This window comes from Panthera tigris, chromosome D1, assembly GCF_018350195.1.
Source record: "Panthera tigris isolate Pti1 chromosome D1, P.tigris_Pti1_mat1.1, whole genome shotgun sequence".
Taxonomy (NCBI): domain Eukaryota; kingdom Metazoa; phylum Chordata; class Mammalia; order Carnivora; family Felidae; genus Panthera; species Panthera tigris.
Window position 1 is genome coordinate 63,255,998 of NC_056669.1, and position 72,089 is coordinate 63,328,086.

The 72,089-nt window shown below is 37.8% G+C and overlaps 5 protein-coding genes across 5 annotated transcripts; 1 reads left to right on the top strand and 4 right to left on the bottom strand.

Annotated features, from left to right (window-relative positions):
• The first annotated feature begins 9,558 nt into the window (after positions 1–9,558).
• On the top strand, positions 9,559–10,491 carry LOC102969750 (olfactory receptor 2AG1-like). The gene has a single exon (XM_015537941.1). It carries the CDS (start codon positions 9,559–9,561, stop codon positions 10,489–10,491), a length of 933 nt encoding a protein of 310 aa, XP_015393427.1.
• Positions 10,492–11,214: 723 nt separating this feature from the next.
• Positions 11,215–18,704, bottom strand: LOC102970033 (olfactory receptor 2D3-like). The gene is made up of 2 exons (XM_007083164.3): positions 17,796–18,704; positions 11,215–11,226 (listed from the first exon to the last, which is right to left on the bottom strand). The coding sequence occupies exons 1-2, from the start codon at positions 18,702–18,704 to the stop codon at positions 11,215–11,217; spliced, it is 921 nt and encodes a 306-aa protein (XP_007083226.2).
• Positions 18,705–31,295: 12,591 nt separating this feature from the next.
• Positions 31,296–32,219, bottom strand: LOC102956476 (olfactory receptor 2D3-like). Its single transcript, XM_007083277.2, has one exon. It carries the CDS (start codon positions 32,217–32,219, stop codon positions 31,296–31,298), a length of 924 nt encoding a protein of 307 aa, XP_007083339.1.
• An 11,881-nt stretch (positions 32,220–44,100) lies between these two features.
• On the bottom strand, positions 44,101–45,045 carry LOC102956768 (olfactory receptor 2AG1-like). Its single transcript, XM_015537926.2, has one exon. It carries the CDS (start codon positions 45,043–45,045, stop codon positions 44,101–44,103), a length of 945 nt encoding a protein of 314 aa, XP_015393412.2.
• An 11,034-nt stretch (positions 45,046–56,079) lies between these two features.
• Positions 56,080–57,036, bottom strand: LOC102957040 (olfactory receptor 6). Its single transcript, XM_007083278.1, has one exon. It carries the CDS (start codon positions 57,034–57,036, stop codon positions 56,080–56,082), a length of 957 nt encoding a protein of 318 aa, XP_007083340.1.
• Between the last annotated feature and the right edge of the window lie 15,053 nt (positions 57,037–72,089).

Consider the following 72,089-nt stretch of genomic DNA (forward strand, 5'->3'; position numbering starts at 1 on the left):
CCATCTGCACATAGCTTTTTGTCATTTAAAAGAACCTATTGGAGAAGAAGACATCCAGATGGCTAACAGACACATAAAAAGATGCTCAACATCACTCATCATCAGGGAAATACAAATGAAAATCATGATGAGGTACCACCTCACACCTATCAGAATGGCTAAAATTAACAACTCAGGAAACAACAGAGGATGCAGAGAAAGGGGAACACTTTGCTTTGTTAGTGGGAATGCAAACTGGTGCAGCCACTGTGGAAAATAGTATGGAGGTGCCTCAAAAGATTAAAAGTAGAACTACCCTAAGACCCAGCAATTACACTACTAGGTATTTATGCAAAGGATATAAAAATACTGATTCGAAGGGCACATACACCCCAATGTTTGTAGCAGTGCTATCAAAAATAGCCAAATTATGGAAAGAGCCCAGATGTTCATGGAATGATGAATGGATGAAGAAGGGGTGGTGTGTGTGTGTGTGTGTGTGTGTACATCTATATATAATGTAATATTACTTGGCAATCAAAAAGAATGAAATCTTGCCATTTACAACACCATGAATAGAACTAGAGTGTATTATGGTAAGCACAATAGAGAAAAACACAAATATCATGATTTCACTCATATGTGGAATTTAAGAAAAAAAACCCAGATGAATATAGAGGAAAGGAAGGAAAAATAAAATATGTTAAAAAAACAGAGAGGGAAGCAAACCATAAGAAACTCTTAAATACAGAGAACAAATTGAGGGTTGCTGGAGGGGAGGCTGGTTTGGGGTGATGAGAATTAAGGAGGTCACTTATTGGGATGAGCATTTGGTATTATATGTAAGAGATGAATCACTGGGTTCTACTCCTGAAACCAATACTACACTGTATGTTAACTAATTTGAATTTAAATTAAAAAAAAAAGCCCATTGGAGGCCAAACTTTCCACTAGTGCTTTTGATACCTAGCTCTCTTACTCCTCAAAGAAATTGGTCTTGGAATTACTTGCTTCTCCTCTGGATCATCTCCGTATTTCCTGGAACATTTGCCATAGATTACCAATGTGCACTAGTTTCTACCACCTTAAAGCACCTTTCCTTGAACCACATCCCTCCTCCAGGTATACTCCATTTCTTAGAGAAAATTATCTTGAAAGACATGTTTATAGCTTTAGTTTCCACATCCTTTTCTACCATTCATGACTCTTGCCATGATAATCAGGCTTCCCACCTTGTGCTTGCCCATTCCCCCAACCCTGCAGTGCTTGTCAACAAAGCAGAGGTTTATGATTCAGCTGCCAAAAAGTTTATAATTTTATAAAATGGTACATTTGAATTTTAATATCATTACCTCACACACAGCTCTGTGTGTGAGTGTGTGTGTTTCCCCAAATGATTTTATGTCTTGAATCAAGCCTCCTTCTTTACTTGCATAAACAATCCTGCTCACTTCTCAAGACTCCTTTTTGTTTCTTTAAATGCTAATTGGGAGGACTTGCAATTTAAGGCTGCAGGCAATATTTCATTTATTTAAAAAGCATGTATTTTACAGCTTAACAAAATGCAAAATTAAAATAAAATTGGGAATGCAAAATGGTTCAGTCACTGTGGAAAACAGTTTGCCAGTTTCTTATAAACTTAAGCATATACGTATCATACAACTGAGCAACTTCACTCTGAGGTTATTTACCCCAGTGAACAATTTATACTCATTCAAAAACCTTTCCATGAATATTTATAACTTTTTTTTGTAATTAACAAAAGTGGAAACGTCAAAAATGTCCTTCTGCTGGTGAATGGATAAGCAAACTATGATACATCCATACAATTGGAATGGTGGGAATGAACTACTAATACAGGAATATGGATGAATCTCAAACATATTAGGCTAAGTGGAAGAAGCTAGACTCAAAATGTATGATACCATTTAAATGACATTCTGGAAAAGGCCAAACAATAGTGATAGTCAACAGATCAGACAGTTGGCAGGGCTTACGTGAGCACTTGATAATTTGGGGGTTGTTGAAATTTGATATCTTGATTTGAGTAGTGGTTACACAACTATACAAATTTGTCACAACTTGCAGAACTGTGTACTAAAAAAAGGCGAATTTTACTGTATGCAAATTTTACCTCAACAAAAAAATTCTAAAATAGGAAATGATAATTTTATGTAAATGAATGAGGCTTTTAATATTCTGCTTCTGTAGCTTTCTTTAAGTACCCATAGAAAAATCCCACTTTGGTCTCATTATTTTTGTTAAGACTTTTAGTTTTAGTATTTCAATATATTTTGTATACTAACCCTTTATCATATATGTCATTTGCAAATATCTTCTCCCATTCTGTAAGTTTCCTTTTAGTTTTGTTGATTATTTCCTTTGCTGTACAGAACCTTCTACTTTGATGAAATCCCAATAGTTTATTTTTGCTTTTGTTTCTCTTGCCTCAGGAGACATATCTAGTAAGAGGTTGCTACAGCCAATGTCAAAGAGGTTACTGCTTGTGTTCTTCTCCAGGATTTTTATGATTTCAGTTCTCATTTTAGGTCTTTAATCCATTTAGATTTTCTTTTTGTGGATGGTGTAAGAAAGTGGTCCAGTTTCTTTTTCTTTTCTTTTTTTTTTTTGCATGTTGCTGTCCAGTTTTCCCAACACCATTTGTTGAAGAGACTTTTTTCCCACTGGATATTTTTTCCTGCTTCATCAAAGATTACTTAACAATATAGTTTTGGGCCTATTACTGGGGTTTCTATTCGGTTCTATTGATCTGTATATCTATTTTTGTGTCAGTACCATACTGTTTTGATCACTACAGCTTGTAATATAACTTGAAGTCCAGAATTTTGATGCCTCCAGCTTTGCTTTTCAAGATTTCTTCAGCTATTCCATATCTTTTGCAGTTTCATACAAATTTTGGGATTATATGTTCTAGCTCTGAAAAATGCTGTTGGTATTTTCATAGGGATGGAACTAAATGTCTAGATTGCTTTGGATATTATAGACATTTTTATAATATTTGTTCTTCCAATCCATGGGCATGGAATGTTTTTTCCATTTCTTTGTGTCCTCCTCTTTTTCATTAATCAGTGTTTTAAAATGCAAATATATATATTTTCAATTAAAAATTTGCCAATTCACCCATAACCAGTAAATAAATTGAATTAGTAATCAAAAATCTCCCAAAAAACATGAGTCCAGGGCTGGATGGCTTTCTAGGGAGAATTCTGCCAAACATTTAAAGAAGAGTTAACACCTATTTTTTTGAAACTGTTCCAAAAAATAGAAATGGGGGGAAAACTTCCGAACTCATTCCATGAATCCAGCATTACCTTGATTCCAAAACCAGAAAAAGACCCCACTAAAAAGGAGAAACACAGACCAATTTCCCTGATGAACATGATAGCAAAAATTCTCAACAAGATACTAGCCATGTGGATCCAACAATACATTAAAAGAATTATTCACCACGACCAAGTGGGATTTATACCTGGAATGCAGGGCTGGTTCGTTATCCACAAAACAATCAATGTGATACATCACATCAATAAAAGAAAGGACAAGAACCAAATCATCTTCTCAATAGATGCAGAGAAAGCATTTGAAAAAATACAGCATACCTTCTGGATAAAAACCCTCACAAAAGTAGGGATAGAAATATCATAGCTCAAGATCTTAAAAGCCACATATGAAAGACCCACCGCTAATATCATCCTCAATGGGGAAACACTGAGAGCTTATCCCTTAAGGTCAGGAACACAACAGGAATGTCCACTCTCACCACTGTTATTCAACATAGTATTGGAAGTCCTAGCCTCAGCAGTCAGACTACACAAAGCAATAAAAGGCATCCATATCAGCAAGGAGCAAGTCAAACTTTCACTCTTTGCAGACAACATGGTACTCTATATGGAAAAGCCAAAAGATTCCACCAAAAAACTGCTAGAACTGATCCATGAATTCAGCAAAGTTGCAGGATATAAAATCAATGCACAGATATCAGTTGCATTCCTATACACCAATAATGAAGCAACAGAAAGAGAGATAAGGAATTGATCCCATTTACAATTGCACCAAAAACCATAAAATACCTAAAATACCTAGGAGTAAACCAAACCAAAGAGGTGAAAACTGAAAACTATAGAAATCTTATGAAAGAAATTGAAGAAGGCACAAAAAAATGGAAAAATATTCCATGCTCACGTATTGGAAGAACAAATACTGTTAAAATGTCGATACTTCCCAAAGCAATCTATATAGTCAATGCAATCCCTATCAAAATAACACCAGAATTCTTCTCAGAGCTAGAAGAAACAGTCCTAAAATTTGTAAGGAACCAGAAAAGACCCTGAATAGCCAAAGCAATCTTCTAAAAGAAAACCAAAGCAGGAGGCATCACAATCTCAGACTTCAAGATGTATTACACAGCTGCAATCATCAAGACTGTATGGTACTGACACAAAAACAGACACTCCGATCAATGGAATAGAATAGAGAATCCAGAAATGGACCACCAAACATATGGCCAACTCATCTTTGACAAAGCAGGAAAGAGTATCCACTAGTATAAAGACAGTCTCTTTAGCAAATGGTGCTGGGAGAACTGGACAGCTACATGCAGAAAAATGAACCTGGACTACTTTCTTACACCATACACAAAAATAAACTCAAAATGAATGAAAGACCTAAATGTAAGACAGGAAGGCATCAAAATCCTTGAGGAGAAAGTAGGAAAAAATCTCTTTGACCTTGGCCACAGCAACTTCTTACTCAACACGTCTCTGGAGGCAAGGGAAACAAAAGCAAAAATGAACTATTGGGACCTCATCAAGATAAAAAGCTTCTACATGGCAAAGGACACTAAAATTAGCAAAACTAAAAAGCAACCAATGGAATGGGAGAAGATATTTGCAAATGACATATTAGATAAACAGTTAGTATCCAAAATCTATGAAGAACTTATCAAACTCAACACCCAAAACACAATCCAGTGAAGAAATGGGCAAAAGATATTAATAGTCACTTATCCAAAGAAGACATCCAGATGGCTAAGGGACACATGAAAACATGCTAAACATCACTTATCATCAGGGAAAAACAAATCAAAACCACAATGAGATAGCACCTCACACCAGTCAGAATGGCTAAAATGAACAACTCAGGCAACAACAGATGTTGGCGAGGATGCGGAGAAAGAGGATCTCTTTTGCACTGCTGGTGGGAATGCAAACTGGTGCAGCCACTCTGGAAAACACTATGGAGGTTCCTCAAAAAATTAAAAATAGAACTACCCTATGACCCAGCAATTACACTACTAGGTATTTATCCAAAGGATACAGGTGTGCTGTTTCAAAGGAACACATGCACCCCAATGTTTACAACAGTGCTATTGACAATAGCCAAAGTATGGAAAGAGCCCAAATGTCCATCGACAGATGAATGGATAAAGATGTGGTGTATATATACAATGGAGTATTCGTCAGCAATCAAAAAGAATGGAATCTTGCCATTTGCAACTATGTGGATGCTAAGCAGAATTAGTCAGAGAAAAACAGATATATGACTTCACTCATATGAGGAATTCAAGAAACAAAACAGATGAACATAAGGGAAGGGAAGCAAAAATAATATAAAAATAAGAGGGGGACAAAATAGGAGACTTTTTTTATTTTTTATTTTTTTTAATGTTTATTTTTGACAGAGAGAGAGAGAGAGACAGAGCATGAGTAGGGGAGGGGCAGAGAGAGAGGGAGACACAGAATCCCAAGCAGGCTCCAGGCTCTGAGCTGCCAGCACAGAGCCCCACGCGGGGCTCAAACCCACAGACCACGAGATCATGACATGAGCCTAAGTCGGACGCTCAACCGACTGAGCCACCCAGGCGCCCCAAGAGACTCTTAAATACAGAGAATAAACTGAGGGTTGCTGGAGGAGTTGTGGGTGGGGGGATGGGTAAATGGGTAAGGGGCATTAGGGAAGACATTTGTTGGGATAAGCACTGAGTGTTATAGGGGATGAATTACTGGAATCTACTCTTAAAATTATTATTGTGCTATATGCTAACTAACTTGGATGTAAATAAAGAATTAAACAAATAAATAAATAAGTTAATAAAAAAAAAGAAACCTAAAAGAAAGTTTGCCAATTCATTTACTGAATCAATTCTTTCTGTGTACCATGGAACCCTATATTATATTATTCTCTAGACATCACTTCTTTTCTGGCTGAATTACATTTTTATTGGGGAGGGCCTTTGGCAATAACTTTTTTATTTTTTGTTTAATGTATCCTCTGTTTAATGATGATTTATCTGTACATAGAATTTAAGTGTACGGTTACGTTCCCTCACTGTTTTTGACAGTATTTATCTCAGCTTACTACTGTCAGTAAAAGACCATTATCATCTGCCTTTACTTATCTCTGGGAACGATTAAACATTTGAATTAACATTGACCTTGCAGCTTCAGTACTGTCTGTATCTGTTTTTATTTTTCCTGCTCAATGCTTAGAACCTGGCTCACTGTCTTTTCAAGAATCACTGGCGGTAGACAACAGTAACACCAAGACACACATATCCGTGCAAAGCCAAATTGGAAAGCCAAAGGTAAATAAAGGGAAGACTTCATAACTATCGGCTCAGAGGGCACAGTCCTGAGGACTGGAAAAAGTTCAGGTTAAAAGGATCATAAAGGGAAGTGGTAGAGGTGGTGGGTGGAGAAAGAGGTGGAAGGAGTATCCTAGAGCTGACACGAAACCCACTTTAAGATCTGGGGCAGGACACTGACCAGGAAAAGGACCTTCTTCTTGGCCTATCCAGTCAGAAATTCAGAAATGGGCCATCAGTGCCACCTTAGGGGAGGATAGAAGATACCTGGGGCATCTGAGTTCATTTAGTGAGAGAAAAGAGCAGGGATACCAGGCCAGGAAACATGCCCAAGAGGACTCATTAACATCTTGTTTCCTGGACCAGCATTTCCAGGGGAGGCCATTTCAGCTGAGAAGATAAGTCCTTGTGAATGTAGGAATGGAATAAAGCAGAGGGGTGAGGGGTCATGGGAAAGGAGCCAGAACAGCCTCCCCAGAGACAGTGAGGCCAAGCACAGCAGGGTCTCCCTTGGGGAGCTCTTCCAATATCTACTTCTTCCAGATTCCTGCTGCTCTCATCCTTGCTCCCAGACCCTAGCAGGAGTAAATGGCAGTCTGAGCATCTGGACCCAAGAACTCAGCCTGACAACTTCTCCAGAGCTGGATGGGTTCTTGACCTAGGGAACTGAGTGACAGAAACAGTTTCTTCTAATTCTCTATGGGTGTGAGAGCAGGAAACCCATCACTGAAGTAAGAGCGCCACAGAAACTACCCAAGGACTGAACTAGCCCTGTGTCTCCACTGCATCTCCAGAGAAGACCTTTAGAAGAATAGGGGGACCAGAAGGGGCCCTGACAGCTGTATTGGTCAGACTCCTCAGATTCTTAACCCAGCTTAGCAAAACTTAAACCAGTTGGACCCTGCTGGAAAAGCCTCACCCTTTCCCCATTTCTACAGGAAAATCCTTCACCTTCAAACAACCCACAGGGCATTTTGCACATTTGGCCATCTGGGCTTCTCACTACCTGAGGTAAGGGCTTTGTCTCTCTGTCAGGGAAGTGTGCAGCCTCTAGGAATGCTGAGTTGAGAAACAGAGCCCCAAACAGACCCTAAGAACTTAAGCTACTCTGTCTTCCAGATTCTCTAGTGCTTTGGGGCCTGTACTTGATCCTAATGCCCTCTATTCTTGGTTTTCTAAACATGAAGAAAAACCAGTGAAAATGGTGAAGGAGTCTGTGCCACATCCCAGGCCAGGGTGTCTGCTTCTTGGTGGAAATACCAGTACCTATCTTTAGCACTCCTGGGCTTTCTGCCCTCTGCTCAGAGATTTTTGCCCCTATCTGGTAAAAAAAGTCTCCAAAGGGCCCTCTGAGAGCAAATGATATGCCCGTCATATGCTCTAATAATACCTTTTGTGCCATTAAAATCCTGTGGACCCAGAAGAGACCCGTAGGGGAACCAGTGAAATGTCCAAATATAGAAGCCACAGTATAGGGGAAAGATTTAGAGAAACATGCTTCTCTTACAGATTCTTTAACACATGTTCAGAATTGGACTTATCTGCCTAGTTCCCATGATGCATGACATCGATACCTGTCAGTCCCAAGTCCCTGTCTCTTCTGGCTTTTCTGGGGTGGGATACCACATTCCAAACGTGGCTTTCCAGAACAGGAGTTCATCCTCCCTATCCCCACGACCCTTCAATCCAGTGGAGATACTCTGGTCCTGCAAGAAGGAGAGTGGGGATCTGGGTCAGGTGCACAAGAGGGAAGATAGGATTAATGAGCCTGATTACAGCATACAGCACATGCTCTTTTGTTGCCAGCACCTTTCACCATTTCCCCCAAACACAAACACTCTGATATTCCTGGGCAGAGCCTCATCAGTTATCAGATTTTTGAGTTTTCCCAGGCTCACATGTTGTCATAGCCTGTAAAGAAACACCTATGTCCTTTCATCCAAAAGGTTTAGCTCCTAAAACCAACACCATGTCAAACACATCACCCCTTAGTCTGAGACAGTCTAGAATTCCTTCTCTTTCAGGCACATGGAGAGTGTGGAGCTGGCCCAGAGAGGTGACTAAGGTGGGCGTACTTTAGCTCTTCCCATGATGCTTCCATCTACAGCCTTGAGTGCTGCAAACAAATGTGGACATAGTCTGTATGGAAAATGAGTGGAAGTGCTTTGTTGAAAAAAACATTTCTGTACCTGCTTTAGAGTTTTATATTCAGAATAGGTCTGTTAGGACACTAACTGGGCATTTAAATCAGTCATCAGGGGCGCCTGGGTGGCTCGGTCGGTTAAGCGTCCGACTTCGGCTCAGGTCATGATCTCGCAGATGGAGGGTTCGAGCCCCGCATCGGGCTCTGTGCTGACAGCTCAGAGCCTGGAGCCTGTTTCAGATTCTGTGTCTCCCTCTCTCTGTTACCCTCCCCCGTTCATGCTCTGTCTCTCTGTCTCAAAAATAAATAAACGTTAAAAAAAATTTAAATCAGTCATCAAACATTATACTTAAACCTAGGTACAAAAATAATCAAGGGCTTATGTATTAAAATATTACTTTCTAGTACATAAGCTACCTTTAAGAGAGGGATAATTTAATCATTCTGGAAAGATACTTGTCCAGGTTTGGTGTCCTGAATAATACTTTCATATAATGACCTCTCAATGTTTAGTTATTACCATGATGCCTGCTCTCCATTTAGATGGTTCTTTCATCAATATACAATTAAAAGTGTCAGAAACGGAGAGATCAAGAGTTAAAGTCAGAGTCCAATAGGAAAGGCAACACCTCATTGTATTCATGATCCCTCACAATTCCGTGTCCCTGTCTCTTCTGACTTTTCTGGGCTTGGGTACAACACTCCAAATGTGGCTTTTCGAAATGGGAGTTGGATTCATTTAGGGTCCTGTGATGTTACAAACTAGGGACCACCTTTGCAAAAATTCACCGAGAATGTGTTTGGTTCTAGGCAACCAAAGAAACAATACAGAATGGAGTACTGGAACTCCACCCTGGGCAGTGGCTTTATATTGATGGGGATTCTGAAAGACAGTGGGTCTCCTGAACTGCTCTGTGTCATAATCACAGTCCTGTACATGTTGGCCCTGACCAGCAATGGCCTGTTGCTCTTGGTCATCACAGTGGATTCCCGGCTCCACGTGCCCATGTACTTCCTGCTCGGGCAGCTCTCACTCATGGACCTCCTCTTCACATCTGTTGTCACTCCCAAGGCGCTCATGGATTTTCTGCGCAGTGAAAACACCATCTCCTTTGCGGGCTGTGCCCTTCAGATGTTTCTGGCATTGATGCTGGGTGGTGCAGAGGACCTGCTACTGGCCTTCATGGCCTATGATAGATATGTGGCCATTTGTCATCCTCTGAACTACATGGTCTTCATGAGGCCAAGGGTCTGCTGGCTCATGGTGGCCACAGCATGGATACTGGCATACCTGAATGCTCTAGGACATACCTTCTATACCATGCAGTATCCCTTCTGCAAAGCCCGGAACATCAGGCACCTGCTTTGTGAGATTCCACCTTTGCTGAAGTTGGCCTGTGCAGATACCTCTAGATATGAACTGTTTGTGTATGTGATGGGTGTGACCTTCCTGATGCCCCCTCTCCTTGCAGTCATTTCTTCCTATGCACTAATCCTGTTTACTGTGCTTCACATGCCCTCAAATGAGGGGAGGCAGAAAGCCCTAGTCACCTGCTCTTCCCATCTGACTGTGGTTGGGATGTTCTATGGAGCTGCCACATTCATGTATGTCCTGCCCAGTTCTCTCCACAGCCCAAAGCAAGACAACATCACCTCTGTTTTCTACACAGTTGTCACTCCAGCCCTGAACCCCCTTATCTATAGCTTGAGGAATAAGGAAGTCATGGGGGCTTTGAAGAGAGTGCTGGGAAAATACATGCTGTAGACACATTCCACCATCTAGGGAGAGCTTATGGCTAGCCCTCAAAATTTATTCCTCTTTGAAGTCAGAAGAAATATGCTAATTCTCATGGTGAAAACACTATAACTCAGAGTGTATCTTTTAATAGAAAAATGAAGAAGTGTGACCTGACTTCTGAAATGATTTTGTGTGTCTGTATTTTTACCATTTTACTTTATTTTATTTTTTCAACTACAGTTGACATAGAATGTTACATTAGTTAGGTGTGCAACATAGTGACCTGACAAGTCTATACTTTATGCTGTGTTCACCACAAATGTAGCTACCATCTGTTACCATACAGCACCATTACAATATCATGGACTGTATTCCCTTTCATCCCCACTGTACCTTTTATCCTGGTGATGTATTCATTCCCAACTGGAAGCTTGTATCTCCCACTCCTCTTGACCCATTTTCACCATCCTTCCATCTGTTCTGGCAACCACCAGTTTATTCTCTGTATCCATGGTCTATTTCTGTTGTTTCTTTGTTTGTTCTTTTGTTTTGTTTTCATTCCATGTATAAGTGAAATCATATGGGAATTTTTTTTTCTGCCTGACTTATTTTACTTAGCATAATACCCTCAAGGTTCATCCATGTTATCACAAATGGCAAGATTTCATTCTATGTTTATGGCTGATTAATATTCCACTGTATGTGCATGTGTGTGTGTGTGTGTGTGTGTGTGTGTGTGTAACATCTTCTTTATCCATTCATCTATCAACAGGCATGTGGGTTGCTTTCATATCTCAGCTATTGTAAATAATGCTACAATTAAAACAGGGATGTTTATATCTTTATGAATTAGTGTTTTCATTTTCCTTGGATAAGTAGCCAGTAGTAGAACTACTGGATCATATAATATTTCTTTTTTTTCCCAGTATATGAAATTTATTGTCAAATTGGTTTCCATACAACACCCAGTGCTCATCCCAAAAGGTGCCCTCCTCAATACCCATCACCCACCCCCTCCCTCCCCCCCCCATCAACTCTCAGTTTGTTCTCAGTTTTTAAGAGTCTCTTATGCTTTGACTCTCCCCCACTCTAACCTCTTTTTTTTTTTTCCTTCCCCTCCTCCATGGGTTTCTGTTAAGTTTCTCAGGATCCACATAAGAGTGAAAACATATGGTATCTGTCTTTCTCTGTATGGCTTATTTCACTTAGCATCACACTCTCCAGTTCCATCCACGTTGCTACAAAGGGCCATATTTCATTCTTTCTCATTGCCCTGTAGTACTCCATTGTGTATATAAACCACAATTTCTTTATCCATTCATCAGTTGATGGACATTTAGGCTGTTTCCATAATTTGGCTATTGTTGAGAGTGCTGCTTCATATGATATTTCTATTTTGATTTTTTGAGGAATCTCCATACCGTTTCTACAGTGGCTGCACCAATTTATATTCCCACCAGCATTGCACAAAGGTTTCTTTTCCTCACATCCTTGTCAATACTTACTTTTTGTCTTTTTTATTCCAACATTTTGATGGATTCAAGGTGATATCTCATTATCAAATGCTCTTTTAAGTCTTTCTTCCATCAAGCAATTTATAAGAAATGATCTGCATTCTATTTAAAATTTGCCTACTTTCCCATTTAGCTACCAAGTTGAATGAGACAAGGAACTTTTACCAATTTTGGACATGACCTCTGACTTGAAAGTCCATAGTGGACCAACGTATGAACCAAAGAAAAGAAAGTTTCAAGAAAAGAAAGTTTCAAGTTTCAAGTTTCAAGGGCCTAAACAAGGCCCATATCAAGGGAGCAGACCTTGAGATCTGCACAAATTTAAGACACCTGACCTTGTTACAAGAGCTCGTAGGCAACCTAATTAATGCCCAAACTGGTAGTAGTTTGTATGGATTTGTATCATGTTCTAACTTCCTTTTTCCAAACAGTCATTACAGAAACTGACCCACCTGGACCCTCCAACAGGTGTTTTTGTTTGACTTTGTTTTTGATGTGGAAATTTTTTATACTGCCTAAAATCCAAATATTGCTGAAATGAATAAAATAGAAAGGACATCTCATTAGCAAGGTCCATTGGAAACAATGCTTACTCCTTGGCAGTAAACAGAACAGACAAACAAACAACTGGTTGCAGTCTTGAAATGGAGCTAAATTGCAGAGGGTTCATATGCTTAATATGTGTGGATGTGTGAGTCTGTGGATGTGTATTTGTGCTGAAAAGGAGAGGACAACATATCAATTAATTTTCTAGTGGCTTAAATATGCTGTACTACTGCCATTTGTTTCTAAGCCTGGAAATACTTAAACAAAATCTGCAGGTTGTTTTGAAGCTTCAAAATAACATGGTTCATCCAAGTGGCACTATTTTGGGGAATATTGCTCTTTTTGGAAATTTGCTAATGCTTTCTCTTTAAAAAATAATAAAAAAATTATTAAAAATTAATAACAGCACTTTCATCTGTAAAACTAAGGACTTTTAAAAAATTAATAAAATTAGGGATATTAAAAATAGGCAAAAACCAACTAAAATCTTACCCAGAGATAACCTCCATACTTTTAGATACATTTTCTTTCATTTTGAAGGCAGGCATGCATTTCCCTGAGTTTATATGTGCACATAAAGTAGAGATTTTTTCATTTATTAATACATAGTGAATTTTTCCCCTACATTATTTGGCAGCTGTAAAGAGCAGTGACAAAGAGGCTGGGGTCAGTTGTCAGAGTACCGAGGTTCGAATTCAGTATGCCCCCACTAACATAACGTTGAGCGTGTTTCTTAACCTCTCTGTACCTATCTGCAAATCTCTAAGCTGTATATTGGCAGTAATAGTAAGACCTACTTCATAGTCATTGTGAGGATTTAGAAGTTAGTAAACATAAATGTAAGATATTTAGAATAACACCTGGCATACAATGAGTATTTAATAAATCTTAACTCTTCTGTGAATAAGTAGCCTTGAAAATATTTTTATGTAGTGACATAACATTACATCATATGGATGCTTTGTAATAGAATTGGCTATTTCGTCATTGATATACAACTAGTGTGTGTGTAAAAATAGCAATGTTGACCTCTGAGTCAACACTGTGTGTGTGTAAAAATAGCAATGTTGACCTCTGAGTCAACAGTGATTGATTTTTTCCATCAGAATAAATTCTTGTGAGTGGAATTACTGAAACCAAAGTCAAAATCTATTTAATATTCTTGACATAAAAAGATGAATTAATTTTTTCATATTAAACATTCTGCATTTTTACCAGCAACATATGTGTACTTAACTCATTTTCATATTGAGTTGAACAGTTTTTATTAATTTACTAGGTATAAATTTAAATATATTACTTTAATTTGCATAATAGATAAATTTATATTTTTCTTTTTGAGTTTTTGGAGTTCTTTACAGATTAGGGACACTGATAATTTGTTACGTTTGTGGTGATAACTTTTTATCAGTGTGTTATTTTTCAAATATCTGCATGGTAAGGATTTGTAGACACAGAAGTACTGAAAATATTTGTGTAGTGAAATCTATCCATCTTTTTCTTTTTTGTTTTCTTTAAGTAATTTTACTGCTAGGATGTAATTTTCTACTCTCTCTTTAGGTAACAATTTATATATGTTATTTTTTCTTCATAATTTTATAATTGTATTTAACTTTTAGAATAAGTTTCTAATTTATCTTGATATGGTGAGGTTTTAACTTTTTTCAAAGTTGTCATTTTCGTTTTTTTTAATGTTTATTTATTTTTGAGAGAGCCAGAGAGAGACAGAGAGAGAGAGTTGGGGGGAGGGGCAGAGAGAGAGGGAGACACAGAATCCAAAGCAGGCTGCAGGCTCTGAGCGGTCAGCACAGAGCCTGACGCAGGGCTCGAACTCACAAGCCCTGAGATCATGACCTGAGCTGAAGTCAGACGCTCAACAAACTGAGCCACCCAGGTGCCCCCAAAGTTGCCCTTTTCTTTACAATAATTCTTTTCCATGAATTTATTTTTTAAATCATGTATTATGTCTCATAAACATAGTATTAAGGTACATTTCTTGGCTATCTGTTCAGTTCTAGCTTCTTTCTCTCCTTACTCTTTCTAAGGATATTTGATTCTGTCATCTACACCTCAAAAACCCATTGGTAATTTGATCATGAATATATTCAACTGGTAAAGTAACTTGTAATTTAGCATTTTTTTGCAGTACTCAGCTATGCCTTCCAGAACATAGTATATACTACTCCACCTTCTGAACTCAATCTTCTTTTCTTTCTGAAAATGACTCTTTCACACCTCAGTCTCAGCTGATTATCTTACCCCATATGTACTTTACTTGGAATAGAATGTGGAGTATGGGGTAAGAAAGAGAAGGGAAATAAGAAAGGCCAGCCCCTTATCTTTTTCTCTTCAAACCTCCCACCCACGTGTATGTACTGTATGTTCATGTTTGGTTTCCCCCTTTACAACTATCTATTAAAGGCTGACCCCGTCACTAGTATTTCACCTACCAAAGATTTTGTTCCTGCAGAGTCTCTTTAATCTTAAACCATTATCTTCTTCACTTCTGGATCATAATCACAGGGATACAAGTATGCTCTGATTATCCCATCATAAAGAACCCCTTCTGATCACCAAGTAATATTCCATTGTGTATATATATATGTATATTTACCACATCTTTCTTATACATTCCTATGTGGATGGACATTGGGGCTTTTTCCATAATTTGGCTATTGTCGATAGTGCTGCTACAAACACTGGTGTGCATGTGCCCATTCGAATCAGCATTTTTTTATCCTTTGGATAAGTACCTAGTAGTGAAATTACTGGGTTGTAGGGTAGTTCTATTTTTAATTTTTTTGAGGAACCTCCATACTGTTTTCCAGAGTGGCTGAACCAGTTTGTATTCCCACTAATGGTGTAAGAGGGTTCCCCATTCTCTGCATCCTTGCCAACATCTCTTGTTTCCTGAGATGTTAATGTTGGCAATTCTGACAAGTGGGAGGTGGTATCTCATTGGGGTTTTGATTTATATTTTCCTGATGATGAGTGATGTTGAGCATCATTTCATGTGCCTGCTAGCCATCTGTATGTCTTCTTTGGGGGCACCTGGGTGGCTCAGTCAGTTAAGTGTCTCACTCTTGGTTTCATCTTAGGTCATGATCTCACGGCTTTGTGGGTTCGAAACCCTACATCAGGCTCTGTGCTGGCAGTATAGACCCTGCTTGGGATTCTCTCTCTCTCTCCCTCTCTCTCTTCCCTTCCCCCACTTACACTGTCTCTGTCTTTCTCAAAATAAATAAACTTTAAAGAAAAATAAAAACCTTGTATGTCTTCTTTGGAAAAACGTCTATTCATGTCTTCTGCCTATTTCTTCACTGACTTATTTGCTTTTTGGGTGTTGACTCTGAGAAGTTCTTTATAGATTTGGGATACTAGCCCTTTGTCAGATATGTCCTTTGCAAATATCTTCTCCCATTTAGTAGGTTGTCTTTTAGTATTGTGGATTGCTTCCTTCGCTGTACAAAAGCTTTTTATTTTGATGAAGACCCAATAGTTTATTTTTGCTTTTGTTTCCCATCCTCAGGAGACATTTCCAGTAAGAAGTTGCTACAGCGATGTCAAAGAGGTTGCTGCCTGTTTTCTGTTCTAGGATTTTGATGGTTCCCTGTCTCACATTTAGGTCTTTAATTCATTTTGAATTTATTTTTGTGTATGGTGTAGGACAGTGGTCCAGTTTCATTCTTTTGCATGTTTCTGTCCAGTTTTCCCAACATCATTTGTTGAAGAACCTTTTTTTTCTATTGGATATTCTTTCCTGCTTTGTCAAAGATTAATTGACCATATAGTTGTGGTTTAATTTCTGGGTTTTCTATTCTGTTCTATTGATCTATATATCTGTTTTTGTGCCAGTTCCATACTGTCTTGATCACTATACTTTTGGGGTATTTGTTTTGTTGTTTTTCTTTTAATGTTTATTTATTTATTTGGTGGGGGGGTGGTCTCAAGGGACAGAAAGGGAAACCTAACATGTGAAGCAGGCTCCATGATGAGATCATGACCTGAGCAAAAATCATATACTCAACCAACCGAGCTACACTGGTGCCCTGATCACTACACCTTTATAGTATAACTTGAAGTCCAGAATTGTGATGCCTCCAGCCTTCCTTTTCTTTTTCAAGGTTGCTTGGCTCTTCCAGGTCTTTTGTGGTTCCATACCAATTTTAGGTTTGTTCTAACTCTGTGAAAAATGCTGTTGGTATTTTGATAGGGATGTCATTAAATGTGTAGATTGCTTCGGGTAGTATAGGCATTTTAACAATATTTGTTCTTCCAATCCACAAGCATGAAATGTTTTCCCATTTCTTTGTGTCATCTGCAATTTCTTTCATAACTGTTCTATTGTTTTCAGAGTACAGATCTTTTACCTGTTTGGTTAGGTTTATTCCTAGGTATGTTATGGGTTTTGCTGCATTTGTAAATGGGATTGATTCCTTGATTTCTCTTTTTCTTCTTCATTATTGGTGTATAGAAATGCAACAGATTTCTGTACATTGATTTTGTATTCTGCAACTTTACTGAATCATGTATCTGTTCTAGCAAATTTTTGGTAGAGTCTTTGGGTTTTTCTGTACAAAGTATCATGTCATCTGTAAATAGTGAAAGTTTGACTTCTTCCTTGCTGATTTGGATGCCTTTTATTTCTTTCTAAAAAAATTTACTTAAATTCCAGGGGCGCCTAGGTGGCTCAGTCGGTTGAGCATCTGACTTTGGGCCAGGTCATGATCTCGTGGTTCATGAGTTCAAGCCACGCATCAGGCTCTGTGCTGACAGCTCAGAGCCTGGAGCCTGCTTTGGATTCTGTGTCTCTCTCTCTCTGCCCCTCCCCCACTCTGTGCACATGCTCTCTCTCTCTCTCTGTCTCTCAAAAATAAACAAATAAACATTATAAAAAAGATTTTACTTAAATTCCAGTTAGTTAACATATAGTGGTAATATTAATTTCAAGTGTACAATTTGGTGATTCAAAACTTACAACACCTAGGGCTCATTACAAGTGCACTCCTTAATCCCCATCACTATTTAACCCATCCTCCCATGCAAACCCCCTTCTATATTTCTTTCCTTTGTCTATCAATATGCCTTGCTTTGAATAGGCAATTAACTAAATTTTCTTAGAATAGATATAGGCAAATAGGAGAAGGAAAAGAAGTGGAGGAATGGGATGAAAATGGGAAAAGTTTATAAGAAAATCACTTCTCTCTACATCTTTAAAATTCTCATCATGATTAAAGATCCTCACCTTAAAAGAGACTATTTTGCAGTCACTCTCCTGAGAGCCCCTTTGACATCCTTGTTTCTCAGACTATAAATGATCGGGTTCAGCATGGGTGTCACTGCTGAGTAGAACACAGAGATCATTTTATCCCTTTCATTCATTATCTTGGAGTTTGGCCTCATATAGGCAAATATTGCTGAGCCATAGAAGAGGACAACAACAATGAGATGGGAGCCACAGGTAGAGAAAGCCTTGAATCTCCCCTCCCCAGACTGCATTTGGATTACAGCGGAGATAATATTCCAGTAGGAGACAAGGATCAGGCAGACAGGAGCTAGGAGGATGACCACGCCCATTGCAAAGATGGCCATTTCTGTGCTATAGGTATTTGTGGAAGCCAGCTTCAGGAGGGCAGGAGGTTCACAAAAAAAGTGGTTAATGATATTGTTCCCTTGGTAGGGCAGACACAGTGTGAATGTGGTATCCACTAGAGATACTAACGCTCCACTGACCCAGGACCCTAAGGCCAGCTGGACACATAACCAATGTGTCATGATAGAAGAGTAGTGCAGGGGCTTACAGACAGCCACATACCGGTCATAGGACATCACCGCCAGCAGTGCGCACTCTGTACACCCAACCAGAAGTAAGACAAATATTTGAGTTGAGCATCCAGCAAAGGAAATGGTTTTCCTCTTTGCCAGGAAGTGGACTAGCACCTGGGGCACTGTGGTGGTAGAGAAACAGAGATCAGCAAAGGACAAGTTTCTAAGGAAAAAGTACATGGGTGTGTGGAGTCTGGAGTCTGTGTGGATGAGCACAATGATAAGCAGATTTCCCAGTACAGTCAGCAGATAGATGATCAGAAAAAGGAAGAAGAGCAGGAGTTGTGTGTGTGGATCCTGTGAAAGGCCCAGGAAGACAAATTCAGTCACATAGGTTTGGTTTTCTTCTCCCATGAAAATTTATTACTGTTTATAGGTCAGCACCAAGAAAAGAAACACATATTGATCAGTTATTTAAAAAAATGTATCTGGTATTTTATTAACCAGCATTAGAACTGAGCTATTAATTTCTATCTCTTGACAGATTCCATATGTCAGAAGACTGAGCTCTCTTTTTGCTCAGTAGTTTTGACAGATGAAAGTCATTTCTGATTTTCTATCCCCTTGAGTCTTTTAGTTGCACCAGAGGGTCAGAAATCATCCTGAATATGCTACATGACCAAACCTTAGCAGGACTACTTATGGTCCTGACAAGACTATAGTGCCGCTCACAGTGCATCCTTCCTTTGATGTAGGTTTGGGAAGCAAACAAATTGATGCTGCTTTAAACCAGTTCGATTGTTATGCTGAAAACTGTGTGATAACATTTGTGAAGGCTGATTTTTTTTTTTTCATTATTTTTGCAAAACAATCCTAAAGAAGCACTCTGAGCAACGAATGGGAAATTAAAGGAAGATGTAGTAGTCTGTGATCCTGGCCCTTAAATAAATCTTCCCTCATTTGTTTTCAGTGTGAAGAGGGTACACAGGAACATCGGTAGAAATAACTGCCTCAGTGGTTGTTGCACTCAGTAGCGTCCTTAAATATGTCTTAATCCGTTCTCCACACATAATCTCTCTTTACATAAGGTCCTTTGCCAATAACAATACTAATTATAATGTGTTGGGCCCTGTCCTGATGCCATCTTTGTTTCTTTACACTTATTTTAAATCTTCTGTTCATCTGAGGAGGTTATTATCATCCCCAGTATATAGATGATGAAACAAAGACTCAGAAAAAATTTTAGCTTTCTCACTCTTTCTGTAATCTGCAATTCTTTTTCTTTCTTACTCAAAAACTCATTGTAAAGAAGGTTAAACTTTCACCCAGTTGTTTCTGCCTATTTCCCACATCCACTCCTAAAAGACAGATCCATAGACCTTCGTTTTATGAGTTTAAGAGCTAATCCACTATGGCAGAGCTCTCTGTAGGCACAAAAATAACAGTCAGACATATATGAACAGATATTTTTAAATAATTTTGGGGGATCTTGCCCAAAGGACAATGGAAAGAATTAAAGGAACAAGTCTTCAGAAAAGTGATACAAGTTATTTGTAAATTACTTGATTGTATACCTTTAAAAAATCAAAGGGAGGAGCGCCTGGGTGGCCCAGTCGGTTAAGTGTCTGGCTCTTGATTTCAACTCAGGTCATGATCTCATGGTTTGTGTGATGGAACCCTGCGATGGGCTCTGCCCTGACAGCACAGAGCCTGCTTGGGATTCTCTCTTTCCCTCTCTCTCTGCCCCTCCTCTGCTTTTGCAACCCTCTCTCTCTTTCTCTCTCTCAAAATAAACAAATAATCTCTAAAATAAAAAAAAATTAAAATCAAAAGGTGCAATTTGAGTTTATGATAACCAGTAAGAAATGTGATCTTGTACAAGGTCAGTCTTGTACAACTGAACAGTCCTGTGTTACATACCAAAATAAACAAGTAGAAATCTTAGCAAAAAAAAATTCCTCCACAGTGGCTTAAACTTAGCAAAGTGTACACCTAAGAAGTATTCATGATCTATTTGAAGAAAATCATGAAACACGATATCTGAATAAATGGACATACTAATTTTGTAAACAAAACAGCATAGTCTTATCAAGGTATTCATTTTGCCCAAATTAATTCATAAATGCACTGAAATTCCAACCAAGTTCACGGAAGACTTTTTGTAAGGGAATTTAATAATCCTATTCTACATTTTATCTAGATGACTAATTCTATGATAGAAAATAAAGTGTGGAAAAGAAAAATTAGGGGATATAAGGAACACATTCTACCAGATATAAAATATATAGTAAATTTTACCTCCCTTATTAATATAGTGTATACTGAGCAAGCACAAAACACTTGACTAATACATATAGAACTGAAATGTATCCTAATATGTATGAAAATTTAATATATGGTAAAGGTGGCATCTTAAATAAGTGTATTTACTTAACAAAGGCCATGGGACAATTACTTATGCTTTTTAGAACATCATAGATACATGTTTATATATACATATAATGTAAGTATAAGCAATAATTAATTCTGAATGTGTTAATGATCTAATTTTTAAAAACATCTAAGTTTTTTTTTAATGAAAATTGGTAGTCTGTCCATCTCCCTATCTATCATGTGTCTATCCATCCATCTAATCTTTGGGTCATAAAGGCTTTCCTAAACATGCATCAAAAGAGAGAGAGAGAATGAGAGAGAAAGAAAGAAAAAAAAGAAATAATAAAGGAAAATACTAACAAAACTGACAATTTAAACCATAAGAGACTCTTAACGCTAGAGGACAAACTGAGGGTTGATGGAGTGAGGTGGGTGGGTGATCGGTTAAATGGATGACAGGTACTAAGGAGGGCATTTGTGATAAGCACTGGGTGTTGTATGTAAGTGATGAATCACTGAATTCTGCTCCGGAAGCCAATATTGCACTGTCTGTTAACTAACTAGAACTTAAATAAAAAATTTTAGGGGTGACTGGGTGGCTCAGTCATTTAAGTGTCCGACTTCAGCTCAGGTCATGATCTCACTGTGAGTCCAAGCCCCTCATAAGGCCCTGTGATGACATCTCAGAGCCTGGAGCCTGCTTCAGATTATGTGTTCCCTCTCTCTTACCACCCCCCGCCGCCCCCCCCCCCCCCCGCCGCCGCTGCTCGCACTCTCTCTTTCTCTCTCTCTCTCTCTCAAAAATAAATAAGCATAAAACTTTTTTAAAAATAATTTTAAAAATAAATAAATACATTTTAAAATAAAATCTGATGATTTAAAAATATCAGATTTCTATTTAGTAGACCACTATAAACAAAATAAAATAAATAAATCTAAGTATTTTCAAAAACTTAAAATTTTTCTATTATTCCTAATATAGAAAGACTTCTTAAAATCAATAATAAAAGATATATAATCCATTAGAAAAATGGATGAAGGTTTTAAATATCCCATTCACAGAAGTAAGTAAAAGTGAATAATAAACATGAAACAAAAACATGCACATTAAAGCAAGATGAGATACTGTATTTTGCTTAGAGGTAAAATTTAAGAAGGTATAACATACAAGTTTAGTGATATAACAAGATGATTATGATAAGTTATTAAATGTAAGGAAAGCTATTCGACTTTATATGTGATGTATCATTTTTTTTTTACACGTTTATTTATTATTGAGAGACAGAGCATGAACAGGGGAGGGGCAGAGAGAGAGGGAGACACAGAATTGGAAGCAGGCTCCAGGCTCTGAGCTGTCAGCACAGAGCCCCATGCGGGGCTCAGGCTCACAAACTGCAGGATTATGACCTGAGCCGAAGTCAGATACTTAACCAACTGAGCCACCCAGGCACTCCGGTGATGTATCATTTTAATCTTTTAAACGGAGTGTGAAGATGTATGTATATTTGTATGTACATGTGTATTTGCAGTATGTATGTATTTCCATGGGCATTTCTCCTGCTGTGAGAGTCCATTGCTCGGGACTTGTCAGTTGTAAGGAAACAGCACAGTTCACTGATTGGGAATGCAGGTTCTACCACTAAACTGGAGGGTTTGAATGCAGCTTTTGTAGTTGATGGGTGACCAATGGAGAATTACTTAGCTTTTCTGTGTCTAGTTTTTCTCATCTGTGAGCTGGTGATACAAATAAAACATATCGTGTTTATGTAAGGAGTAAATAAAATATAAACCATTTAAAGAATTTCGGACAGTAAACAAGGCTAGCTCATAATATTATGTAATATCCCATTGTACTAAAGGGATCATGGCCTAGATCCCTAGATCCCTGCATGTTAGGAAAACAGCTGTTAAGGAGAAAGCATAGGAACACATGGCTGCAGTGTTTGAGGAGGATGCTTATTCTCACTGTTTTTACCCTTTGGATTCTTTTTTTTTTTTCCCCTTAGTTGTCACCAGGTAGTTTTATATATTTATATAAATTTGCACATTTTGGAAAAATTCCAAACAAGTTCTATTTTAGGCTTTGGAGGGCCTATGGTAGACAGCCATGGGTCATTAAAAAAAAAAGAAAGAAACAGAGGAAGACAAATTAGGTACATCTAAATATATTGAGAATTTTTTTATAGGAAAACCTCTGAATAAAGAAATATTTACAATAATCTTCTCAGGCAGTTTTTGTTTTCCTTATAACTTTCACAGTGGTCACATAAACACAGTGGTCCCCTTGTTTCCATTTATTTTCTGTGGCTATTACTATGATATATACAAGTTAATAATAATGATGTAACAAATATTGTGACAGATAAACAAATAAAAAAGAAGAGGACAACAGATTACATCTGCCGTGACAGGATGGAGGTTGAAACAACAAAGTTCCAGCTAACTGGAATATTAATATATTAATATTATATATAAAATATTATATGTTATTATATATTAATATTAATTGATATTAATATTATATATAAAATATTATATGTTATTATATATTAATATTAATTGATATTAATATTAATATATTTTATTAGCATGAAAATACCTTTGCATTCTTTTGCTCTTTGTTCATCCTTTGGGACTGGAACTGTGTTGCTCCAAGTTTCAATGTTGAGGCCAAATGTGATAGGAGAGCCTTCTAAAGTATATGGAATGAAAGGCAAAGATAAACATTGGTTTAATTTAATGATGTTAACAACAAGGTAAATGTAGTTAATGCATATATGCTGAACTATACATAAAAGTGGCTGAGTGGTAAATTCAGTGGCTGAATGGTTATAATAAAAGTGGCTGAGTGGTTATTTTTTTTACCACAATTTCAAAAAGTGATTTTTCCTTGGGAAAAAAAAAGAGAAAAGCAGCACAATCTCCCTTGATCATACTATGCCTTGTATTCCTTATTATCTAACTTTCACTTATATTTTCGTTACTGAATTATCAAATACATGTTAAACACTACTACTTCTACTTTTTATCACCATTGACTCTTCAAATCTTTTCAGTATCATTTTTATTGCCATGACTGCAATGAAACCAAGGACACTCTTTTATCCATGCAATGACCTTTTCTCCCAACGCATATCCTTGTCAATTATGGCATTTGCATAATTTAAGTATAAATATTTCTTAAAACCTCTCCTTTCTTTTAATGTAAGACTATCTCACTGCTTTTCTTGTGTTCTACTATATCTTAATCATGTACTCTAAACCCCATTCTCAAGTTGTTAACTTCTGATTTCTTCTTCTGGTTGTCTACATCCCATGTGGGAGAACAAATCACACACACACACACACACACACACACACACACACACTGCAAATGATACTACTATTAAAATTGTGAATCCTCATCTCAACTTCATACCATTTTTCTAATTCTTTTCAAATTCTGAGTAGTCTGTCTTCTGCCAACAGACACCTTTTCCCTAACCTTTTATCCTAGGCTTCAGAAAAAAAAAAAAAAAAAAAAGAAAAAGAAAAGAACAGAAAACAAAAGAAAATGAAATAATCTATAGTTCCCCTAAACTGAAGTTTCCTTCACAGGACCATTCTGATCCCTCTGATTTTAACTACCCGTTAATTGTCTGAAGTAAGCTTTAGCATAATGACTTTCTTACAGTTCTTTACTCAGTGTACAATGTAGACTTGACCATTATATTCACAATGTGCAGAAAAATATTTGTATGTACTATCTTTCATGAAGCTGTTACATTGTCTTTTAAGTATGTGATTAAATATTTGTCTCCCTGGACTGAGTTTTTCTTCAAGATAGTAAAACTGATGTCACTTAATCTTTATTATCTGAATATCAGTATCACCTGAGACATGATAGGGGTTTAAAATGAATGGACAAATAGACTCCTGCTGACACTCCACACCAGCACATTAGCACACCAACACATTCACTCTCTCAAGAGAAATGTAAATGAGAAGAGTGGTCTTATGTTGACTGTTGAAATGTTGAACTCTGACCTGGGATTGGGAAGATCTTGGTTTAGAAGATCCCAGGATTGATCACTAGGTTAAAGAGAATGAATAAACTGGCTGTCACCCACATCCAAATGAAGAAGGGTGAGTTCAGTGTGACAGGGGACAAGACTGTCACATAGGATTTGTGTATATCTGCACATACAAATTAGCATACTCACACAGTCTTATGTGGCCATCCGGGGATGTCTAACGACAAGAAGATGCTGCCTGTGTCCCCTAGGACAGGTGGTTCAGGTTCTGTCCTGGCCCTGCCTACTCTCACTGTCCAAACCCAGTGGCAAAACAGAACAAGGAGGGAAGCCCTGAAAAGGGAACATTGAGACAGCAACGGGCGGAGGAGAATCTGGCAGATTAGCTTTTGGTGCCAAATAAGAGGCAATGGGTGTTCACAGCCCCTGCAGTCACTCTAATATCCCTGGTCAGTAGCTTAATCCTCTCCAGAGGAGTTGCAGAACAGGATTTGGGAGGCTATCACTCGGAATCAGTAAAAAAAGAAGAGTACGTATTTTCTGTAGAAGCCAGATGAAAAAGAGAGGGGAGTGAAAGGCAGAGCCCACCCCGATGAACACAATCAAGATTTCAGACTCTCTAAAAGGATTAAATCTCCCTAATCACCTTACCCACTCTCACATGGAGGACTGGCATGAGCCAAACAGGACACTGGGGTCAGTGATGAAGAAACAAGTTAATGAATGAAGGGAGTTATGGTTTTGGCAGTCTGCTAATCCATATCCTAACAGGCAATTTCCACTGCCATTTACCGAATATTCTGAAGGTTAGGACATCATCTGGGCTATGAGTCCTATTCTACCCCAAGCCAAGAAGCACCATTTTATAAAATTCCCCAAATTCACCAAAGAACCAGACTGGAGGATTTTCATGGCAGGAAGTCTTTAAGTCTGAGGTCCTAAGAGCTATTGTAAACAGGGCATTCCCTTGAGCAATTCGTGCTATTAACTTTTTAAAACCTTTCTACAATAAGAGATTACCCTTGGGCATTTTTCATTGTAATCACAAAGTGAAATACTTGAACCTTATCTGATAATCATATACTACTGTAGTGTTTCTCAAACCAATCTAAGGACAACTGGTGTCTCTCAATTTTGTCACCATTTCAAAAATAGAGGTTTCAATAATGATGCTAACATAAAAGACAGCTTACAGAAGTGTATTCTGCATGATCTGGATGATATCCACTAAATTAACTACTGCCAGGGGTTTTCAGAACTCGGCTGCCATTGTACCCCAAATGCTTGAAGTCTTATGCTAATGTGGTGGGGGGGGGGAACACAACCCTAAACAGCTTTGGATGCAGTTTAGGATGTGTGACTGTTTAAATGAAGGCTTTATTGTAACTATTCAAATACAGAAGAGTGGTGTGAGAACAAAGTCAGCATATAACAAAGGACCATATAAACAAGTCCAAAAGAGAATACTTGATTTCCTCACCAAACTCCTCCCTTCTGGAGTCTTCCTCATCGTCCACAACATTGCTCAGGTCAAAGACTTAGGGATATTTCATTACTCTTTTTTTCATCTTGTACATCTAATCTGACCACATTTCTTATCTCCTCTGGCTCTCCATTGCTACAACCCTAGTTAAGACCAGCATCTCTACCATGGGCTACTGGAATAGAATTCACTCCTACTGATTGCTTTTCTTGTTTCCATGCTTGTCCACTTACAATCCACGCTCCATACAACACTCAGAGTGACCTTTTAATAGTGTAACATGAACATAGCGGGAGGGAAAGAAAAATAAGATATAAACAGAGAGGGAGGCAAACCATAAGAGACTCTCAAAATACAGAGAACAAACTGAAAGTTGCTGGAGGGGAGGCGGGTGGACGGATGGGCTAAATGGGTGTTATATAGGGGATATATATATACATATATATATGTGTGTACATATATCTCCATATATATATCCCCACTTGGAACCTCATAAAGTGACCTTTGGAATAAAGATCTTTGCCAATGTAATTAAGGGAAATTTCAAGACGAAATCCTCCTGGATTGGGGTAAACCCTAAGCCCAGTGACAGATATCCTTTTAAGAAAAGGGGCAGACACAGAGACAGAGGAAAGAAGGCCTTATGAGGACAGAGGCAGAGATTGGAGTTATGCTGCCACAAACTAGGGAACACCTCAGCACCAAAAACAGAGGCTTCTGAGGGAACAGAGTCTACAGATACCTTGATTTCAGACTTCTGGCCTCAAGAACTATGGATTTCTGTTGTTTTAAACTACTAACATTGTGATAATTTGTTTTGGCAGCCCTGGGAAACTAATAAAACAGCCCTACCAATCTGGTCCTTGCCTGTTTCTGTGAACTCATTCCTTGCCACTCTCCCTGGCACTTATCAGCCTCCAATCACTCTCTCTGACTTTCCTCTCCTCTGATCTCAAAAAAAACTTATTCCTATCCAAACTGTTCAGACTCTCTTCTGTCTGCCTGGACCCTCTTCCCCCAAATAATGTCTTGGTTCTTTCTTCTGAACATCCTGGTCACAGAACAAACGTTAATTTCTCTAATATGTAAGGTGTACTTTAACTGAAATGTCATCTTCCCAGAAAGATCTTTCCTGAGCACCTGCTCAAAATTGCAACCAACCCTTCCTTGCTTTTATTTCCTCATAATAACTTATTACCATCAGACATACGTGTTTTACTTGTTTATTTTATCATCTTCTGCTAAAATGTAAGTTCTATGAGTATAGGAATTTTGAACTTCATTTATTCCTGTATGTTCAGCACATAGAAGAGTTCTCAATAAATATTAAGTCAAAAAATGATTAGATGTTCATTGAATAAGTGAACTCAAACTGTGCTATTGAAATCAATGCTCATTGGGTTGATTTAATACAAAAGGAACAATCATAAACCTGTGACATAAATGAAAGAAACTTAATTTCTTTTAAAAACTGAAAAACTGCTCTAGAAGACGAAGGTAGTACCCAGAATATGGTGACTTCAGTATATATATGTGTATATATATATATATATACATATATATATATGTATATATATACACACATATACATATATATGTGTATACACATATATATGTATATATATATACACACATATACATATATATGTATATACACATATATATGTATATGGTGTTTTAATTTCTCACATGTTATTAGTTGCCTAGCTGCCCCTGCATAGTCATTGGTAGTCTGCTATTCAGTCAGAGGCTGATGTTTTCATTTTAAAATATATATCAGTATCTGTGTTTTCTTACCTTCTTGCCTCCACCAGTTCCCTAATGAGGTCAGATGTATAGTTTTTATGTAACTCAGTGATCCATGGGCACTTTTTCAATGATCATTCTAATTATGTGATATAACTTCTTTTTTACTTAATGGCCGGTAAAGAGGAAGTGGTGAAGTGAGCTTCTGAATGGCCATGAGGCAGCATTATATGTAGAAGTGGATGCTATTCAATTTCAGTTCTGGGTAGTTAATGTAATGCCCCCGATTTTGAATCCGAGAGACCACCAAGGAGCCGATACCTATGCAAACGCAGGAGGGTTTATTTGCAAGCTCGAGCTTGGGCCCAAGTATACCCGACACAGCGGAGCAGGGACTTGGACCCCTAGGTTAAGAGGCATAGCAGTTTTATAGGGGCCAGTGGCTAATGAGATTGTAACACACACAGAAAGTTGCATAGTCATGTCAGTCCGCATGCAGGTGGCCAACTGAAACACAATTTACCCTATAGTAACTGTTTGAACTAGCCTATCACTGTGGTCAGAATTGGCGCGCAAGTTTGGCGGGAGAAAGGCAGGATTTAAGAATTGGCGCGCAAGTTTGGTGGGCAAAAGGCGGGGTTTACATTCTCTGGCGGTTAGGGGTTCCGCATTCCTATATGAGCCTGTTTCCAGTAAGGGTGTGCTCAGCGGCTTGACTAGGGTGAGGGAGTGTCTTAAGCAATAAGTAGGTCATGTGGGGGTTATACATGAGATGGTGGGTGTAGCATAAAATGGAGTTAGTCTTGCTCTGTTTGTCCAGGGGTAGGGGATTTTTGTTAAATTCCTTGGGTCCCACAGTTAACTGAAGAAAATGAAAACATTAATTTGAAAAGTTACATGCACCCCTATGATCATTGCAGTATTATTTACAGTAGCCAAGATATGGAAGCAACCTAAGTGTCCATCAATAGATGAATGGATAAAGAAGAGGTGATATGTGTATCATGGAGTTAGAGGATATTATGCTAAGTGAAATAAGTTAGAGACAGACAAATACCATATGATTTCACATATATGTGGAATTTAAGAAACAAACAAAAAAGAAACAAAACAAGTAAACAAAATAAGACATAAACAGACTCATAAATACAGAGAACAAACTGGTGATTGCCAGATGGGAGGGAGGCAAGGGGATGGGTGAAATATATCAAAGGGATTAAGAGATACATTCGATTATAAAATAAATAAATCATGAGATGTAAAGTACAGCATAGGGAATATAGTCAACAATATTGTAATAACTTTGTCAGGTGACAGATGATATCTCCATTTACTGTGGTGAGTATTATGTAATATATATAAATATTAAATCAGTATGCTGTGCACCTGAAATTAATATAATGTATGTTATCTATATTTTAATTTTAAAAAAGGAAAATGCTATTATTTATAACATAGCTTCTCAAAGCATCTATAGTGCAAGACCAGTTTTGGTTTCCTTGTACAAGATCATGCTACTTACACATAATTTGAAAATGTACCTCACACATGCATAGTGAATCTATTATTGCACACATCTGTTCTCCCATGCAGAATCATTCTGCACACAGGTCATTCAATTCAGCAAGGACATCATGGCACAGAATGAATAGCATTGGATTCTCAGGATAGGCCATGGACATTGAAGCTGGAGCAGCCAGACCTCAATGTGGCAAGCTTGATTTTCATTAGGGACTTATTTTCTCTGGCTCATGCCACACTTCACCCATAATTGCTTTGTTCATAGTCATGAAGCGAGAGCAGAACTCCAAGTTGAAATTTCTCCTGGTAAAAGATAAAATTTCCCATATTCTTCCCACTGTGTGAAAGGAGGATTTGTCTATGGTTAGCAGCACTCTTCTCTGTATGACAAGAATCCCTAGAAACAGCTGCATGGAGGATAAGGTGGGACAAGTCAGGGGATATTTGTAAGTCTGGCAAATGAAGTACAAAGTAATGGAATATGTTTGTGTCATGGGACTTCTGCCTGGAGAAATAGACAATCATGGAGGAGAAATAGGCAGAACTATGAACAGGCAGAATGTAGTCTCCAGGTATGTTGTCATGACTCACAGGCCCTGCAATCAGGGATGAGAATTGGTAGTGTTTCTACATACCAATGGAGTGTTGGGTCAATTCCACTTAATACCTGAAGTTAAACCTTCAGCTGAGGGTAGATTTTCTTCCAAAGGAGGGGCAGTGTGCATGCTGAACATCAGTGAGTGACTACAAGTATCACCAGTGGTGCTTCTGCTATAAAGAGGTTACAGCAGTTGTTTAAGAGAAAAAAAAAAGCTTAGGGACCATTTAATCCCACAGAACAATGTATATCTTCTGGAATTGCTTCTCATATATCAGCCTTTCTTTGCTACTTCCCCAAAATGAGAACTTAATGGGTACTGGCACCATCAAGCCTGCAGAAATGGGGAGAGCATGTTTGAAGAGGCAACAGCTGTGGTATATTGGTGTCATATGTGGTATATTGTGATATATTGGTGTGGTATATTGATGCAGGAAGGTTGCCTTTTAATTCTAATTCCCTCAACCCAGCAATTGTCCTTGGAGGGAAAGTGTGTGATATATGGAAGGTGTTTGCTGAATATGAGATCCCACAAATTATTGTCTAGGCCAATAGCTCCCCCATGTGTAGTTGAATTGATGATAGCAGTATTTTGGGACCATACAGCAAAACAAAAACAAAATTTCCATATCAGAACTTTAAGGTTAAAAAAAATCATTGATATTTTCTCACAAGAAATTGTAGAGTCTAGCATAATGACATCAGGTAGTATTCCAAGGTTTGTGGATGGCTGTAGATGATGTTAGCATGGGATGAAGCTGACAAGCAGCCACGGAGTTTAGAACCGAAAGGTACTATGTCTGGGTGAAAATGTATTAGTGAACCAGTAATGCAGTGTAAATGAAGATCCTCATATATGTGTGTGTGTGTGTGTGTGTGTGTGTGTGTGTGTGTATACACATATATATGTATATAAATGTATGTATAAATTGTATAAATTATATATATAATGTATATATAAAATGTATATAAATGTATATATATATAAATGTATATAATATATAAATGTAATTTATATTATAATATATAATATAATAGCAAAAAGCTGTAATGAGGCAAGCAAGCTGTAACCACAGAGAATAAGCTTGAGCAAGATGCAGTTGACAAATTTGAAAACATCCTAGATATACAAGGATACATGTATGACCCTTAGTTCTGCATCAGCTTAGAAACAGTTCACAGAGAAAGCTGTTAAAAATGTTGAACCACTTTGGAATGTCTTCATTCTCATAGATGTGTATCAATATAAAGATCATTGCCTCTGAGAGGCTCTATCTTCCAAATGCTTTCCTAAATGCCTCCTTTACCTCCTTGTTTCTCAGGCTGTAAATGAATGGGTTCATCATGGATGTTATGACTGAGTAGAACACAGAAATCACCTTATCCCCTTCATTTACCTTCTTGGAATTTGGACGCATGTAGGTAAATATAGTTGAGCCGTAGAAGAAAACCACAACAATGAGATGAGAACCACAGGTAGAAAAGGCCTTAAGTCTCCCCTCACCTGACTGTATCCGAATCACAGTGGAGGTAATATTCCAGTAGGAGAAAAGGATGAGGGAGACAGGACCAAGGAGAATTACTATGCCCATTGCCAAGATGGCCATCTCAGCTTTGTAGGTTTCTTCTGAAGCCAACTTCAAGAGTGCAGGAGGTTCACAAAAATAATGATTAATTATATTCTGTCCATGGTATGAGAGACATAAAGTAAATATTGTGTCTACTAAAGACACAATGGCTCCACTGGCCCAGGACCCTATGATCAGCTGTACACACACCCTCTGGGTCATGAGGGTGGAGTAATGAAGGGGCTTACAGACAGCCACATAGCGGTCATAGGACATCACTGCTAGGAGGGAACTTTCTGTACACCCAGCTACTAGGAAAAAAATCATCTGAATTGAACACCCAGCAAAGGAAATGGTCTTTCTCATTACCAGCAAATGGAATAGCATCTGGGGGATGACTGTTGTAGAGAAACAGAGATCAGTAAACGACAGGTTTTTAAGGAAGAAGTACATTGGTGTATGAAGTCGAGAGTCAATATGAATTAGCACTATGATGAGAAAATTCCCACACAGAGTTAGCAGGTAGATGATGAGAAACACTACAAACAGCAGGATTTGGGTCTGCCAATCTGAAGAAAGGCCTAGCAAGATGAATTCAGTCAGATAAGTTTGGTTTTCTGTGCCCATTGGTGTTTATTTCTGTCCACACATCAGCACAAATAAAGGAATCAAAAGTTGACTCTGGTGGAAAACCAAATCCTGAAAGTGAAGATCTCATTGTAAGAACAAATATGTTTTATTGAAAAAATATCTCGGAAGCATTTAAGACACTTGATTTTCCAAAATTTCCATCCTTAATTCTTACGGAAGCTATTTGAAAAAAGATGCTCACATATTATATGGATTTGAAAAAATATGAAGAGTTCTGCCTTTAGTAGAAAGCCCAGGTTTTTCTTTTATCTAGTTTACTTTTCAATCAGCAGATTTTGACTTTCATTTCATCAAGGAGCAGAACCAATAATTATATTTTCCTTTGTGTTTCTAAGGGATCATTTATCATCCTTCCAAGAAGGAAGGGAAGTTTAAGAAACCATTTAGATCATGTTATAATCCACACATTTAGTCCTTTTCTAAATTCTTCACTGGATCAGAGAATCAAGCCTTGATGGCAGTGTTGAAGATTAAGGCATGATAGGCCCTCATTGTTACAGAGCCAAGATGTTGGAGACAAGGCCAGACTTAAGTAGCACCACACCCTATGGAAGCAGGAACAGCCCTTTGTGGAGACCAAGTGCCACCACAATAGCTGTCTGCACAGTTTCAGTATCTTTTCTAGTGTGACAGTATTTGAGCTCATTCATGCTGCAGTTTGTTTCAGAGTATCCAATCAATGGGTTAGGTACATCAGTAGGAAATCAGGTACTGGTCCAATGCTTTGCAGCCAGGCAGGAAATACTATTCAATCTATACATTATTGTACATCAGAAACAAGCAAGGAATAACATGGCTGGATATAAGCTAATAGAGAAGGAAATTATAAAGAGTTAGGGAAGTTAGCTGGGGGCATGGGTAAATGGCTGGCACTCAGGGTTGGAGACATCTATCCCTGAGAAGGGTGGAAGTAATAGTCTTAGAATTGGCCTTTAGAATGAAGATGTCAGAACAGAAAGTCAGCCCACCTGGCAGGGCCATCTTGAGATAGACAGATATCAGAGCCTACAGACTAGAAAGGTTTGTCTTCACATGTAAGACCCTACCTCTAGCGGGCAGTATAGGAAAACTATGGTCAGAGCAATTGTGCCTTGACCACTGGCTCATGAGCTGCCAAGTAGGACTTAATTTCAGGAACATGAGTTGACAGTGAGGTTTCTATTCATGAATTTCCATTCAGATGGAAATGAAATGGGTCCAGTCTGAGCCTACAATAGAGTCCATTGGTCTTTAAGGGACCAGGAAGGCAGAGTCAGGGAATGATTTGAGGAATTGGCAAAATTAAATGAGAAATATCTTTTCTTTAGATAAGTTGAAATACATAGGAAGATCACTGATAAAGTCTCTAACCTAGTAGCCAAACTAATTTTCCAACAATTATTGATAAGTGCAGTTTTTCACTACTTCATCATGGTAAATTTACATTCAATGAACTACGAATATTTCATGTGTACAATCTGGTGAGTTTTGATATATGTACATAATAATGTGCTTTGAAAAGGTTGCTATTAACTTATATATGATTGTTTGTTTACAATTCTGTCTTCTGACTGGGCTATAAGTTTGTTCAGGGTAGAAATCCTATCTCAATCCATATGTCTGCATCACCTGGCATATAGTAAATTTTCAAGAACTATTCACAGACTGAATGGGTGAATAAATAACTGAATGCATCCAGGACTGAACAAACTCTTCCTCAACACATAGTCTCTGTCACACACACACACATCCACTCAATAACTCCTAAGTGCTAATCATCCTATGTAAAGCATAGTATGAGATTCAGAAGGCACAGCTGATATTGATCCAGCTATGTGGTCCAGCTTGGAATGGGGATATTCTGTGACCAATCAGAAGGATAAACACAAAGGATGATCACCTGGACTACTGGTGAGAGTACATAAGTGGTAGTTCTTCCAGGGGAATAGATCCTCAATATGCAATCCTATTCTCTTTCTCATTCTTAGCCTCTGAGAAGATATATGCAATGTGGTAGCAACCTGAGTACTAGGGTACTGGGGCAGGGAGTGCACACAACATTAGCACTCACTTAGCTCTGGCTCCTTCTCACCTCCTAAACAATGGACAGCACATTGTGAGAAGCTCTGTTGTGCATCCTCGGCAGTGTCCTGTGAGTCCAGTATCACCCAAAGAGTGTCAGAAAACTGAAAGAGGAAAAGAACATCTATAATAACAAGGATAAAAGGTCAGAATACAGGAAGATTCTGGGAATCGAAAAGGGGTAAGCTAGTTTGAGAGACAGCGGATCTTTCGGTTCTTTGCACCTCTCAGCACACAAGCTAATCCCTTAAAAAAGTCCAGTAGCAAAATTTGTAAGACTAAGGATTCTAGAGAAGAGAGAAAAAGAAAAATCTGCTCTCACAAATAGACTGTGGGTTCTAAAAATAAGAATATGACCCTTTTCCCAGGATAGACACAAGATTTCTGGTTCTGGGGAGACTTTATTCCTTCAGTATTTTCTTTCTTCTTACCTGGAGACATGGGATGAGTTTGTTCTGGAGAAGGGGAGCTACATGGGAGGGTACCTCACATAGGAATACAAAAGAACGATATCCAGAAATCCAAGTTACAGATCCAGATTTGGGTATTGGATCCTAGTGATTTCTCAGCCCTCTCTCTTAACAGCTGGATATGATGAAGTGGACTTTTCAGTGGCTTCCATTCCAACCTCTGGCTGTATTCTCAGATGAGTTAAACACTTACTTTCGAGCACCGACACTGAAATGAATCTTATTATGAAAGGATTCTTGAAATATGAGGCCCTGAGAAGTGACGCACATGGGACAGTCCCTAGGGTTCTCCTCAGCACAGCTCACTCTATTATCTCTACACACAATGAAATACCATGGGACTTTTTATTTTTTATTTTTTGGCAACCATATTGAATACTGTGAATCTCCTTTATTTCCAATCTTTCTGTAAGAGAAAAAAATTCATATGTTCTGGGCCTCAGGATAACTTAACAATCTATCTCTACCATTCTTGTTTTCTTCTTGGGAGCGGAACCTAGAGTGTAAAGTACATGCAGGCCCATCTGTGCATTCTTTACTTCAAATCCTCAGAAAAGTGGAAATTTACACACTCTCTCAGTATTTTTCTATTAAAATGAGTTTAAAATTATTGCTCATTTGAGATATAGTGACCACGGTTACATAATATTAGCTGGTCCTAAAAAAACAATAGTTTAAGAAAATCTCTGTAAAAACCAAGTGTTTGAGCCAATATGCCAAATGCAAGGACAGATCCTTATTTTTCTGAGGGATTCCAGGTTGAAATTACTCGGGGCGCCTGGGTGGCTCAGTCGGTTAAGCGGCCAACTTCGGCTAACGTTGTGATCTCGCGGTCCGTGAGTTGGAGCCCCGCATCGGGGCTCTGTGCTGACAGCTCAGAGCCTGGAGCCTGTTTCAGATTCTGTGTCTCCCTCTCTCTGACCCTCCCCCATTCATGCTCTGTCTCTCTCTGTCTCAAAAAGAAACGTTAAAAAAAAAAGAAATTAACTCAATGTTGTGTTTTCTTGTCAATGTTTATTTCTTTTTATATGAACAATATTGTTACCCTTGGTATATGTGTTGCTAATTTTCCCCATTTGCTTCTTTAATGGCAGCACTAACATGTTTGTTTATTTATTGCTCAACATTATTTATACATTTTATCAGTCAAATATTTCCATATTTCCCATTTTGTTTCTTTATTTACCCCAAATTTCACCCTTTCTATTATAGATAGACTATGAAAATTTTCTTTTCTTGGGGCACCAGACTTGGGGCTTAGTCAGTTGGGCATCTGACTTCAGTTCAGGTCATGATCTCACAGCTGGTGAGTTTGAGCCCCGCATCAGGCTCTGTGCTGACAGCTCAGAGCCTGGAGCCTGCTTCAGATTCTGTGTCCCTCTCTTGCTCTGCCCCTCCCCCGCTCATGCTTTGTCTGTCTATCTCTCTGTTTCTCTCTCACTCCCTCAAGAATAAGTACACATTAAAAAAATTAAAAAAAAATTTTCTTCTCTTTACTTTTGACAATTTTTTTCATCCTTGGCTTTTCAGTCAAATTATTCTTTATTCTGGTGTGAGGTATCTCATGATGATTTCATACATGCTTATGACTATCCAGAGGAATGGGACTAATTTACCCTTTCAAGTTCTCTCTACTACATCCCTGTTGCTTTTTCTTTATTCAAATCAATTTGGCGTGAATGTTTTCAATCCACTGTCAGAATGTGGTAAGAAAATTTTATATTGTTATATTTTCCATTTACTGGGATTCAAATGTTATTAGTTTTTAATTGCTTAATTCTTTAGTCATTACTGGACGTTTCCGTAGAATTTATAGGGTCTGGTAACTTGTCTTTTGAATGAGATGGATGAGAAAAAAAGTCAAGATTTGAGATTTAGTTTAGAAGGCTCTATAGACTTGTGACATTTGTCCTGATAAAGGATATGTGGGAGAATTATTATGACTAGCTATTATTATTGCTCTTATATGAAAGTCATATAGATTAAGGGGCTAGTCTGAGGTCAATCACAGTTGAAATAAGCTCAGACTCTAATCTTTAACCTTAAGACTAGTCTTAAGGCTATCTCTCTTACCTCATGCTGTACCACTTCCTAATATTTAATGTCCTTTAGCAAGCATAACGTTCATATATTAGTTTGAAGGCCAATGTGGGTTGGCTGGGTTATCTCATACCTTGGGACAAACATGTGAAAGCATGTCTGCATAAAAGTAGAGAATGGCCTGAGTTATCTAGTGAGCCCTTAAGTCTACTACCCAACAACCACATGGACCAGAATGAACAATCCACTCCTGTGGGCCGGGACCTGTATATTTGCCGCATGGACATAGGAAATGAAGAGAAGAAATGGCTAACCTTCCCAGAAGGTTCAATGACTTTTTACCTTCCCATTCATGTTAAGTAGTGCAAGAAAGGATATGGAGTTTAAACTTGGCCCTCTTAGGACACAAGGACCCTGGTCACCAGTAAATGTATGCCCAAATTCGTGTCCTGTATCACTCCCTACAATGTTACCATGTTTCTTTTCTTGTACAGGAGCTAGAAAATATGCTGAGAATAGTTAAAAAATGGGAGTAGAATAGTTTTCGTCTTTTGCACATGCAGAGAAAGAAATACAATGAGAGATATGAAAATACTCTGCCCTCCCCAACACTCCACCTGATGGTCTTGGACTACCTGAAAGAGCAATGATAGCTAATGTGCCTGTGGCCTCACAAATGTAGAAGCAGCATTTACCTCATCCACTCTGCTTTTCCCTCAAGAGGAAGAAACACACTCCTGTCTGACACATGATTGTTAAGTCTGCTGGGGAAACAAGAAGTGTGTGTGATATATAAGGGAACCTAACAGTAAGGACTCTTCAGTCATACCTCCTCATGTATTACTGGTGCAGAACTCAGAGAAGACAGTGGCTGCTTACTGTCTCTCTTCAGGATAGTGAGTAGGATCTAGACAATGCTAGTTGTCTGCTCATAATTCATATATATCATAAATAAAATAATCTTTATGCCACTAAATTATCTCCTTAAGCTATAATAAATACAGCACCAAGTTCTATCATTTCTAATTTATAAATAACTCTGAAAATCACCCTTTTCTCTTTATTTCTCCAGACTGTCTTAGTTCAGGTGGTCCTGACTGTGATTTCATGACTGTATTATTGCTATACTTTCCTAAATGTTTTTGGGGTCTTCTGTGTTAAGAATATTTGAGAAGTGGGACCTTGGATTTGATAGGGCCAAGTCTGTTAAATTCTACTTTGTTTTCTTTTGCCATTTCTATGGATGGAGAGAAAGCTATATTTTCTTACAAAGTAGGATGAATATTTACATATCTAGCTAAACTACATTGATTATTTGAAGAAATTACTCAATTTCTTTTATTTATATATTTTAATTTTAATTCCAGCATAGTTAACATACAATGTGATTTGGCTTCAGGTGTACAATATAGTGACCCAGTAATTCTTTACATTACTCAGTGCTCATCATGATACCTGTACTGTTAATTCTTTTACCTATGTCAACCATCCCCCTCCACACCTACCCTCTGGCAACCATCAGTTTGTTCTTTGTATTTAAGGGTCTGTTTTTTGGTTTGTCTCTTGAAATTACCCAATTTATTAACCACAGAAGCCAACCAAATTAAATTACTTCTCTAACTCTATATTCATTTGATGATTCAGGAACTAAAAAATATTGATCAATTTTGATTAACTTAGAACCTTTCTAAAATTTTTATTTGTTTGTTTGTTTTCTTTTCTTGGAGCCATTGCAAAAGGCTTGAGCTGGCCCACTTGAAAAGGCCTATAGTTATGTCTCTATAGGGTTATGATTTATATCTGGAAGGACTATGACTCAAGTCCCGTGGGTTACTATTCAAATAACTGAGTTTTATCATACGAACAATCAAAAACAACCAAATGACATGTCATTAACTAGTTCAGGTATGATTACATGGCAGTGTTCAAATGGCCTCTTGTTAATGTTAGGTTAGAATTTTGTGGGGGCTTCTGGTTGGCTCAGTCGGTTGAGCCTCCCGCTCTTGATTCCAGCTCAGGTCATGATCTCCTGGCTCATGGGATTGAGCCTGACCCCTGTGTTAGGCTCTGTGTTGACAGCACAGAGTCTGCTTGGGATTCTCTCTCTCCCTCTCTCTCTGTCCGTTTCCCGCTCGCGGGTGTGCACACACTCTCTCTCAAAATAAACAACAAGAACAAAAAAGAATTTTGCTTTGTAGACTTCTAATCATAACAAGAGACTAGAGTGTTTTACTATGATAAAACTGATGAATCAACTGTGCTCTATAGAGACATACAACTTTACAATGGCTTGTGTTTGCTGGATGGAGTTTCACTCCCTTGCTCGGTGAAAACTGTGAAAGTTTCTTATTTCTTTTGAACATATTTTTGCACTCCTGTCTTCTGTGATTTAGCACTGTAATTCTTCAATTGATCATTTTAAAAACAATTCAGTGAAATTCTAGTTTTGATGCAGTACTCTTGTCTTTATTCATTTACTGATTCCTTTTATTGATTATGAATATCTCTGAATAATATATGGTATACTTTTCAAACTTTTTAGGCTTTATAAACTGTAATGATCCTGTATGTATTTATAAATGATTTTTTTACTCAAAATAATATTTTTTAATAGTAGTTCATATCAATGCATATATATATAATCCAATCCTTTACTGTTATATTCATTCTGGGTGTTTTTTTTTTTGCCTCAGGCTTTTTAAGTGGCTCAATTATAAACAACAAATTGAAAGAGTTACCTTCTTTATTATTCATTTATACTCTGTCATTTAACTGCAGCATTTAGTGAATTTATATTTACTGAACTGATTAGTAAGATTTATTTTTACATATGAGTTTGTGCTGCTTTTGTTTCTGTGCCAAGGTGCTTGACCCACAGAGATTGTGAAATAGTAAATGTGTCATTTTAAACCACTAAAAAAAAAAAAAAAAAGAAAAGTCCTTATATAGATGGATTGTAGTAGTAATGGATGAAAAACACAAGTGATCTGAGCTCAAAGTCTGATTAATCCAGATTAAAGTTGGTTGAAAAGAGATGGGATGGCCTGTGGAAGCGTCCTTATTAGCAGTGGTGAAGTGAGGTTTAGCCCTCTGGCATCCGTGAGTCAGCAAAAGACATATCAATAGAGGTGACAGTTATTACCACACAGGAGAATGAAATCTCATTCTATAATAAGACAGTTTCTTGACATAAGGATTATTAATTTCAAGGAGTCCAGTTGCAATAAGACCATAGCGTTGGATGTAAGATCTCCATTACTTTTTCCATATTTACTATGCCAGAGAGAAATCACTATGGTGAAATGAGAGTATACTGTAAAGTTACCTCCTATGACCGAGTATAGTAAGAATTCAAGGCTATTGCTCAGATGGGCTCACCAAGCAGAATTCTGCTATACATTCCCACACCTTCTATCCACCCCATAAAAAGATAAGGCCTTGATTAAAAGATGAATAAAAGGTGCATGTTAAGTCTATATTTTGGATCATTATGAATTCATTCATGCCTTCAGTTGCCAAGTCCCAAGAAGGAAGAGTAAGTGTGAAAAATAATGGTATTTTCTCAACCTGCCCTTGCACCATCCCCTTTATGATAGGTCCTTCAGAATTTGTTACTTCTTCTCTTCCTCTCTCTCCTCACCTGGAGTCTTCTTGAGTGTCACTCCAAGGTGGGTGTGGGACCAAAAGCCTATTGATGAATGTCTTTAATAAATTTCAATTTTATGATTATTGGACTAGAAAATTATCTCTTGGGGGTGCTTGGGTGTCTCAGCCGGTTAAGCATCTGACTTGGGCTCAGGTCATGATCTCACGTTCTTGAGTTTGAGCTCCGCATCGGACTCTGTGCTGACAGTGTGGATTCTGCTTGGGATTCTCTCTCTCTCCCTCCCTCTCTGCCCCTCCCCTGCTTGTGCCTTCCTTCTTTCTCTCTCAAAATAAATAAACTTCAAAATATGTTTTAAAAAAGAGAGAAAATTATCTGTTGGAAAATCCCTAGGGCAAATGGGTGAGGGAGAGTCTTATGATGGCAATTTCTAGAACAACCAAGGTTCAGGGACTTTCAATCAGGATTTATTTATTTCTCATACAAATTATTTACATCTCAGCTGGGAGTAAAAGTTCTTACTGTGTAAATCTTGGGATACACACACACACACACTCACAGACACATTTATCTGGCTTGTTTACTTATTGATACATTTATTTCTTCTTTTGATATGTTTCTCCTATTAGTTATAGATCTTCAACAATACGAGCAGTTTCATTACAATGTTTAAGTACCTTTTCTGTTCATAATTATTTCAGTGACTTTACTTTTACTTTTGTACAAGCAGCAATAAGAAATTCTTGCAACAATCCGAGAGTAATTGAACAAAGTATTCACTGATAATTTCTCTGTTCAAGATGGCAGAAAGTCAGCAGAGGAGTGAATATATGCTCAGTTAGCCCTAAATAAAATTCTGTTTTTCAGCAGATGCAAAGGAGAAGCCACCTTTGATTAGAGAGAACATGTAATGGTTGTGTGAATATAGATTAGGTGAGAACATTTAATAGCTGTGTGAATATGGATAAGCCATCAAACATTGCTGGGAACTAGTCATTGTATATGTGGAATGGGGGATAATATTTGTCCTGTTTATATCTTTATAAGGCAAAAAGTAACAGTCTTTTCTGTTTTGCCTAAAGGCAAAAAGTAACAGTCATTAATATTTATACATCCAATAATAATGTTCACAAAGCAGACTGTACAGAAGATGCATTGAACTATAGACATTGAAGTATATACATGAAAAGAGAATATTTTAATATACCTTTCCTAATTCAAGACAGATCAAAAGGACAAAAATAGCAAGAATAAAAAGACCTAAAATATAACCAGTAAAGTAGATAATATAAGTACATATCAAACTGTAAACCATCATAATAAAAATTATATCTTCTTTCAAATGTACCCAAAACATTGCAAATATTTTTATAAACACAATCTCAATAAATTTGAATGAATAGTTAAAATACAAGATATATATATATATATCTATATATATATATATATATAGATATAGATATATATAGATATATATAGATATATATAGATATATATATATAGCTACCTATAGAGAGTGGAAGTGAACAGATTGGACAGAGATGTCAGCTAGACTTCTCTGGTTAGACATTGTTTTATAGGTTGATTTTTTTATTCAAAAATTAAAAGCAATCCCTAAAAGCTGAAAAAGAAAGATGAAATAAACAAATCTAGCTATGTATCCAATTTGTGATATGTGTATGGTAAGACAAAACAATTGAGTAGTATGTTGTTACCATCAGGAATGGGGGTATTTGGTGAGAGGCAAGGAGGAGAGGTTAGAGAATAATAGAAAGCCTCAACAGTATTGCTAATGCTAGATGTTCAATACATAAAAATTATATATATGCATTAAAAATATTGAATGCATTAATGAATGAAAGGAATATCATATATCTCCTGTGGAGAATGGTGTTAGGGACACCAATTAGTAAGTTGCTGTAGTAAATGCTCAGGGCAGACAAGATGAGATCAAATTTGGACCAGAGTGGAATATTTTTGTGTGTTGAGAACTGGTATAATCTGGGATGTATTCAGGGAAAAAAAATACAATGCAGGACTTTCTGGTAGATTGTATATTAGTTATGAGAAAAAAGAATTCTGAATGATTCCTAAGATTTTTACCTGAGTGAGGTTATGATATCTCTTTCCTTCGTGAGCATTAATTTTAGTATCTGTTCTGCCTTTTTTGTTTGTTTTTTTTTTTTTAATTCCTGGGCAAAGGAGATATTAATTCTGTTTGTATGTGTGTGGAAAGGTACCTTTTGATCTTTTTCATTATGAGTCAGCTTCAAGCATTACAGAGTAATTGATTTGATTGGTTTTTAGGCAAGGGACTTGGAATAAAGAGGAGTCCCATTTTTTTTTTAATTTTAATTTTTAGTTTATTTTTTTGGAATGGTTTTATTTTAACAGCTTCATTGAATCTGGATTTTATAGATCAATAGTATCAGACAAGAACATTTCTTGAGTTTGTGAAACACATCTTAGTGCCAGGCAACTGGAAGATGTTTGATAAATGCTTTTGGAAACATAAGGAAATAAATGACTAAGCACCAACTGAGACTAGGTATTTTTCATGATAGAAACATTTCAGTCACAGATCCTGCAGGTAAAGACTTTAAACTTTATTGGGAAAGACGTTTAAATTCTTTTCATGCAGTGGGAAAAAGAGAGACTGGGTCTCAGCTAGAATTTAGTTCAAATTCTGATTCTATTGTTTAAAAAAATAAAAATAAAAGAAGTCCCATTTTAAATTGGGAATTTAAACAACTTTGAAAGGACTGGGGCAGGAACGAGTCATAAAAGAAAAACCTAGTCACTGGCCAAAATATAATTGACAAGGGTGCAGACCCAGGAAAGATATTGGGAATACCATCTTTGTTTCGGATGTTGATTTCAACCGTTTGTTCACATTCAGTGTTAACTGGGGCTGAGACTTTTATAGAGGGTGTTCCTAGCAGAGAACATTTGCATTACAGTTCTCACTACCATGTATGCTTTCTGCTTTCACATACTAGCTTCAAGGCATCGGTATTTTGTAATGAAATTTCTTTATAAATAATGTGACATGGAAAGCACATGGCTGTCCTAATGTAATATGGGCAGCTTAAGGAGCTGATGCTACAATCCAGAACATAGGTATCTGATAGGAATTTTTCCAGAGTCCGGAGCTCTGATATAGATCTGGAAAGATCTCTCCACAATAAAACATTTAATATTATATGACTACAGATTCACAGTAGTAAAGAATTAAGAACTGAGAAGTTTCCTCACCAGCAAGTAGTAAAGTCTAACATTTGTATCTTCATTCAGTATCTTCATTTTCCTCTTTAGTTTTTATTTCCTGTTTAAATAGAAACATCAAGAAAAAATTCTGGCCAACTTCCTGTATGGTTGAGTACAGAACTGTTGTAGGGGAGGGAAAAAAAAACATGAAGTGAAAAATAAGATAATCTCTGTTAGAACGGAACGGGAATTTCAACCAGATCCTGGGGTATTGATCAGAAAAATGAAAATATCCTTAGCTAGTGAAACATAGGGCTAATGGAGACAAACTCGTGTCTCTAAGGCCAAATGAGGACTTAATCTCCAGTGTGGCAGATTTTCAGAATTTTCAAAACGTGGAAGATGCCAGCATAAGACCAAGTGCAGATATGGAGTCCCATGTAGAAGCTATAGGGCTTCCACATGACACTGGCATCTACCATCTCTGGGCAGAAGTGAATCTCCCCAGTACTCTCCTGGAGGCTTCCATTACCTCCTTGTTTCTCAGACTATAGACAAGAGGGTTCAGTGTTGGAGTAATGATAATATAAAATAGAGAGAGAATGTTGTCCTGTTGGGGACTATGGTAGTAATTGGGCTGGATGTACATCAACATGGCAGCTCCATAGTACATTCCTACCACAGTCAGGTGAGAAGAGCATGTGATGAGGACTTTCTTCCTTCCCTTACCCGAGGACACGTGAAGGACAGCAATTAGGACAAATGTATAAGAGGCAAGGATAGCAGCAAGGGTAGGCATGAGAAAGATCACACCTATCACATATACCATGAGCTCATATATGGAGGTATCTGCACAGGCCAATTTCAACAAGGGTGGGATCTCACAGAGTAGGTGCCTGATTTTCCGAGACATACAGAAAGGAAAGTGCATAGTATATGAGGTGAGTATCACAGCATTCAGGAATGCCAGGATCCAAGATGTGGCTATTGTGAGCCAGCATATCCTTGGCCTCATGCGGACCATGTAGTGCAAAGGATGACAAATAGCCACATACCTGTCATAGGCCATGAACGCCGGTAGTAAGTCCTCTGCACCTCCTGAAGTGAGAACTACTAACATCTGAAAGGTGCAGCCTTCAAAGGAGATGGTGTTCTCCCCATGCAGATAATCCACAAGCATTTTGGGAGTAACTGCAGATGCAAACATCAAGCCCATGAGAGATAGCTGGCTAAGTAGAAGGTACATAGGCACATGGAGCCAGGAATCCATTATAATGACCAAGAGCAGCAGGCCATTGCTGGTCAGGGCCAACATGTATAGGACAGCGATTGTTGCAAAAAGCAGTTTGGGAACCCCACTGTCATTCAGAATCTCCGCTAATGTGAAGTCATTTCCCAAGGTGGAGTTCCAGAGCTCCATTCTGTGGTTTCTTTGCTTGTCTGAAATTACACAAGATCTAGGTAAAGTAGTTCTGATGTGATATCTGGAGACTCCTTGGCTTTATAATATTATAGCCTTTGATCAGCAAGATTAGTTGTTCGATTTATCATATTGTATTATACTTTTTCATTCATGAATTAACTCACCATTATGTACCGATAACATGTTGCAAAAGAGCACATTTCTTCCCTACTTCTGATGTTTCCCTCAATGTTAGGGGAGTCCCATTGTGCAATAATTCTGGGCTTGTCTCTGCCTTATACTTCTACTCTGCCATTTACTTTTTCTGAAAAATGTGGAGCAACTTAATGGGAAAGATTAAAGGGACAATCTGGGCACATGCTAACCAGCCTCCTTTTCAGGAGATACAGGGTCTTTGAGAGGGCTAATATGTATTTCCCTCTCTCCCACCCAGGTTTTGAACCAATTGAGAAAGAAGATATTTGTGCAGGCCAAAGTGTCACCCCTATTTTTCATAAAACAGAAATTTGAGAATGAAGCCTATATGTCAGTCAGCAATGGGTTTCCTAATACCAACCCCCAAATGGACATAATTGCCTTTGCAATCACAGGCAATATAGGAATAAGTCAGTTTTCCCACAAGGAAGGAAGAGTGGGAAAGGGGAACAGGATAGGCCAAGTACTAGCAATTGTATCTTCCAAAAAAAAAAAAAGAAATTTATCTCAGTTCATTGTGTAATTGGATTATGTTCCTCCCTTCCTTGAGAAGAAATGAGGAGAGAGTAAAGACTAGGTATCTTACATTACTATTTTCTTGACATAGAAGCAAATTTTGGGAGAGAGAAAGAGCCATCCCCTCCCATGCCTCTTGTGTGCCAAGCACAAGATAGCTCCCAAACATAGAGTGGAGTACATAACATATAGAACACCTGACCACATTAAGTTATATTCTTTTGTTTTTCACCATCTCTGATTTTTACTTTTATTTTTTAAGTTCATATCTTTATTTTGAGAGAGAGAGAGAGAGAAAGAGAGAGTGTGTGCACAAGCGGGGCAGGGGCAGGGGCAGAGAGAAGGAGAGACAGAATCCCAAGCAGGTTCTGCACCATCAGCACAGAGCCTGATGGGAGGCTTGAACTCACAAACCATGAGATCATGACCTAAGCTGATATCAAGAGTCCAATGCTTAACCGACTGTGCCACCCAGGCACAGGCTTCATTTTTTAAAATTTTTATTCCAGTACAGTTAACACATAGTATTAAATTGGTTTCAGATGTACAATAGAGGATTCAACAATTCTATATATTACTCACTGCTCATCAAGAAAAGTGTACACTTGGGGCACCTGGGTGCCTCAGTTGGTTAAGCGTCCGACTAAAGCTCAGGTCACGATCTCACAGTCTGTGAGTTTGAGCCCCGCGTTGGGCTCTGTGCTGACAGCTCAGAGCCTGGAGCCTGCTTCAGATTCTGTGTCTCCCTCTCCCTCTGCCCCTTCCCCACTCATGCTTTGTCTCTCTCTGTCTCAAAAAGAAATAAAAACATTTAAAAAAAAGAAACTATTTAAGAAAAAAGATAAGTGTACACTTATCTTGAGGAGCACACTTATCTTCAGTTACGTTCTTATGAGCGGCATTGAAAAATAGGGTAGGAGCGTCTGGGTTGCTCCGTCAGTTAAGCATCTGACTTCAGGTCAGTTCATGATCTCACAGTCTGTGAGTTTGAGTGCCACATCAGGTGAGTTCGTGCCGTGCTTCGGAGAGCCTTGCTTCTCTCTCTCTCTCTCTCTCTCTCTCTCTCCCTCTATCTGCCCCTCACTCACTTGCACCTCCTCTCCTCTCTAAAAAAAAAATAGGTGTAATCACAAACTGTGAAAATTATCATAATGAAAAAGAAGAGATAGTGGTTCACATGTAGATTGGTAATTAAGAAAATACCTCTTGGGGCGCCTGGGTGGCTCAGTTGGTTAAGCATCCAGCTTCAGCTCAGGTCATGATCTCACTACTTCTAATTCTGTGTCTCCCTCTCTCTCTGCCACTCATGCTCCATATCTCTCTGTCTCTCAAAATGCATAAACATTAAAAAAAATTTTAAGAAAGTACCTCTCTGGTTCAATATTTGTAAATCAATCAATATGATACATCACATTAGTAGAAGAAAGGATAAGAACCATATGATCCTGTCAATAGGTGTAGAAAAAGTATTTGACAAAATACAGCATCTTTCTTAATAAAAACCCTCAAGAACGTCGGTATAGAAAGAACATATCTAATGTTTATTTATTTATTTATGTATTTATTTTGAGAGAGAAAGAGACAGAGTGGGGGAGGGGAAGAGTGAGTCCATTGACTGATAAATGGATAATGAAGGTGTGGTTTATATATACACTGGCATACTACTTGGCAATGAGAAAGAATAAAATCTTTTCATTTGCAACAACGTGGATGGAACTGGAGGGTATTATGCTAAGTGAAAAAAGTCAGTCAAAGAAAGACAGATATCATATGTTTTCACTCATATGTGGAATTTGAGAAATTTAGCAGAAGACCATGGGAGTTGGGAAGGGGAAAAATTAGTTTCAAACAGAGAGGGAGGCAAACCATAAGATACTCTTAAATACAGAGAACAAACTGAGGGTTGATGGCGGGGGAGATGTGGGGAAGGGGAAAATGGGTGATGGGCATTGAGGAGGGCACTTGTTGGGATGAGCACTGGGTGTTTTATGTAAACAATGAATCATGGGAATCTATTCCTGAAGCCAAGAGCACACTGCATACACTGTATGTTAGCTAACTTGACAATAAATTATATTTTAAAAAATGTAACTGGCAAGAAGGCAGCAGAGGAAGGGTCTATATCTTCAGGCAGCCTGACCTAGAATGAAGCAAAGCATTTCTAAGCTTAATCTTGAATGGAAAAGCAAAAGACTGTCCATAGGTTCTTTGAAGTGACAAAAAATACACTAGTGTCAGTTGTGGGCATCTTCCAACATTCTGAAAAATCACTGATTTCTGCTAAACACCGCCGTCTGAGACCCAGGATCTGAGCATGGAAGATGATCACCAACAATCCCGCAATGAGAAAGAGAGAGAGAAAGACAGAAAAGAACCATTGGCTCATTCATGATCATGTGATGTTCGACCTCACATACTATTTGTATTGCAAAACATTGCTCATTTATCAAGTTAAAATTTAGTAGAAATGTTTGCTCATCTTTTGAACACTTGAAGAACAAGTTACTCTCAATCCAAGGATTTACATGGTTAATATCCTCCAGGGATTATATTTTGTGTATTATGTGGGCTTAGAATATGAGAAAAGGGAGACTATTTCTACTCTTCTTCTGTGTCAATCAAATCATGTTTCTCCCTTTCTGCCTTCGCAGAAGGGATGCCCCATCTCACATGATGAGTAATTCTACTTGATAAAAAAATACTATTTTTATTTTTAAAAAAAGACAGAAAAGAAAATACCTCTCTGAGAGTGTGAATTTCAAGCTCAGTTTTTAAAGACGAGCATAGGGGGCGCCTGGGTGGCTCAGTTGGTTGAGTGTTTGACTTCAGCTCAGGTCAGGATCTGAGGTCTTGTGAGTTTGAGCCCCACGTCAGAATCTGTGCTGACAGCTCAGAGCCTGGAGCCTGCTTCTGATTCTGTGTCTCCTCTCTCTGCCCCTCTCCTCCTTGTGCTCTGTCTCTGTCTCTCAAAAATAAACATTAACAAAAAAAATTAAAAAAATAAAGATGAGTATAAATGATTCAAATGAAGACGAGTGAAGAGGCTCCTGAGCATATAATGCATTAAATGCAGAATCTCTGAAATAGAAAACAGCTTGTAATTTCTGAGAAGCTAAATGAAGACTGATGAGGCAGGTAGTAACTGAGATAAATTTGGAGAGATAGATATGCTCCAAATCATGCTTGTACTTCTAGGGGATATGGAATGCAGTGCACACACACACACACACACACACACACGTGTGACATCAGACAATTTTTAAAAGTAACTCTTAGGGGTGCCTGGGTGGCTTAGTCAGTTAAGCATCTAACTTTGGCTCAGGTCATGATCTCATAGTCTGTGAGTTTGAGCCCTGGGTTAGGCTCTATGCTGACAGCTCAGAGCCTGGAGCCTGTTGCAAATTCTGTGTCTCCCTCTCTCTGCCCCTCCCCTGCTCACATTCTGTCTCTCTCTCAAAAATAAGTGAACATTAAAAAAGTTTTTAAAGTAACCCTTATAGTTGTAGGGTTATAGTTGAAGGAGTAATGGGTAGAAGATGGACAAGAGTGAATTATATGGAAGCGATGAATCACTAAATCCTACTCCTGAAACCAATATTACACTATATGTTAGCTAGAATTTAAATACAAACTTGGAACAACAACAAAGATATGTCCAGAAGTGATTGTGGTCATTCAGGTAAAATGGATCAGGAAAATAGCACATATATAATAAACACATGTTGGAGGCAGAAACAATAATAATTAGTGATTGGCTAGATATTTGCAATGGAAATAAATCAAGAAAAGCCAGTTTGGGAGGTTTTAAATAGAAGAATTGAGAGTGTTTAAGGAACCAGAAAATCCTATAAGAATGAGAAGTCCATTTGCTCAGTGTGTATAGATGAATGAGATAGATAGAAGGAAAGAGGTATTGACTTAGCGGGAAAAAAACTGAGGGACTGTTTTCTCCTGCAAAGTGCATAGTTTTAGCATCTATACTAGAATTAAAAGTAACTTATGCATCACAATGACAATATTACAATATTCTGTATTATCTACGTATTTATTTTTGTCAGCTGACTTACATTATCCAGCTCAACACATTCCAGACCCATATTCAAAATTCCTAGCGCTGGGTGCCTGGGTGACTCAGCCTGGAGCCTGCTTCGGATTCTGTGTCTCCCTCTCTCTCTGCTATTCCCCTGCTCACACTGTCTCTCTCTCTCTCAAAAATAAACATTAAATTTTTAAAAAAAATTCCTTGTCCTTAATTATTATTATTATTATTAATTATTATTATTATTTTTATGGCCTGGAAGCCATATCTCCCAAAGATAAAATCCTTACCTCAGATGGACAGGAGACACTGCTAGTAGATTTTACTGCAAGATGTAATAGCTTATATGAGGGAGCCAAGGAGTGCAGATAGAAATTGGTGAATAAAGTGGCTTTTGCCAGAATTTGGGAAAGTATCTGCTGTGAGGAGGTATGGGAGGTCAGTGAGACAGGGCCTTCTCTGGCTTTGCAGACCTTCTCTGGGAATGAGTAGCCTTGTCTCTGAATGGCCAATACTACTGAGAGAAGAGTCAGATAGGAATAAGAGGTTGCCTGTCTCCTCTCTTGTGTGAGGAGTTAGGACAGGCTGCTTCTCTGATCAGTTACCCTGTAAAGGAATTTTTCTAGCCCTCAAACAATTGTCAGGCTGAGGTCACTGCTTAGGCTTTTAAAAATGCTTCCACTCCTATTGGGCTCTGAAGGAAAAGCTGAATAAAGGAAAAATCCAAGGAAGGGGATATGAGAAAACCCAAAAGTAGAACCTAAAATGACTGGTCTCACTTTCCCTGAGGGCCACAGTGAGCCAGGGGGTGGTTCTTTTGCCTTCCTGTGTGAGGACAATGACTTTGATCTCCCTCTCCTCCCTAGAAGCTTTATTTAAAGGGAAATCTCTCCCCAGCTGATTTATTCCTTCACTGGAAATCCTAGTCTAGGAGATAGGATTTTAATAAATCCCCTAGGTATGATTCCTGACCTTCCACCTCTGCTTTCTTCTGTCAGTAAATGAGCTCTGCTGGCCCAGAGGGAACCCTTCACCTGTAAAGGAAAACAGAGGGCCATTTTCACATCCCTGACTGTGCATTTAGTGACCATGTCTTGGGCTAGTACTACCAATCTGCTCCAAGACCCATGGTATAATGAAGACCCTACATGGTCTCAGAAAAGCTGTGGAAGCAAGACTCTTAGTCTTTCCCCAAGAGGTAATCCTTTCACTGAACATAAGTATCTCAGAGCAAATTAACTAAGACAAATGCATACAGGATTTCCTGCTTTATTTTCCCTCCATAGATATGTTTTCTTTTTAAATTTTCTTACTCAACAGTTATTGGACTCCTATGTGCCAGATGTGAGATGCTAAGTTATATATCAATGAAAAAAATAGACAACTATCCCTCTGACATGGGTCTTATATTGGGACACTTGTAACATGGAAGGGGCAGCACTGTGTTCTCACTGCAAGAGACACTAACCCTGGATATAGATTTGCCTTTCCTAAATGCAATGCTTATGTCAAAACTACTATCTGTGGACTTACAGAATGACCTTATCCACTGCCGTGCTATTCCACATAGCATTGCTTCAGATCAATAAATGCAGTACACTTCACAGTAAATGAATTATAGCAATGGGTGCATCCTCATGGAATTCACTGATCTTACCATTTTCTCCACCATCACTGAAGTAGTTGGTTGGATTGTATTGTGGAAAAACCTCTTAAAGGGCCAGTTACAGTACCAGCTAGATGGTGTTACTTTGTAGGGCTGGAGAAATGTCCTCCAGGATGCTGTGTGTGCTCTGAATCAGCATCCAATCTATAGTGCCATTTTCCCACTACCAATAGGCATATATCCAGCAATCAAGGGGTAAAAATAGGAGTGGCTCCATTCCTTATTACCCCTAGTGAGTCTTAGTAAAATTTTTGCATCCTGTCCCTGTGACTTTCCTGGCCTAGAGGTCTTAGTCCCAAAGGAAGGTATGTTTCCATTAGGAGGTACAACAATAATTTCATTGAACTGGAATTTGAGACTGCCACCTGGTCACTTTAGTCTCCTCATGTCTCTGAATCAATAGGTGATTGATCCTAATCCAAGGGAAAATTGGTTACTATTATATAATGGAGGTAAGGAAGGAGTATGTCTGGGGTACAAGAGACTCCTTAGGTATCTCTTAAAACTACCACAACTGTGATTATAGTTAATGGAAAATTGCAACAAACCAGTCCAGACAGTACATCTAATGACTCAGACTCTTCAGAAATGAAGGTTTGGGTTAACCTACCCAGCAAAAAACTATGAACAGCTGAGGTGCTTTTTTAGAGCAAAAAGAATATGGAATGGGTAGTTGAAGAAGGCAATCACAAATACTAGTTAAAACCCCGTGAGCAGTTTCAGAAATAAAATGAGATTTATAATAGTTTATTAGTTATTAGTATTTCTTCTATTATGAATACACACAATATTTTGTGTATATATATATATATATATATATATATATATATCTCACAAATATGTTTTCATTTCCTTATCTCCTTTATCCCTATACCACGTAACATAAGATATGTTAAGAAATTAACTTTATATCACAGTATTTGAGTTACAGGAGAAGAGCAAACATCCTCTAAGGACTTTGCATCTTCTGGAGCAAGAGTTAGCATATTTTCAGTTAGAATATACACAAGTTAAGTTGTATTGTGGTAGGTAGAAGTATGACTTTGTTACTGTCTTTATTTGAAGAGGGTGTGGTTTAAAGAGATGTGTATGAGTGCCAAGTTGACAAGAGATGGACCGTCGTGGTCAGTTTTATGTGTCAATTTGGCTAGGCTTTAGTCCCCAGTTTTTCAAACAAACATTAATCTAGGTGTTGCTGTGAAGGTATTTTGTAGAAGTGGTTAAAGTCCATAATCAGGTGACCTTAAGTATGAAAGATTATTCTAGATAATCTAGAGGAGCCTGATTCAATCAGTTGAAAGGCTGTAAGAGCAGAACTGAGACTTCCCTGAGGAAAAGAAGTTTCACCTGTGGGAAGCAGCTTTAGCTGCTTGAGACTTCCGGGCTGCCTTTTCTGACAGCCTGCCCTATAAATTTCAGATTTGCCTTGCCATCCCCACAACTGCATAATAAATCTCTTAATATACATCTCCTACTGGTTCTATGTATTTGTTTGCACCCTTACTTGTACATTCAATATACATTTTTCTGCAGTAAAGGGAAAATTTTACCAATTTAGTCACCTAGAAAACTTCTGGCTACCCTGAGTTTTGACAATTTATCCATCACTTTCTTGCTGGTTCACTGTCTGATGGAAATCCAGGAAAACTATAGTCTTTTCTATCCACCTCCTTCTCTGCATATTTCTTTTCAGATACAAGTCACGCTGTCTTTCCTTCTTGAATGTCACTCTTCGAATTTTGAACAAAATAACATAGTTATAACTGGAGTATAACATTAAATATGTAGCACAATATGAAACCTAATTACGTATAGTTTTTGATCTTTAATTCTTAAAATCTGAGTTGTGGATGAAATTGTTAATTGTACCCTTTTCTACTTTTCTGAATGTTTTAAACATTTGAAAGTAAAATATTTTAAATATTAAAGTAAAAGAAACATAAAAAGCAAACACATCATAAATGGAGAGAGAACAATGCACTGTTATAGAAACAATAAGTTAACTCTCTTGGAAATCCAGTTCACCAAATAAATTAGAAGGTAAGTAAGTACACAGAGGATTTGTATAACAACTGATCTAATGGCTGTATAGAAAACTTTAAAAATCAGACAGTCTAGACTAGAAAAGGAATGTCAGTTCATAAATATAGATGATAGTTGATATTAGAATAATAAATGACCACAGGCAGGGCTGCTTAACCTAACCAAAATTAAAAAGAATTTTAAGAATAAAAAATAATGTTGTGAGGTTTCAAAATAGCACTAATTGGCCATCAGGAATTAACAAAGATTTTCAAGCAGAAATATATACAGCATAACACTTCTATCTTTTTAAATTTTTTAAAAATGTTTTTATTTATTTTTGAGACAGAGAGAGACAGAGCATGAGCAGGGGAGGGGCAGAGAGAGGGGGAGACACAGAATCTGAAGTGGGCTCCAGGCTCTGAGCTGTCAGCAAAGAGCCCAACGCGGGGCTCGAACTCACAGAGTGTGAGATCATGACCTGAGCTGAAGTCGGATGCTCAACCGACTGAGCCACCCAGGCGCCCCAACACTGCTGTCTTTTGACACAAAGACTAAAAAAATTCTAAGATGGGATAGAAATGATATGATTCAAGATAGAGCATCTTATATTATTTTCAGTGCCTGTGTGAGGGCCATGGCCCATAGCGCTTCTTTTTGACTAAAGAAAAATGGTACAGAGGCACCTAGGTGGCTCAATTGGTTAAGCATCTGACTTTGGCTCAGGTCATGATCTTGCAGTTCCTGAGTTCAAGACCCATGTAGGGCTCTGTACTGACAGCTCAGAGCCTGGAGCCTGCTTCAGATTCTGTGTCTCCCTCTCTTTCTTTGCCCCTCCCTCACTCACACTCTGTCTCTCTCTTTCTCTCAAAAATAAGCAAACAGTAAAAAAATAAAAAAATAAAATAAAAATTATATATATTATTATGAATGTACAGTTGTTAGGCTACAAATAAGGAAGACCAGGAGGAAATAACAGGTTCAGGTAAATTGGAAACTACCACAGTCTGTAAAATATAATAATCTATATAAAATTAAATTAAAACAACCCCATGTGACGTTATACAAAAACTTAATACAAAATGGGAAGACCATGTAGTTACAATGTAAATAAAGTCAAAACAAAGCAAATACGGTATCAATAACCCAATTAAACTTATGTAATGTGGTTTCCAAAGTGTTGGGATAAAATAGTATGCCTGCCATCCTTAAACACTCGACAGACTATACTTCATTAATTCACTCATCCAATATTGTTGCTGAGCCAGACAGAATCCATCTCTCGTCTATCATTTTATAATGTCTGACTGAAAGTATATAGTAGGATATTGCATCTGCCTTTCCACAATCAAAAAGGAAACAAATGAGAAAAGGAATGTTCTCGGAAACCTCGGAAAATGCTGCACATCTAGGCCAAGTACCATCTAAGCAAAAGCACTTTTGTGGCCTCTTGTCAATGTCAATGCTTCCTTTACCTGAAAAGGAATGGGCTTTAATGAATTGCTACTAGGTTTTCTGAAGGTCTCGCTGCTGACTCTATAACATCTGAAAAATTACACATGTAGAAATTCCAACAAAGGAAGAAAACTAAAGCATGAAGTTATATATTAAATACATATAGTTTATTGAAACTCTATACATTTTTATGTTCTAAAATTACATAATTGTTATGTGTAAATATTGCATATAATAATATATAACTATATTTATACACACAAACACATATATACACACAAATGTATGTTAAATTTGCTTTCTCTCTGCCATGATAAGTGTTGCATGCTGTCTACCTTGCGGTATTTCTGTTACAGCCTAAAAGAAGTTTTTCTTTCATATTTTCTTAAATTTGAGAAAGTGATTAAAATGAGATATCATCAATTGATTATAAAAGGAACCAGGCCCCTAACCCTCTAGGAAGCAATAAACAGGTCCTAGCCATGAAGTTAATGATAGCAGAACCTCTTTTTGTTTACTCCCCCTAAGAAAAAGGGGGCTTTTAAGACAAAACAAAATTGGGGTGACTGGGTGGCTTAGTTGGTTAAGCGTCTGACTTGGGTTCAGGTCATGATCTCACGGTTTGTGAGTTAGAGCCCCGCATTGGGCTCTGTGCTGACTAACCAAAAGTTGAGCTCCAGCTCAGAGCCTGGAGCCTGCTTCTGATTCTGTGTCTCCCTCTCTCTCTGCCCCTCCCCCACTTGTACTCTGTCTCTCTGTCTCTCAAAAATAAATAGAACATTTTAAAAAATTAAAAAAATTAATAAAAACAAAACAAAATCAAAATGGATAGAACTATAAAAACTAGTTGGATAATAACTGATTATCTCTTAGCATCTTCATAAAAATAAAATTATTTTAAAACTCCAGTACCAATATATGTCTCTTAAAGTTCTGGTTATTTCACTTACTACGTTAGAAAAAGAAGCATTTAATTAAGGCCTGAAAGAAAAGGAGATTTCCTCTGATATTTTTTTTTTTGCCTCTTATCCTTCAATTGTGTACTAAGTCAGTGTGTTTATAATTGCAGACTTTTACCTAATGTAGGTGTTTTTTTGAGATTAAGTTAAATGAAAAGAGAAGGCATGTCTGAGTCTCTTTAGCAAAGACAATCTCTCAAGAAAAGGGCTTGGCCACTAGACATGGTTTTTCTGATGGCATCTTTGACCTCCTTGTTCCTCAGGCAATAGATAATAGGGTTGAGCATGGGAGTAAAGACTGCATATATGGCTGAGATCAATTTGTTAGAATTGAATGAAGCAATGGCTCGAGGTCGGACATACATGAAGATCACAGCTGTATAGAAGATGACCACCACTGTAAGGTGAGAGGCACAGGTGGAGAAGGTCTTCCACTGCCCAGTGGCTGAGGGAATGTGCAGGATGGTAGAGACAATGAAGCCATAGGAAAGGACAGTGGCTGAGAGGGGAAACACAAGAATGAGAATGGCTAGCACAAAGTCCACCATCTCAGCCATAGAAAAATCCATGCAGGCCAGTTTGAGGATAGGAGAAACATCACAGAAAAAATGGTTCAAGATATTATTGCCACAGAAGGCAACTCGGGAGATGAAGTATACCTTTGCCATGGAGATGGTGAAGCCACTCACCCAGGAACTGATGGTCAGCTGAACGCAAAATCCTGTGGTCATCATGGCTGGATAACGAAGAGGACAACATATAGCCACGTAACGGTCATAGGCCATGGCAGCCAAGAGCACACATTCAGTACAGGCAAGTGAGATGAAGAAATAGAGTTGGATCATGCATCCCAGGAAGGAGATGGTATTGGGATGAAGTAGGAATCCAGCCAACATCTTAGGGACTGTGACAGATATATACCAAGTCTCCAGAAAGGACATGGTGCCCAGAAAATAGTACATAGGCTTGTGCAGGGACCCAGTAACCCATACAGTGAGAATGATAACCAAATTCTCCAGCAGCACAAACAGGTAGGTGATGAGGAAGAGAAGGAAAAGCAGAACCTGTAGCCAAGGGGAAGTATGGAAGCCCACCAGGATGAATTCACTAACATAGGTGGTATTTTCCTTTGACATGACTAAGACACCAAAAGACAAAGGATTTAATGAAAATAGCACAAATCAAAGAATGAGATCCACATTAGTAGCAAGGGGCCCTCAGGCTGTAGGTACTTTATCATTAAACTTAACCCTAGTGCCACAGTCTGGTCCCAGGGTGTGATTTGGCAGTCCTGAAAGGCCACAAGATCCTCCCCAGAAAATCAGATGTCAGAACAGAGCCTGAAAACAAATCCACCAAAGACACAACGTTAAGAATCCAAAGAAACCAATATTGCACTGTACTTTAACTAGAATTTAAATAAAAATTTTTAAAAAAATAGTGGCAAACATAAATGAGGCTGAAGAGATACCCTCTCTATTCCTCTAATATCATTGTATATTCAAAAACGCTTGAGCTGTCATATATATATAATTCTCTCCCAGCACCATAATTTCCCACTTACAAAATTATAGCATTAGAAACTGTGGTTAGGGGCGCCTGGGTGGCTCGGTCGGTTAAGTGTCCGCCTTCGGCTCAGGTCATGATCTCATGGTCCGTGAGTTCAAGCCCCACATCAGGCTCTGTGCTGACTGCTCAGAGCCTGGAACCTGTTTCAGATTCTGTGTCTCCCTCTCTCTCTGCCCCTCCCCTGTTCATGTTCTGTCTCTCTCTGTCTCAAAAATAAATAAACGTTAAAAAAAATTTAAAAAAAAGGAACTGTGGTTAAAGGAAAATTTTAATTCTCTTTGATAAACTAATAATAATTAATGTATTTTGCTAAAGTTAATGTTTATAAAGTCCCTATACCAAGTTTAAGAGTCATTAAAACAATAATACCCTTTATTAAGATAATTTTACTCATGAGAATTTAATTCAAACTAATACCAGAAACCATATATATGAAGAGGTTCATAACATTATGATACTTAAGAGTGAGGAAATCATTACATAAGTTATGATTGTCAACTGGATGAAATAAGTGATAATTATAAGAATCTTGTAAAAATAAAAAAGGATTTAATAGTTGGTAAAAGCACAAAACAGACAAACAATGAATCTTAAAGCAGAGTCATGAGGTCAGATTCAGGATTTGGTCCCACAGATCTAGGTGAGAAATGTCGTCAGGTAGTACTAGGAGTAAATACTTTCCTTATCAGCATATTTCCAGGTTTCACAGGCTGTTATAAGGCAAAAGACCATCATGGTTGGAACAAGTGCCAAGGGCAGGACAGGGAAGCAGCGTAGTTAAAATTCTGGAGAAAATAAAATATCAACTGGAAAACACCCTCCTGACCAGGAGAATTGCTGCCTTTGGTGCACTCTTCAGGATGGTCTTTTCAGGATGCTGGCCAAAGTAGTTAACAATCACTTGCCTATTTTTAGGGCCATGGACTTAAAAATTGAATGAAGAATGTCTGCTCTCTTGAATAATTAAGCACATTTTTATTTTTTAGATGGCTCCTAATAATAGTATTTTATATATACATATATACTATATACTATACTATTTTATATATACATGTGTACATGTATATATGTATATATAAAATGCCTTTATATATACATATATAATGGTTTTATATATACATATAAAATGGTTCACATTTGATTCCAAATTAATTTGTACAGTTCATCTATATCTTCTTCAAAGACTGGTTCAAAATTTTGATACTGTCAGAAGTGTTACTTGATTAATTCTCTCTACTCCTTGACTCTGAAAACCCTCCTCAATATGGACATTGCTGAACACAAGTTGCATTTAAGAAGTTACCTTGAGAGTGGGGACTCAGGAGATTCAACAACTCAGAAGGTTTCCTAAAGCACAATAGGATCAAAGAGAGAACTGAAATTTAAAAACACTTTCTTCACAAGTGAGGATAGAAGAAAGAGAAAAATAGAGATAGAAGTTGGCTTGAGACTGGGGCGCCTGGGTGGCGCAGTCGGTTAAGCGTCCGACTTCAGCCAGGTCACGATCTCGCGGTCCGTGAGTTCGAGCCCCGCGTCAGGCTCTGGGCTGATGGCTCGGAGCCTGGAGCCTGTTTCCGATTCTGTGTCTCCCTCTCTCTCTGCCCCTCCCCGTTCATGCTCTGTCTCTCTCTGTCCCAAAAATAAATAAAAAACGTTGAAAAAAAAAAAAAAAGAAGTTGGCTTGAGATTATAAACAAAATTAATCTGAAAAGAGAAACATCTTTTTCGAGGAGACCAATAGAGATGACCTGGAAAGGGAAAAGCAGAATTTAGGGAACTGAAAAGCACAAGATGTGAAATTTCCGAGGTGTTTAGTAGTGATTTCTGATTTATTATGTACTGTGTGGGCCAAAACCCCCAGATCTCCAATAAAGTAGTTGGTTATATGTGTGGGAAAAATTACCACAGTAAAATATAACTCAAATTTGACTTCTTTCTCCACTAAAAAGGAGTTATCCTTTAATGAATTTTAACAACTCTCTCAGGGAGGTCATTTTGACCCCAGTTGTGAGGCAGTATAGAAGCACCTAGCCTAAACTGGAACAATTACAGTACAATGTTGTGAAGGAATTTTTACATGTAAATGCACACTCATTCATTTCTGATATTTTAGGAATCATAGAAAACAAAAGAGTAACATAACAAGAGACTTGACATGGACAAAGGGGCCCCAGTACTCAGAGTGTACTAAAGCATGAAGAAAACTACAGACCACTGGGACATATAATTTTAAGACCTGAATTTTAGTCCATGATCTATCTCTGACTAACTTTATATAATCTGAAGCAAACCTCAGATTATCTAAATTTTGATTCCCTTAAGAGTCAAAAAAGGATATAATATTAAACAATTCAACAAATCATAAACAATTTATAGTATTGTTAATAGTTAAGAGAAAGATCTATTGAATACTTAATGGGTGCCTGGTCCCACACTGCATTTTGAAAATATAAAGAAGAAAAAGTCATATTTCCCTATTCAAAGTCTTGAGAAGAAGATAAAAACAAGTGAACAAGCCATTAGAGTTTAGTGTGTTACAGCCATAAGAAAGACACATACTTGGGGCGATTGGGTGGCTCAGTCAGTTAAGCATCCAACTCTTGATTTCTGCTCAGGTCATGATCTCATGATTTGTGTGATCGAGCCCCATATAGGGCTCTGGGCTAACAGCATGGAGCTTGCTTAAGATTCTCTCTCTCTCTCTGCCCCCCACCCAAATAAATAAATAAACATTAAAACAAAAAAGATATATACTCAGGTATATAGGAGAAGTTCCTAATATTGCCTTCAGAAGAAAACTAATGGGACTTTCTTATTTGCACCTGAGCAGCTGAGCCCTGTTGGAGAAAACTCACAAAAGAAGGCAGATGAGGAGCACCTGGGTGGCTCAGTTGGGCTCCGTTAGTTAAGTGTCCAACTCTTGATTTTGGCTTAGGCCCAGCATCAGGCTCTGTGTTGGTAGCACGGAGCCTGCATGGGACTCTCTCTCTCCCTCTCTCTTTGCCTCTCCCACTCACACTGTCTCTCTCAAATAAATAAAATAAAATAAACTTAATAAAAAGAAGACAAATGATTACTGCCATAAATTTATGGTCATGGAGCTCAACTCATTCACAAACAATGGCTATCCTACACAATGTTTTAAATCAATTCACTCTCCACGTTTCTCAAAGACTCTTGCCTCTGATCTCCAATCTGCCATCCTCACTCTTTTCTCTGACACTCAGCACAATTTTACCTTCTATTTTACAAATGAAGCTCTAGGATACATATTTATTCAACTTCCCACTATCAAGTCATTATGCTCACCTTCTGACATCTTTGCTCATTCCTTCTTTACTTCTTATCTAAGACCAGTCCCTCCATCTGCTCTACACATCCCATTTTTCAGGAAAACCATCTATCAGAGACCCCATCTCTTTTATGTTAAATTCATTATTTTCACAGATATTCATTGAGCACCTACTATGTGACAGGCACTATTCTAGATGCTTGAAATATCTCCCTGACCAAAACAGACAAAAACAAGCCCTAATCTTAAGAAGTTACATCCTAGTAGAAGGATACAGGTAGTAAATACGGTACTTCTCAGGACTTTGAATATACATGATAGAGATATAAATGTAAGAACTGATATGTTCTGTGGATAAAATAAATAGAGCAAGGTAAGGAAAATCACAACTGCAGAGAGTTGAGCAGGTTCATATTTCAAATAGGGTGATCAGGATAGGCCTTATTGAGCAGAATCATGAAGAATGTGACAGCCATTTGGCTGTCTGATGGAAGAGCTTTCCAGACAAAGGGAACAAGCAGTTCAAAGATCCTAAGGTGAGATACAATGTAAGGAACAGCAAGTCCAGTATGGTTGGAGTAGAATGAGTGGAAGGGAGAGATGAAGTCAGAGAAGTAAGGGATAGGAGAAGTGATGATGAGCTGATCACCACAGGCCTTTGATGTTCTTTTAATTTATTTTTTAGAGAGAGAGAGTCACCACAGGCCTTTTAAGCAGGTGTAATCGTGTTGGCCTTTACTCTCAGTATACTGGGGACACTTGGGAAGGTTTTGAGCAGTTAAATGACCTGATCTTATTGATATTTTAAGAATGCTTCTGGCATATTCTTCTTATCTGAATCATTTCCTACAACTTTTATCTGGTTAATCAATGATGTGTCTTTCTAAAAATAATCCTTCTTTACTGGTAATATTTTTGCATCTGCTTGAAAACACTGTACCATTAATTAATCCCTCTTTCCTCTCCATTGCCTATTTTCTATTGCTGCTACCTTTCTGGTGATATTACCATTTTAAAAATGTCAGCTTTAGTTTTCCACTCCCTGACTCCTTGCCTAACCTTAGCTCCCACACCTTCAACCCTACCATGACAGTTCCAGGCACTGAGAACACTACGACAAACATAAATTTGGCACTGTTTAGTAAAGAAGAAAGAGAAGGGAACAGAGAATTAGAATATAATGTAATAAGCATTACAATAGAATATTGAGTTTTCTAATTCTCAACCAAATACTAAGTATTAGGAACCCAGGATAGAGAGTAACTCTTTGTCAGAGGAACTCAAAAAGCCTTTACTGAGGAGGTACCATTTGAACTGAAATGAAGCTTGTAGAGTTTTGGAGTGGAGGAGAAATATCAAGGAGAAACAATAGCAAATCCAAAGGCACAAAGTAGATATAAAAAGTTAATGATGGAATGATTTGCATTTTGATTAGAAAGAATTGGCGCATGGAGGAGAGAAATGGATCAAGATAAGGCTGGAGGATGTTATATATGATCAGTCCTTTTCACATTTTTTTAACTTTTTACTAATTCCCTCCCCATTTCCAGCACAGAATCCTACAACATCTGACAAAATAACTCTTATCACACTGACCAGATGTAGAAAACAAGATGAGTCCACTTTACATATTCTCTAATGTTAGCTTGAATTCCCTTGATTTTTAAAATTTGTAATTTATTCTTGAAATTTTGAGGAAGTTGATATTGCTGTATTTCCTCAGGCATGACCTAGATCTTCACATACACCCACCATTCTGAGAACATGAATGAGGGCCACCTGGGACTACTGTCCTTCACTTTCTCCCAGTTTTCCTACTTGGCCTTCATCACCTTCCCTCCTCATCTCTGCCTTCTCCAATATAATCTGTCCAATAATAAAAATATTCATCATTAACTGGGTATCTATCACACAGCAGAATTTGTACTATGTCCTTTCCATATTTTAACTCATTTAATTCTCACAGCAACCTAATAAAGGTAGATATTATTGGTCCCACATTACAGATAATCGGGTAAATAATTTGGTTAAATTCATACAAGTAAAAACTTGTGGAAATGGAATTACAAGCTAAAACTGTTAGTGCCCCAGATCTATACTCTTTCAACTAAGCAATAATCCTCCCTCTTTAGGTATTGCTTCCCACCTCTCTGTCTTCTCACTGCCATGCTCCCAGTTCACACCCAAATTGTATATCCACAGTCTGCTCTTTCTTTATTTCTTTACCATGTCACCCATTCTCCTGATCTTCAATCTTGACCCTCATACTAAAACCAATTTCTCTTTTTATTCAAGTCTTTTATGTCCAAGCTCCTCATAGCTTTTACATCCATGTAAGACTTTGTGATCAACCTAAAGTTCCAAAACCTGATTTATCTAGTCATTTCCCATGAGTCACCTGCCTTGTAAGTATGTCTAACATTTAAGACCTCCTAGTACTATGATACTTTTCACCTCATCCCTCGTTAGACCCTCATGTTGGTCTAAACCTACATGGCCTTTCCCGCTGCACATTGACCTCTGATCCAGCTACTGACGTGCTGTGCTCCATCTAGCCACCATTTCCTAACTCTGAAGGTCTTTGTCAGGAAATGAATCTTGGCTCGGTCAGAGGAGGCCACCTCTGTTAGGTGGCTAGCATTTAATAGTGAGAACTAGGGGAATAGTGAGTTAGGTGAGAACTAGGGGAATAGTGCAAATAAAGGGAGGTAGTTTGTGTCATTCGGGTAGAGGGTAGGCTGGAAAGGAAAATTGAAAGTTTAAGTCTCAGCAGAGGTAGAGTGGACATGCATTGCAAGGGGCTAGAACCCATACAGAGTCTGGCAAAAAGTATATTGTGCATTTAAAACAACACATATAGGCGCTAAACAGTATTCCTGTTCCAGACTGAGTGATTTTGCTAAAATAAATATGATCCTGTAACTCTCCAATTCAAGTCCTATAGTGACAACTGTACATCTGAACTCCTTACATTGCATAGCAGGTCTCTCATGATCTGACCCTCACATTTATCATATCTTAATCTTCTTTTTTTTGTTAGATACTCAACCAAAGCTCAATAATTTGTATTTTTTCAGGGCAACATCCTTCTTCAAGACTGTGCAGTTGTGCATACTCTGTCCTCTACCTGAAATTCTTTTTAGTGCTTGCCACCTGTAAAGTGCCTACTCAGATCCATCCTCTTTATAAAACCAACCCTAACCCCACCCAACTCCCACTATTACCTACCTCCTGCCCATCATCCCTAGCTATCTGGTTTTGTAACATTTTGGAACTTAGAGCATCATAATCATGATAACATGTATCACTTTGCTTACATTTCACCACTACTATATTTGTGAACTTCTTGAAAATTCCAATTTTATCCATTTTCATCTTGTTTGTCCTTTTATCTCTAGTATCTAGCACAGGTCCTGATGCATGGTTGGCACTCAATAAGTAAATAATTTATCATATTTAATTAAGAATAGATGTCTTACTTGGGATGCCTCGGTGGCTCAGTTGGTTAAGCATCTGGCTTTGGCTCAGGTCATGAGCTCATAGTGGGTTTGAGCCCCACTTCGGGCTCTGTGCTGACAGCTCAGAGCCTGGAGCCCGCTTCAGATTCTGTGTCTCCCTCTCTCTCTCTCTGCCCCTCCTCTGCTCATACTCTGTCTCTCTCTCTGTCTCTCAAAAATAAGCAAAACATTAAAAAAATCTACATAAAAAAGATTAGATGTCTCACCATAGTGCATTGTTTACTTCTCTTTAGGACGCTGGGTGAAGTAGGTCATCTTGGTTGAGTCTGGCTTGGAGACCTTGGTTCAGTTGCCCAGTGGCCAGATCTGTGGAGAGGTACTCAAAGAATATGGCCTGTGTTGCCTCTCCACCTGAAAGATTTGCAGATAAGTTACAGAAAGGAAAAGGGAAAGAAAGGGGAAAGCAAATAAAAAAGAGGCTGATCTAAATCCTGGAAAATTGTTTCTCTATGAAACTCAAGAGTTACATGACTTTGTAATTCTCCTTGCCTGGGAAAGACTTTGGGGTCCAGATGGATTATAAAGAAATGGAAAATTACTCTGCTATTGGTTGAAAAAAATGCAATATTAACCAAAATGCAAAGGTTACTTCTGGGACTGTTGGATGCCCCTGTTGGATGATAGTCCAAAGGAGAGCAATTTTTCAGTTTTGTATGTTTTTTCTCCATAGCTGTTTGAGGTATATCCCTTCCCATTCCTCTCTCTCTTGCTTTCATTCTGTTTCCCTGCCACTGACCTTGGGCAGGCTTTGCATGTTGACTCTTCCCACAGACCTTATTCAGGCAGAACCTATAGCTGAACAGGTCAAGGATGCAATAAGACCACTGCTCAGTAGAGACAACCATTCTTTAAAAGACACATCCTTGGAGACCTGGTTCACAAGTGCTATAGGATTTTCAAGAGCAACAGTGACAAAGAAGTTAGAGACATTTCCCTAGTGATCTGTGAGGGTCAACAAACAAAGAAGATGCCATATAATTATCAGATGGGGAAACAGAGAACAACGTCTTCCTAGCAAATCAGCCTGGTGATTCATCCTAATCCTTTTGGCAAGCCTTGATTTTCCTTCTCTCTGGTTGTTCGGGAAATAACTATTACTCATGATGTAGGACTTTAAGGCATTAATGTTACTCAGAAAGTACTAGTGAGAGGCTCAAAATACACAAAAGATGATTGAACAGTGTTAACAGTACACTAAACTCTAGGGAGAAGCACAACTTTCTTTCTATTCCTTTCACTCAAGAGAAGAGTACTCCCAAGCATGGAAGACAAACAACTACACATAGGGCTAGGTATCAAGCTTTGGTGGGTAAAGCAAATTTAGTAGTAGCCAATTCTCTTATCTTTTAAGGAAAATTCTCTTATCTTGACTCTTTTTGAAATGTCATATAATACTCTTCTCTTTTGTGTTTCATGTGAATAGTTATTGAGAATAATCTGAGGAAGATGTTTTAGAAGGAGGAATATGCATTTCTAGAGATCCAAGAAGAAAATAAACTGGGATCCCAAGCAAAGGAGGGCAGGAGACAAGGCAAAGGGCGCATAGAACAGGCAGCTGATGGCTTCTTCGCGCTAAACCTTAGATTAAAACCTCTTTGCTTGTTTAATCTTTCCATGTCTCCTTTAACTATCAAAGTTTTAAGACCTTGAGGGCCATTGTGGGTCTGGGGGAAAGTACAAAGAGGCTGTTGAGACTTGTCAGCAGAACAAGAAATGACCTTGTGTCTCAGATCTGATCCAGGCCTGCTTATCAATTAAGAGACTGAGGACACATATCTTATGTGACAGCATGTGTCTTTGCTTGTAATATTCCCTCTGCATATGTCTCGCTTTGAAAACAGCAAGTGTGTGGTAGCAGCAGATGAAGGCTTTGTCCAATATTTGGAACTTTTCTTAGTTCTCTGTTAAATACTTTTTTTTATTAGAGTTAACACCACCAAACGTAAGTAGAATTTTGGTGTCATCTACATAGCATTCATGTGGATGTATTTTCTTGACTAAAATTCATGAGCAAGAATAGCAATAATTTTTTAATGTGTGGATTTATTTTAACACACAGTTATATAATATATCAGTTTATCCATTCAATTAATCTTTATCAAAAATAAATTTAGCTGAAATAATTATGAAATTCAATCAGAAAATAGTTATTACTATATTTATGTGGTTATTTTCACCATTCATCTAATGTGGAGCTTACATGGTATTTTTCCATTTAGGCTTATAAGGAACCTTGCTCTGTCAATTCATAAAGTTTATTGGTTTGGTTAATTTGCTTATCAATAACTGAAACACTGGAACTCTGGGATAATTCCAGATATCTTAGAAAGTAGAAGCTTTCATGCCATTGAAGTTTCATGCCAGAAACCTTTGAAGTATTCTAAACTTTAATTCCTTTGCCCCCAAATACCCTAGTCAATCAAATGAGTAAGGTCATCTCTATTTTAAAAATTCAAGGATGCTGTCAGTAGGGTGATAAGGACATCTGTGAATACATAGGAGCAAGATCAACTCTTTGCAGAAAACAGAGACTAACAATAAGTTGTGTGCCTGTTATGTGCTAAAGACTTCACATATGTGTTGTCTAATTTAATGCTTCCAATAACTCTATTAAATGCTATCATATTTCCAATTGTCAAACAAAAAAGAATATAGAGCAGTTTTTCCAGGGTGATTATATCTGTCAGTGTTCTGTTATAGGTTACAGAATTCACCTTAGCTAGTTGAAGTAGAAAGAGAATTTGGTTCTTTAAAATCATTGTGAAAGTTGGCATAGGGGACATTAGGCGAGCCCCAGGAACAATGTTCAGCCTCCAGGATCCCCTCCTCTCAGTCACAACAGAGAAAGTTGCTGCTGTTGCTGCTGCTTCCTTTGCAGGGCTGATGAACCAGAATCTACTGGCTCCCAAACTTTGGCCATACTTTATATCAGATAAATGAATGTCCCATACTCTGCCTCCCTCTGTACGTTACTAATGTGTGAATCAAAGTCTTATATGAACACAAGACAGGAACCTAAACATGAATGAAAACCTGAAAACTTTAGTTTTAAGTTCCAGCCTCAGCATGTTAGAAAGTATTGAAATGGATATGAAGAACTAATCTATGATATTTACCTAGTCTAAAAATCAAACAATTTGAAAGAATAGGGTATTTAAAAATTGGAACTATGGCAAAAGATTTAGAAGGTATGGGCACTGTGACTATCAACTGAGAGTATGACATACATTCAGAGAGGGATTTACTCATCAAATATCTATTGACTGTTGAATAGATAATAAATAAATATTTAGTAATTGTGAATATACAGAAATATCTATGGTGTAAGAAACTTACTATCTAGTATGAGAAATAATATGTATATTTGAATTATTATCAGTATAAGACAGAGGCTAGAAGAATGCTATACCAAGATATTGTCACACCAAATAGGAGTTAAGTACAGGAAGAGATCGTTTCTTTCTAATAGGGTGGGGATAAATAAGCAAAAGCTTGATGTTAGAAAAAAATAAGGAAAGCTTCATGGAAGACTTGGGACTCCTTCCCAAGTCTTAAAGATATTATGAGCAATACTGTTTATCTTGTATTTTGTTAAGTGTATTTTGTTAATTTAAAACAGTATGTGTCAAACACTGTGCCAGATATGCTCACATATAACCATTACAATTTTTTTGAGCATAGATTACACACAATGTTACGTTAGTTTCAGGTATACAACATAGTGATTCCAGAAGTTCATAGGTTATGCTATGCTCACAAGAATAACTAACATCTGTCACTATACAACACTATTACGTTATCCTTGACTGTGTTCTGAATACCGTGCCTTTTATTCCCATGACTTACTCATTCCGTAACTGGAAGCCTATATCTACCACACTCCTTCATCTGTTTTGCCCCTACACCCCTCCCCTCTAGCAAGTGTCAGTTGGTTCTCTGTATTTACAGGTATGATTCTGCTTTTTGTTTGTTTCTTTCTTTATTTGTTTTGTTATTTAGATTCCACATATGAGTAAAATCATATGGTATTTGTCTTTCTTTGACTGACTTATATCACTTAGCATAATACCCATCCATGTTGTTATAATTTGTATGATCTCATTCTTTTTTATAAAGCTGAGTAATATTCCATTGTGTGTGTGTGTGTGTGTGTGTGTGTGTATGTATATGTACATATGTACATATATATATATATATATATATATATATATATATATATATACCACATCTTCTTTATTCATCTATTGATGGGCATTTTGGTTTCTTCCATATGGCTATAGTGAGTAATACTACAATAAACATAGGGGTGCATATATATTTTTGAATTAGCATTTTTGTTTCCTTTGGGAAATGCCCAGTAGTGGAATTATTGGATCATGTGGTGTTGTTTTTTTTTATTTTTTAAGGAACTTCCATAGTATTTTCCACAGTGGCTATATCAATTTTACATGGTTCCTTTTTCTCCACAACCTCACCAAATATTTGTTCACTCACATTAATCAGTAGCTTGGCTAATTATTTAATCCTCACCTCCTAGCTATAGTCCTACTATTCTACGAAGGTGAGAATCACCTGGGTGCTTGTTAAAAAGTCAGATTCCCGGTTCTACCCTAAACCTAAGGAGTCCTGCTGTTCAGAGGAAGAGACCCCAAAACTGTATTACTAACAACTGCCTCGGGGAACCCTTATCACTAACACTTGTTATTTCTTGTCTTTTTCTCTCTCTCTCTTTTTTTAAGTTTGTTTGTTTGTTTACTTATTTATTTATAGAGAATGAGCAGGGAAGGGGCAAAGAGAGGAGCCTGATGTGGGGCTTGAACTTGCACACCGTGAGATCATGATCTGAGCTGAAACCAAGAGTCAGATGTTTAACCAACTGAGCCACCCAAGCACCCTTCTTTTTTATTTTAGCCATTTAGACAAGTGTAAGGTGATATCTCATTGTGGTTTTGATTTGCGTTTCCAAATGATGAGTGATGTTGAGCATCTCTTTATGTATTTGTTGGCCATCTGTAAGTCTTCTTTGGAAAAATATCTATTCATGTTCTCTGTCCTTTTTAAAAACAAATTATTTGTTGTATGGTGTTGTGTTGTATAAGTACATCTTGGAGTCTGGTTTTGTGATGCCTCCAGTTTTGGTTTTCTTTTTTAACATTATATTGACTATACAGGGTCTTTTATGGTTCCATACAAATTTTAGAATTGTTTGTTCTGTCTCTATGAAAAACACTGGTGTTATTATTTTTTAAGTTTATTTCTTTATTTTGAGAGAGAGTGCAAGAGGGGGAGGGGAAGAGAAAGAGGAAGAATCTCAAGCAGCCTCCATCTCGATCTCATAAACTACGAGATCATGACATGAGCAGTAATCAAGAGACTGTCACTTAACCGACTGAGCCACCCAGGCACCCCAATGCTGGTGTTATTTTGATAGGGATTTCATTGAATTGTAGATCGCTTTGGGTAGTTTAGACATTTTAACAATATTCATTCTTCCAATCCATGAGCATGAAATATTTTTCCATTTCTTTGTGTCTTCTTCAATTTCTTTCATAAGGGTCTATAGTTTTTAGAGCACAGATCTTTTACCTCTTTGGTTGGGTTTATTCCTAAGTACCTTATGGTTTGTGGTGATTATAAATGGGATTGATTCTTTTGTTTCCCTTTCTTCTGCTTCATTATTGGTGTATTGAAATGCAACCAATTTCTGTACATTGGTTTTATGTCCTTCAACTTTGCTGAATTCATATATTAGTTCTAGCAATTTTTTGGTGGAGTCTTTCGGGTTTTCTATGTAGACTATCATTTTGTCTGCAAAGATGAAAGTGAAAGTTTGACTTCTTCCTTGACAATTTGGATGCCTTTATTTGTTTTTGTTATCTGACTGCTGAGGCTAAGATTTCCAATACTATGATGAACAACAGTAGAGTGGACATCTCTGTTGTGTTCCTGATCTCAGGGGAAATGCTCTCAGTTTTTCCCCATCGAGGATGATATTAGCTGTGGGTCTTTCATATATGGCTTTTATGATGTTGAGGTATGTTCCTTCTATCCTGACTTTCTTGAGGGTTTTTATTAAGAAAGGTTACTATATTTTGTCAAATGCTATTTCTGCATCTACTGAAAGGATCATATGGTTCTTATCCTTTTTTTAATTATTATTAATATGGTGTATCACATTACGGTTTGAAGATATTGAACCATGCCTACAGTCCAGGAATAAATCCCACTTGATCATGATGAAGCATTCTTTTAATGTTGTTGAATTGATTTGCTGGTAGTACCTTGTTGATAATTTTTACATTCAGGTTCATCAGGGATATTGGCTTGTAATTCTGTTCTTTAGTGGGGTCTTTGTCTGTTTTTGGAATTAAGGTAATTCTGGCTTCATAGAATGAGTCCAGAAGCTTTCCTTTCATTTCTGTGTTTGGGTATAGCTATTAACTCTGCTTTAAATGTCTGGTAGAATTCCCCTTGGAAGCCATCTGGCCCAGGACTCTTATTTGTTGGGAGATTTTCGATAACTGATTTAATTTCTTCACTGTTTATGGGTCTGTTCAAATTTTCTATTTCTCCCCATTTGAGTTTTGTAGTTTATATGTTTCTAGGAATCTATCTATTTCCTCCAGGTTGCCCAATTTGCTGGCATATAATTAGTCATAATATCCTCTTATATTAGTTTGTATTTCTGTGGTGTTGGTTGTGACCTCTCCTCTTTAGATTATGATTTTATTTATTTGAGTCCTTTGTCTTTTGTTTGTTTGTTTGTTTGTTTGATAACTCTGGCTAGGGGTTTATCACTTTTGGTGATTCTTTCAGAGAACCAGCTCCTAGTTTCATTGATCTTTTCTACTGTTTGTTTGTTTGTTTTCTGTATCATTTATTTCTGCTCTGATCTTTATTATTTCCTTTCTTCTGCTGGTTTTAGACTCCATTTACTGTCCTTTCTTTAGCTTTCTTGGGTGTAAGGTTTGGTTGTACATTTGAGACTTTCTTGCTTTTTGAGGAAGGCCTGTATTGCTCTATATTTCCCTCTTATGACCATCTTTGCTGCATTCCAGTGGTTTTGGACTGTTGTGTTTTCGTTTTCATTTGCTTCCATGCATTTTGTAAATTTCTTCTTTAATTTGCTGGTTAACCCAATCATTCTTTAATAGGATGTTCTTTAACCTCCATGTATTTGTGGTCTATCCTAATGTTATCTTGTGGTTGAATTCAAGTTTCATAGCATTATGGTCTGAAAATATGCAGGGTATGATCTCAATCTTTTTGTATTTGTTGAGGCCTGAATTGTGACCCAGTATGTGATGTATTCTGAAGAATATTCCATTTGCACTTGAGAAGAATGTGTACTCCGCTGCTTTAGGATGAAATGCTCTGAATATATCTGTTAAGTCCATCTGGTCCAGTGTGTCATTTATCATTGATCTTCTGCTTAGATGATCTGTCCATTGTTGTAAGTGGAGTGTTAAAGTCCTCTGCTATTATTGTACTATTATCAATGAGTTTCTTTAAGTGTTATTAATTGATTTTTATATTTGGGTGCTTTCAATTTGAGGACATAAATGTTTATAATTATTAGATCTTGTTGGATAGACCCCTTTTTTATGATATTGTGTCCTTCTTCATCTTTTATTACACTCCTTGGTTTAAAATCTAGTTTGTCTAGGGGCACCTGGGTGGCTCTGTCATTTGAGTGTCTGATTCTTGATTTTGGCTCATATCATGATCCCAGGGTTGTGGGATTGAGTCCCACATCAGGCTCTGTGCTGAGCATGGAGCCTGCTTAAGATACTCTCTTTCTCTCCCTCTT

Coding starts and splice junctions, on each gene's coding strand:
- LOC102956768 (XM_015537926.2), bottom strand. CDS start 45,045: ATGGAGCTCTGGAACTCCACCTTGGGAAATGACTTCACATTAGCGGAG.
- LOC102957040 (XM_007083278.1), bottom strand. CDS start 57,036: ATGTCAAAGGAAAATACCACCTATGTTAGTGAATTCATCCTGGTGGGC.
- LOC102956476 (XM_007083277.2), bottom strand. CDS start 32,219: ATGGGCACAGAAAACCAAACTTATCTGACTGAATTCATCTTGCTAGGC.
- LOC102969750 (XM_015537941.1), top strand. CDS start 9,559: ATGGAGTACTGGAACTCCACCCTGGGCAGTGGCTTTATATTGATGGGG.
- LOC102970033 (XM_007083164.3), bottom strand. CDS start 18,704: ATGGGAGAAGAAAACCAAACCTATGTGACTGAATTTGTCTTCCTGGGC.